Source organism: Lupinus angustifolius, unplaced genomic scaffold, assembly GCF_001865875.1.
Source record: "Lupinus angustifolius cultivar Tanjil unplaced genomic scaffold, LupAngTanjil_v1.0 Scaffold_428, whole genome shotgun sequence".
In the NCBI taxonomy this organism is placed as follows: Eukaryota; Viridiplantae; Streptophyta; class Magnoliopsida; order Fabales; family Fabaceae; genus Lupinus; species Lupinus angustifolius.
The window spans coordinates 84,247-150,666 of NW_017727833.1; the positions used below are offsets into that span (position 1 = coordinate 84,247).

At 32.1% G+C, this 66,420-nt stretch overlaps 6 protein-coding genes and 1 pseudogene across 9 annotated transcripts; 4 read left to right on the top strand and 3 right to left on the bottom strand.

Annotated features, from left to right (window-relative positions):
- The first annotated feature begins 10,991 nt into the window (after nt 1–10,991).
- Nucleotides 10,992–15,762, top strand: LOC109341324 (transcription factor GAMYB-like). 2 transcript variants are annotated; one of them, XM_019579216.1, is made up of 5 exons: nt 10,992–11,058; nt 11,302–11,407; nt 12,176–12,549; nt 13,730–14,717; nt 15,182–15,762. In XM_019579216.1, exons 3-5 carry the CDS (start codon nt 12,193–12,195, stop codon nt 15,478–15,480), a joined length of 1,644 nt encoding a protein of 547 aa, XP_019434761.1. In that variant the 5' UTR covers nt 10,992–11,058; nt 11,302–11,407; nt 12,176–12,192; the 3' UTR covers nt 15,481–15,762. The 2 variants fall into 2 exon arrangements, with proteins under 2 accessions (XP_019434761.1, XP_019434763.1); XM_019579218.1 differs by lacking the exons at nt 10,992–11,058; nt 11,302–11,407 and having other exon boundaries at nt 11,970–12,549.
- Nucleotides 15,763–17,192: 1,430 nt separating this feature from the next.
- On the bottom strand, nt 17,193–24,896 carry LOC109341307 (annotated as a pseudogene).
- Nucleotides 24,897–26,418: 1,522 nt separating this feature from the next.
- On the top strand, nt 26,419–29,879 carry LOC109341326 (dr1-associated corepressor-like). Of its 2 annotated transcripts, none has more exons than XM_019579221.1 (6): nt 26,419–26,684; nt 27,459–27,531; nt 27,625–27,718; nt 28,465–28,593; nt 28,692–28,739; nt 29,141–29,879. In XM_019579221.1, exons 1-6 carry the CDS (start codon nt 26,652–26,654, stop codon nt 29,616–29,618), a joined length of 855 nt encoding a protein of 284 aa, XP_019434766.1. In that variant the 5' UTR covers nt 26,419–26,651; the 3' UTR covers nt 29,619–29,879. The 2 variants fall into 2 exon arrangements, with proteins under 2 accessions (XP_019434766.1, XP_019434765.1); XM_019579220.1 differs by having other exon boundaries at nt 26,424–26,684; nt 28,692–28,749; nt 29,148–29,879.
- Nucleotides 29,880–30,619: 740 nt separating this feature from the next.
- On the bottom strand, nt 30,620–33,740 carry LOC109341321 (cysteine proteinase inhibitor 6-like). 2 transcript variants are annotated; one of them, XM_019579203.1, is made up of 5 exons: nt 33,473–33,700; nt 32,620–32,839; nt 32,104–32,249; nt 30,812–31,003; nt 30,620–30,764 (listed from the first exon to the last, which is right to left on the bottom strand). In XM_019579203.1, the coding sequence occupies exons 1-4, from the start codon at nt 33,698–33,700 to the stop codon at nt 30,866–30,868; spliced, it is 732 nt and encodes a 243-aa protein (XP_019434748.1). In that variant the 3' UTR covers nt 30,620–30,764; nt 30,812–30,865. The 2 variants fall into 2 exon arrangements, with proteins under 2 accessions (XP_019434748.1, XP_019434749.1); XM_019579204.1 differs by having other exon boundaries at nt 30,624–31,003; nt 33,473–33,740.
- Nucleotides 33,741–42,113: 8,373 nt separating this feature from the next.
- On the top strand, nt 42,114–49,397 carry LOC109341325 (65-kDa microtubule-associated protein 5). Its single transcript, XM_019579219.1, has 11 exons — nt 42,114–42,422; nt 42,984–43,187; nt 43,694–43,939; nt 44,036–44,257; nt 44,620–44,775; nt 44,864–45,023; nt 45,250–45,401; nt 46,035–46,122; nt 47,807–47,880; nt 47,956–48,030; nt 48,900–49,397. The coding sequence occupies exons 1-11, from the start codon at nt 42,231–42,233 to the stop codon at nt 49,161–49,163; spliced, it is 1,833 nt and encodes a 610-aa protein (XP_019434764.1). The 5' UTR covers nt 42,114–42,230; the 3' UTR covers nt 49,164–49,397.
- A 3,166-nt stretch (nt 49,398–52,563) lies between these two features.
- LOC109341304 (LOB domain-containing protein 6) lies at nt 52,564–54,359 on the top strand. The gene is made up of 2 exons (XM_019579181.1): nt 52,564–53,385; nt 54,007–54,359. Exon 1 carries the CDS (start codon nt 52,679–52,681, stop codon nt 53,348–53,350), a length of 672 nt encoding a protein of 223 aa, XP_019434726.1. The 5' UTR covers nt 52,564–52,678; the 3' UTR covers nt 53,351–53,385; nt 54,007–54,359.
- Nucleotides 54,360–57,447: 3,088 nt separating this feature from the next.
- On the bottom strand, nt 57,448–60,477 carry LOC109341301. Its single transcript, XM_019579179.1, has 6 exons — nt 60,441–60,477; nt 59,145–59,274; nt 58,730–58,899; nt 58,363–58,657; nt 57,926–58,095; nt 57,448–57,805 (listed from the first exon to the last, which is right to left on the bottom strand). Exons 1-6 carry the CDS (start codon nt 60,454–60,456, stop codon nt 57,648–57,650), a joined length of 939 nt encoding a protein of 312 aa, XP_019434724.1. The 5' UTR covers nt 60,457–60,477; the 3' UTR covers nt 57,448–57,647.
- Nucleotides 60,478–66,420: the final 5,943 nt, after the last annotated feature.

Here is a 66,420-nt window from a genome sequence, read left to right on the forward strand (position 1 = left end):
AGCAATGGAAGATTCAATCGACTATGTCAACCATGAAATGACAAGAGTGTTGCACCTATCCCACATTGAGAAGGAAGGATCATCAATTGAAGGTTTCAGAATAGTGTCGTCAATGAAATGCAAATTGTGCTTCGATTTCAAAGTTGTGCTCATGGCACGAGACCACAAGTGATAATTCTCCCCATTCAAAAGAGAAGAAACCAGAATTGCTCTAGGATTTTCATTTGGAGGCATATAAAAGGGAGAGGAAGGATCTTGAATAGGATTGATCGCATGAAATGATCGATTTTCCATATCTTCAATTAGGTTAAAAATCAGAAACTCAAATCAACAAGAATCGAAGAAGAGTTGAATCAAATCGCACAGACCGAAATGAAATACAGCGGAAAGTACCAGAGCCTCTTCAATGAAGAAACTCTGATACCATGTGAACTCTACAAATCACCATGGTTACTTTTGAAGCTTTGTGAGAAGAAGAAGAATGACAAATGTCAAAGCAAAAGCAAGAAGAAAAGAGAGATATAATTGGAGAAAAAATGATTCTCATTCAACTTGATTAAAACAATACAAGTGAAGCTACTATATATAGAAAGTTAGTTAAATAACTAACTAGGCAATATGAAAGTACAAAACTACCCCTTTCTATTTTAATCAACATTCAACTAACAATAACTATAGCTTCTATTTTAAATAACCTATACATCAATGTAAACAAAGGTGACTCATAGTTTGAGAAGCTTGGTGCAAATCCGTATTGCTTGTAGTACAAGCAATCATTCCTTCTTCATCTTTGAGATGGAATGCGGTGCAGACATTAGTTTCTGCTCCTTCACCATTTTTAAGGAGATAATTATTTTTACCAACAAATCATTTTAAAATTTAGAACTACGTAATCTTGATTCTCTAAAGCATTTATGGATATGTAGGACTAAGGTTTAATCTTGTGAGACATAAAAATAAAAAATAACTATTTTTTTTATACAATTTAATTTCAAATAAACTATGGGTATATAAATCATGCAATTGGCAAAGATGTTGTTTAATTACGGGAGGACGAGGTGCTAATACCTTCCTCAATCTGTAATTGACTCTCAAACCTAGATATCACAATCCAAGAGCCAAATGTTATTGGACTTCAAATATTTTTCTACATTTTTAACCATAAAATGTAGTAGTGACTCTAAGAGGTCGCGTAGCTGAAAATCAGGGCGCAACAGAGACCATATGCTACCCATCAATGTTTAGACACAAATATTTTCTGACTTTAAAACTTGGGTAATTTTTATGAAAAATAAGGCTGAAACCAGATCTCATCTCATTAATTTCATTGCATACATTGAAACTCATTTCCACACCAAGCTAAAGTTCTTAAGAACTGATAATGACATTGAATTCTTAATGCATGATTTCCTTTCCTCAAAGGGAATCATCCATCACAGAACTTGTGTGGAAACCCCTCAATAAAATGGTATTGTTGAAAGGAAACACCAACATATTTTAAATGTGGCTAGAACCTTGTTTTTCCAATCTCACCTTCCTCCCAAGTTATGGAATTTTGCTATCCAACATGCTACTCATCTCATAAATAGGTTGCCAAGTCCCATCCTAAAAAATAGAAGCCCTTTTCAATGCTTATTCTCTGAATTACCTTCTATATTCCATCTAAATTATTTTTGGTTGTTTAACCTTTGCCAACACTAGTAGTGCCCATATAGCCAAGTTTGATGCTAGATCTAGGAAATCTGCCTTTCTTGGTTATAAGGAAGGCACAAAAGGTTACATATTATATGACTTAGCCTCTCATGACATATTCCTCTCTAAAGATGTTCTCTTCTATGAGGATACTTTTCCCCTCTTCAAATTAGACCCCTATCTTGTTACACATCACACCTCTAATCCCTCATCTACACCCTTACCATCATATACACCTCTAACACTAGACAATAACCTTCTAATTTCCATTGCTCCCACACTTGAGACCACCCCTGCCATCACTACTCCCCTTACAATCAGACAATCCCTTAGAAATAGAAGACCATCCTCTCACCTTCAGGACTACCACTGTGACCTTGCCATATCATCTCAAGGCCAAACTAATTCATCTTCAAGTACTTCTCACCTTTTATCTTCTATTATTTCTTACAGGAATTGTTCTACTACATACAAAAACTTTTGTCTTTCCATCACTTCAAACAAAGAACCTTAGTCATATGCTCATACTTCTAAGATCCTTTGTTGGCAAGATGCAATAAATAAAGAACTTCAAGCCCTGGCCTTTAATGATACTTGGTCCCTCACTAATCTTCCTGAAGACAAGCATCCAATAGGTTGTAAATGGGTTTACAAAACCAAATTCCATGTTGATGGATCTCTTGAAAGGTACAAAGAAAGGCTTGTGGCCAAAGGCTACATACAAATGGAGGGAATTGATTTTTTGACACATTCTCCCATGTTGTTAAAATAACAAATGTCAGAGTTGTTCTTGCACTAGCCTCTACAAAAGCTTGGTTTATAGAGTAATTGGACATCAATAATGCCTTTTTACATGGAGATCTACATGTAGAAGTCTACATGTTACCTCATCTTGGTCTATCTCTTCCCAAACCAAATCTGGTATGCAAGCTGCACAAGTCACTATATGGCCTCAAACAGGCAAGCAAAGAATGGCACACCACATTATCCAACAAGCTCTTATCTTTGAGATTCCTACATTTAGAAGCAGGCCGAGCTTTGTTCACAAAAGGAACTTCCACATCCTTCACAACTATCCTTGTATATTTAGATGATCTCATACTCATAGGTAATGATCACACACAAATTCAAGTTGTCAAATTTGTTCTTGACAAATCTTTTCAGATAAAGGACCTGGGCCATCTTCGATATTTCTTAGGCCTTGAAATTTCTAGAAGTAAAGAGGGCATTCACATGAATTAGAGAAAATACACTTTTTCCTTGCTAGAAGAAGCAGGTTGCCTTGGGTCAAGACCTGCCAAGACCCCTTTTGACCCATCCAAAAAACTCCAAGTTGATCAAGGCACTCTCTTTCCTGATCCATCATGCTATAGACGACTAGTTGGAAGATTAAAATACTTAACCATCTCCAGATCAGATGTCTCCTATGTAGTACAACAATTGAGCCTCTTCATGTCCAATCATATGGATTCTCATTACAAGGCAGTCATTCGAGTCCTCAACTATCTCAAGTCCTCACTTGCACAAGGCTTGTTTTTCCCAACTAAATCCATAATGAAGCTCACTAGATTTGTAGATTCTAGCTGGGCCTGCTGCTTAGATACTCGAAAGTCAATCACAGGGTTTTGTGTCTTCTTTAGCAACTCTCTAATCTCATGGAAAACGAAGAAACAAAATACAGTGAGTTGATCCTCCTCAAAAGCTAAGTATATAGCACTTGGCAGCCTTGTGTGTGAAATCCAGTGGCTCCAATACTTGTTCAATGACTTACATCTTCCTCTCACAATTCCAATTAATGTCTACTATGATAATAGATCTACCATATACATTGCTCATAATCCAGTCTTCCACAAACACACCAAACACATCGAAATCGATTGTCATATGGTTCATGAAAAGATCAAGAAGGGCCTCATTCACTTGCTTCCCATTTTTTCATCACAACAACTAGCAGATGTGTTCACTAAGCCTATGCACTCTACCTCTTTTCGGGGCTTCCTTTCCAAGTAAGGATTTATGGATGTCCATTGTCCTACTTGAGGGGATGTTAAACTACTAAACCTCTCATTCATGTCTTCATCCAGCTTCATCATTATGCTCTTCTTCTTCTTCCTTCTCTGATTCTGTTTCTCTTCTTTTCTCTAGGCTTAGTTTATTTCTTTTGCCTTATTGGGCATGAACGACCCATTTCCCTTTATAGTCTCTAGGTTGTTATTTTTGTTATTCAGTTAATTAGTTTTTCCTCTTTTAGTAACTTTGTATATAAGGTGTCTTTGTATCATCTGTCCATCATAAGAAATAATACTACATTCATTTTCTCCAAAAGCTTTTCTCTCTTCTCATGACTTTCACTATTATCAAGAGTGTATGCCATGTATTTTTTTTGTCTCTCTTATCATTTATATTTCAGATAATAAAATATTTTTATTTTAGAAAATAACCCTTTCAACCCACTGCATGTTTATTGTCACCTATTGTACTTCTATTATTTGTACTTTGTGTATGTAATATGTGTATTTCCCTTATAATACTTATGCCACCTTTTAATTTCCACTCATTATTGTTATACCATTTTTTTCCTATAACAACATGCACTCGTTGCTTGGAGGTATTTTTTGTCTCCTTTATCCAATACATTTCTGAGAATAAAATATTTTTTATTTTATACAACAACCCTTTTAGCCCACTACATGTTCATTTTATAACATATAATGCTTTCACTTGTACTACATGCAGTTACATTTACACTATGTGTATGACAAACATTTTTTGTATCTCTTATTCTTTACATTTCTGAGAATGAAATATTTTTTATTTTAAAAAAAAACCATATCAACCCACTTCATGTTCACTTTGTCACGATCACCTATAATGTTTTCATTTGTACTCTATGTATTTCCCTTTATAATATTTATGCCCTTAAATTTACATTTCTCTTCACTATTGCTGTACTAATTTTCCTGCAACATCATGCATTCAGTACATGAGAGTTATTTTTTTGTCTCTTTTATCCTCTATATTTATATAAGAAGAAAATAATTTTTATTTTAAACTCACTTCATGTTCACATTGTCACTAATGCTGCTTTCATTTGAAATCTGTATATGTCCTATGTGTATTTATGTTCTGTGTTTAATAATTAAACTAAAAATAAAGTAAACATGCTTCTTATTTTCTCACTTTTGTTCTTAAATAAGAATAACTTTTGGTTGTTCTTAACTTGAGGAAATGGATGAAAGAGGTAGATTTTGTGGGAAAAAGATAGATGTTGTAGACCCAAATAAGAATAAAAATGATATTTGTCATTGTGAGAAAAAAGTACATGTTCTTATTTCATGGGAATTTATAATAAATTATAAAATAATGTGTGTGAACCAAATAAGAATGAATATGTTTTTTTGTGGATGCTGTTAGTGTTTTTCTTCATTGCAGAATGAAGGATTTTACCCCCACTTGGTCCTTATTTACAAAAATAAATATCCATAGGAAATCCACTATAGACTTATGAAGTTCAAGTCTTCAAGTGCAATTTGCATGGTGACCATAATGGTTGAATTGAATAAAACAAGTACACCCACACAAGTCATGTGCATGGGCATGCCACCCACATTTTTCACACCACATATTCTCCAACACTTTTTATATCATTTTTTGTTATTTCTAATAAGAAATTGTTGTTGTTTACTTGTTTTATATTTTAAATGCAAAAATAAAAAATTATATGATTATAAACTTATAATTAAATATTATTACATATCATATATAAAATTAAAATATATACTATTATAAGTATGAATAAAATATTTTTTAAGACTATATGTTAAGCATTTATATCAATATATAAAGATAAAAATTAAATGGAAAAAATGTAATATTATTAGACTAATTTTAAATATTTAAATTTTATCACTATTATTTCTTATATTTATTTATATTTATTTATATTTATCTCGAACACTTTCTATTGTGTTCCCTATTAGGAAATTAAATGTGATATAGTGGTAGTGATGAATGTGATGAGTAGTAGTGGTGTTCAAAGGGTGTTATATTTTCGAAACCTAATACTACAAACAAAAGACTTCATATTTTCATGTTTTGAAATTTTGAGGTAAAAGTGTTTTGATAATTGGTGAAAAATCAATTTAGCCTTTTCATTACGAAACATGTTTTGTTTTAAAAATAGTTATTCAAAACCAAGACCTGTGAAGTCACATCACCTGGAACAAGGCTTTATATTTGTATTTTTTTTAATTAAAATTAAACTTTATTTTCTCAAGATCAATTACATAAGTAAGTTGAGATAGAATTATTTCATAGTTTTCATTTGATTTCTCTAATAAGATTATCTCATAGTACATCACCTGTTGAAAATATCATTCACAACAAAATTTTATTTTTATCTTCTTTAAATAATATTGGATTAACTAATTCCTCATTTATTTGAAACTCGATTCATATTTTAGTTCAATAAATTTGGTTCATATAACAAACGAGTTAAACTCGAGTTCAAAATTGAGATCGTCAAATAAAAGAATCAAACATAAGTCAAATATAGTTCAACTTATTAAATTTATAAATTGACTCAATTATATAATATATATATATATATATTATAAACATATACTAGAGAAATTTTAAATTTATATGTAATGAATATATAATCATATTTATAAACATATACATAATAATTAAGTTTATAAATACATATACATATTTTAAAATATTTCTAATTATGTTCATATTAATATATGAATATCATATATATCATATATATCAAATTAATTTTTCATACATTGAAATCTGCAACCCTTCCAAGGTTTGGAGTGGTAACTTTTGTTCTAACTGTGCGATGAAAACGTTGGATATGATCGATGATTGTGGGTTTATTGACTTGGGGGCAACTGGAACTAGTTTCATGTGGGAGAGGAAAACTAATGGCAAACGTGTTTTGGCTAATAGATTGGATAGAGGCTTGGGGGATATTGCATTGAAACTTCGCTTCCAGGAAGCTTATGTTGAGCACTTAACCTGCACTTACTCAGATCATTCTCATCTTCTAGTGTGTTGTCATGTTAATCATCGGGATAGAGGTAACATACCCTTTCATTTTTAGGCTGCATTGGCTACTCACTACTCATTTGAATCTTTAGTTTGTGAAACATGGGGTAAGAATTCTCCTTCCCTAGTGGGTAAGCTTAAAAATATGCAGAAGGCTTCAGAAACTTTTAACAAATATGTCTTTGGAAGTATTTTTAAAAGGAAGAAGAGAGTGGAGAGAAGGTTGTCTAGGGTTCAACAGGATCTGGAGAGATTTTCTAGAGACTCTATGGTGCGCATAGAACGGGACCTTCAGAAAAAGTATGATGATATTCTTCACCAAGAAGAGCTCCTCTGGTATCAGAAATCTCGAGAAAATTAGGTGAAGCTTGACAATAGAAATACAAAGTTCTTTCATACTCAGATAGTGGTGAGGAGGAAAAGAAATAAGTTCCATGGGATGTTTATTAATAATGGAGATTGGTGTACTGATTTGACACGTCTCAAGGAGCAGACCTATGATTTTTTATCGAATCTCTTGTCTCTAGATGTTCAGGCTCAGAGGAATTATATTATGGATACTAGAACCCCCATTGTTCCTAGTATGGATAGGGAGAAATTAATTCTTCCAGTCTCCTTGGAGGAAGTGAAAAGAGCGGTCATGGGAATGCACTCTTTCAAAGCTCCTGGTCCATATGGGTTTCAAAACTTTTTTTTAAGCAATATTGGCATATCCTTGGTGAAGATCTGCATCACATGGTTGCGAAAGCCTTTGTTGATGGTAAGGCAGACTCGAATCTTTTGGAAACTTTATTGGCGTTAATTCCCAAGGTGGAAAACCCTGTCCATTTCAAGGATTTAAGACCCATTAGCCTTTGCAATGTGGCTTATAATGTTATCACCAAAGTCTTGGTTAATAGGTCCAGACTTTTACTTATTGACCTTGCAGGTCCTCTTCAAGGCAGCTTCATCCCGGATCGTGGCACTAAAGATAATATCATCCTGGCGCAGGAAGTAATGCATACGATCCATACTCATAAGAGGAAAGGTGGTATAGTGGCTTTCAAGATTGATTTGGAGAAAGCTTATGATAGAGTAAGTTGGGAGTTTCTTCGAGTAACTTTGGGTTTCCTCCTATTATTGTGGAGCTTATTATGTGGAGTGTTCAAGCTTCAAGCATCTCAATTCTTTGGAATGAGACTCAGTTACCTTCACTCACTTCTCAGTGGGGTCTCCAGTAGGGTGACCCGCTATCCCCATATCTCTTTGTTATTTGTATGGAACGACTTGCTATCCAAATCCAGACTCTTGTTTGGGAGGAGAGATGGAAGCATGTTCGTATCACGAAGGAAGGAATTGGTATCTCGCATCTTTTATTTGTTTATGATGATTTACTTTTTTGCCATGCTACTGAGGACCATATGAGGCTAATTTCTAACGCTCTTCAAGATTTTTGTCTAGCATCTAGGTTGAAAGTAAATATAGACAAGTCAAGAATGTTATGTTCAAAGAATATTGATAGGAGAAAGCAAGAGGAGTTATCTGTTATTTCAAGGATCCAAAGAGCTAGCAATTTTGGTAAGTACATTGGTCTTCCCTTACTTAAACGAAGAGTTACCAGGGCTGATTTTGCCCCTATTATTGATAAAATTAACTTCAGGTTAGCCTTTTGGAAGACTAAGCTTTTAAATCAAGCTAGGAATATTTGCCTTGTAAAGTCGGTTTTATCTTCTATGCCTATATATGCAATGCGGGCTCTTTGGCTCCCTGAGTCTACTTTTGAGCACATTGACAAAATGATCCAGAATTGTATTTGGGTGAAGGGAGGCCAAACTCGAAGTTGAAATTTAGTGGCTTGGAAGGAGATTGCTTTGCCAAAGAATTAAGGGGGGCTTGGTCTTAGGAGTGCCCGATACAATAATCAAGCTATGTTAGGGAAGATGGTACATAGCATGCTTTATGAGAGGGAGAAGTTGTGGGCGTTCTTACATTTGGAGGGGTATTGTGAAGGATAAAGAGGAAACCATGGAAGGGTATGGTACTTTTTTAGGAGACGAGCAATCCTTCTTGTGGTATGATGATTGGTTGGGCATGGGCAAGTTGTGTACTAGAGTTCCATATGTTCATATATCAGACACGAGAATGCATATGGCTGGTCTGTGGGATGGAGGGAGATGGGATCTCACGAGAATGTATACTATGCTCCCCATGACTATTCAAGAGGAAATTCGCAAGATGGTGATGCCACTACATCCGCGAGGAGAAGACAAAATTCGGTGGAGAGGAAAACTTGATGGTAACTATTCTGTGGCCTCCACTTATGACTTGTTGGTTAATAGTGACTTCATAGCTTCAAGGAAATGACGATTGATTTGGAAGAGTTGTGCACCTGAGAAGGTAAGGTTCTTTCTTTGGCTAATTGGTTATGAAGTTCTTCCCACAAATGTGCATCGGAAACACTGTCATTTGAATGTAGCCTCGTCCTGCTGTCATTGTAATGCCCTAATTGAGGATTTGGATCATCTTTTTCGAACTTGTCTTACTCCAATGTTCATGTGGGAGCACTTTGCAAGTTTACTCCCAGACATTCGTTCGTCCAATCCCTTCCATGTTTGGTTCTTGTCCCTTCTCTAATAGAAAAATAATGTTCTTTCAGTAGCCATTATGTGGTGGATTTGGAAATGGCAAAATAATGTTGTCTTTGAGGAGAATCACTGACACATTACTTATGTCCTAAGATAGATCTTGGGAGCAGTGCATGAATTTATTCGATGGGGGTGCCCTACAGCTAGCATCTCAATTTGGTCAAGTCTAGAGATTGGGAGAGTGAAATTTAACACAAATGGTAGTTGGTTACCAAATGGGATGAAGATGTGTTGGGGAGGTATACTTCGTGATCACGAGGGTAGATGGATATTAGGTATTTCTGGTAGTGGCAATGATGGATGTCCCCTCTTTGCTGAGCTGCTGGCAGTTCAATAAGGTCTCCGACGTGCATGGAAGTTGGGGTATAAGAGGATTGCTTGTGAAACTGATTGCTTGGAGGTGGTGAAGCTGATAAACGATGACATCAATGTTTGTAATCATTGGTACAAGGATATTATTATCTCTATTAAGGAGATTTGGTCTTGGCAATGAGATCTTTCTCTGACGTATATATCTAGAGATAGCAACATTGTAGCAGATGTGTTAGCTCGACAGGCTTCGACATAAGGGGTTACTCATCGTATTTGGAGATTTCCTCACTCTAGTTTGATCCACTTTTTGTGCTCTGATCTTTTGGTTTAGTTGTTGTTTATTTTCCTTTTGTAACAAAAAAAGTATTATTTCTCTTTATTTGAGTAGATATATTTCTGATAAAAATTGTAAGAACAATAAACTTATGTCATGCAACTATACATGAACGATTATGATTAAAAGTTAGTTAGTGATCATATGATCACTTAAAAAATCATATGCATTTATGTTTAAATATTAATAATTTAAATAAGATTTGATGATCGATATTAATTGTTTTCATTTTTTACAATAACAATTTTTAACACTGAAACCACTTTTTATTATTATATAAATATATATAGACATATGTATGAGAAGTGAATCAATTAGGAATGTTTCTCATATAAAAATTATGAGAGCAAGAAATTTAAGTCATAAAACCATATATAAATAATTAAAATTAAAATTTAATTGATGATTATATAATCAATTAAAAATCTTATCAATGAATCACTCTAGTTTATGAGCAACAAATTTGAGTTTGTTAACTCAACCAAAGTTTATGAAGTTTAAGTCATTTTTAAGCTGAAAAATAATTCATATAACTTGATTTGAATTCACATGAGATTACTCTACTTATTTCAATCATGAAAGAATATCCTTTAATTAGGCACTTATTAGCGTTCTAATTTTTTTTTTAAATAACTCCTTTTTTTTGTGTGTGCTTATTCTCAATTATATTTTCCAAACTTCAATTATTGAAGGGTGTAGAAAAGTACAAATGTAATAATATGAATTAATATTAATACTATATATCTCTAACTTCATTTATTGTGGTATATAACTTGTCTATTTTAATCTAATTTAAATAAGATGATGAATATTGTGAAAGAAACATTGAAGTGACATTTTCCATTCCCACATTTCTCTCTCTTTCCCTATTTCTTCTCTTCCTTTGCCATTCCATCATTTCACTTTCACTTCTCTCCCTTCTTCAATACTCTCTCTCTCTAAAACTCTTCATCATTACTTTCTCTCTCTAGAATTCTTCACTTCAATGTTCTGTTCTCTCTTCCTTCGCATCCTTCTTCTCCTTCTCCAGAAACTTCGGTTCGTTAATCGTAATCTCAATCTTCCACACAAAAAAACTCTAAAATTCAATTTCATTTTGCTGAATCTGAATTCTCATTCTGCAATCTGTTTTTCCCCTTCTGATTCGGGTTTTCTGAAATTCTATGTTTAATGTTTCCTAATTAGGGTTAAAACTTGAACAAAACGTTCTGATCTAGTTTTTGTTCAGAACAGCTTGTAATTGCTTTGTACTAATACATTTTATTTTTTTGTGAATTTCAGGAACGCGGTTCTCACTGTTTCGTTCAGTTTCTAGCTTAATTGAGCTTAATCCTCTGCGCGCAAAACGAGTCGTTTTTATTTTATTTTAGCGTTGTGTCCTATTCAGGTATCGTCTTGGAGTGTGTGTTCATCGCCTTTTCTTCTTGTTTTCGGCGCTGTTTCTTTTATTTTGTAGAAAATTTAGATCTATTGAGATAGGGATAGCTAATTATATTTTTTCTATTTTTTCAAATCTTGAACACTGAAATATTACTCTTTGCTCAGATTATTAAATATTGTAATAAATGTGTACTGTATTGTAGTGACCGGATTTGGAGTGTTTGGTTGGTGGGAAAAATGAATTCAATGTTATATGGGTATTCTTGATCATCATCGTGGTTTTTTAGGAATGGAAAGTTTGTCTTTATTTTTCATGTACAATAATCATGTGATAAATCTTTATATATTTGAGACTTGTTTAGGTAAGCATAATTAATTTGATATTGTGATGGAATATTATACTTTGTTTCTTTTTTGGGTCTGGAAAATCCATGCTTTCCTGGTTCAGAGGAGAGAGCATCATTCATTACAGTCAGTGATTTTGCTGAAGTAGAAAGCTTTGCTGTTTTTATTATAGTGCTTGAAAGTTGAAACTTTCACTTATCATCTTGGTTTCTTGTTTATTGTCTGAATCATTTAATAGCACTCTGCTTGCATTATCTTGATGTGTGGTCTGGACCTCCCTCCCACATGCAAAAGAAATACGGAAAATAAAATTATAAAATGAAACTTAGCAGCTCAGTTAAGCAAATTTAGGACCTTTTCTTGGTTTTATCATAGTTTTTGTTTGGGTATATTTTAAGGCTTTCCTTTGTGTTTGTAAAATATTTGGCAGAAACTGTATGATAAAAGATGAGACGGATGAAGAATGAGATTGAAGATGAGATGCTCCCCAACAATATGACAGAATCACAGTTGAATGATGAGGGCAATGGAGGAAGTGACAGCAAAGTTGTTCTGAAGAAAGGTCCATGGACATCTGCTGAAGATGCGATTTTGGTTGGTTATGTCAAGAAGCATGGGGAGGGGAACTGGAATGCTGTTCAGAAGCATGCAGGCCTGTTGCGTTGCGGAAAAAGTTGCCGATTGCGGTGGGCCAATCACCTAAGACCAAATTTAAAGAAAGGGGCATTTACTGCACAAGAGGAGCGCTTAATTACTGAACTTCATGCAAAAATGGGAAACAAGTGGGCACGCATGTCAGCTCATGTAAGCATATTTTACACTTGTCTTTGCTTTACATATTTAGTTATATTTTATTTTTTTAGTTTTTGTGTAACCTATGAATTCTATTTGACATTAGTGATGCTAGTATTGTTTTGCCTACTGTGTATATTGTAGCAAAGAAATCTTATTTGGCAACCCTGTTTTATCTTTGACTTCTCCCAGAAACTATGAAACAAGCTAGTTAGATTTATGTATCTCTTGATGCCATACAACGACATATGAATAAAAATAAGAAGTTGATTAAATAATCTGCAAATGGGCAGTTATAAGCTAATGTAGATGTCCTTACTAACCAATGTGTTAGAATACAGTTTTCCTGACTTTCATTAGATTCGTAATGAATAAGTCGCTCATTCTTTATAGGCATCATTTGACGCTGCAACATTTTTGCGTCCATTTTTGTGCATTAAAAGATTTTGATGTCATCTTGGTAGTTTTTATCTGGATATTGTTGTGTGGGTTTAGAGAGTTCCAGAGTCAGTATTATGTTATGATACCCTGGAAGATATTCATTTTTGCGCTAATTAATGTTTTCTGTGATTGCAAATGATTTGTAAATCTATCTTCTAACTTGGACGCTGAGATGGATATGAGATAACTTATATTGCATATTAATTTGGTCATAATTCTTCTCAGTAGAGAATAGAAAGTGTAATGGGAACTGTTCATGTCTAAATGTCCTATGTCACGTTGTGCTGGATGCTGTGGACTTGTTCTCCTCAACCATGAAAAAAAGACTAAATAGTGAATTTCCAATAAAAAGGAAAAAACAATTATATTGATTATAAATCATATTCAGTTGATAATTAATAAGTATTTCAATATCAGTATATATGGTGAATTGGTGATCATAATGATGCATGTATATATAATCTTTAATGACCTGGTTCTTTTGAGATTGAATTAATTTTAAATGAACTCAGATATTGTTCTTATTTATTATATTTTTATAATTTTGAAAGGTTTAAAATATTCAAGTAACTGATCATAATTTATAAGTAAATGTCTTAGTACTTTGAATTAGAACATTCTAGGTATGGCTTTCACCCAAATTAGCTTGTTAAACATCTTAGTACTTTTGTAATTATGCCAATCAGTTCCTTCTACAATCCCCCAATTGCTAATTTTATTTATCCATCATAATGGTTGCTTTCTTTTGTAGTTGCCTGGTCGCACAGATAATGAGATAAAGAACTACTGGAACACCCGAATCAAGCGGCGTCAACGGGCTGGCTTGCCACTTTATCCTCCTGAAGTGTGTTTGCAAGCATTCCAAGAGAGTCAGCAAAGCCAAAGCACTTGTGGAGTTAATGGTGGCAATAAAGTGCATCATGATATGTTGAACAGTTATGAGATACATGATGCAATAATTGACAGTATGAAGGATAACCAGGGAATCTCACCTTATGTTCCTGAGCCTCCTGATATTTCTGATTATAACAATATGCTGAAAGGTCTTGATTCTTCTCAGTACTGTAACTTCACATCATCAACATCGCCTAACCATAAGCGTCTTCGAGGATCAACAATGCCGTTTCTTGGTTCCAGTGGTATGAGCAGAAATGTGTTTTATCCATTTGATCATATTCAGGTTAATGCCTGTGATAAGATTGCACAATCATTTGGAATGCAATCACCCCTTGATCATGGCCCCTCCTTACACAGCTCAATGTGTTACAGCCATTCACTTTCAAATGGCAATTCCTCTACTTCTAAGCCAACTTCTGAGGCCGTGAAGCTAGAGCTCCCTTCACTCCAATATCCAGAAATTGATTTAGGTAGCTGGGGTACATCTCCCCCACCTCCTTTGCTTGATTCTGTTGACGATTTCATTAAGTATCCTACACCAATTAGTGCAATGGAGTCAGATTGTTCTTCCCCACAGAATAGTGGCCTTCTGGATGCTTTAGTTTATCAGGCAAAGACTATGAGCAGTTCCAAGAAACATAATTCTGACGAGATTTCAAACTCATCTACTGCAATTCTTGATCACAGAGCGGACAGTTCCACATTGAACATGCACGAGACAGAATGGGAAGATTACGCTGACCCTGTATCTCCATTTGGTGCAACTTCAATATTGAATGAGTGCCCTGCTATTGCCAATGCAAATTCATTGGATGAAGTGCCACCCGATCAGACCTTCAATGGTTAGTGCCTTTCAGTGTGTGCCTGTGTGACATGAAGGATGACATTGAAAATACTTCCCCAATCATTTATAGTCACATTCACATGCATCTTTAGCACACATGGAAACCTGTTAATTATTGTGCAGATTTCCTGTTCCATTATTTTGGTTATTGTTTTATATAGTGACAAATATATTCCTAAAATCTGGGTTTCAAAATAATTGATGAATCTTTTTTACCAAATAAGATTTGATGAAACTCTCTTTTACTTCACAAAGTATGCACAGTCTTCATGCACAGATACAACAATACAGTCTTCATGCACAGATACAACAATACAGTCTTCATGCACAAATAGTACATTTATTTTCTATCGTAGTTGGATCAAAAAAATTTCCCATCTATCAGTTTTTCTTAAAATGCATGTTAGGTTTCGTCGTATTCATATTGTATGAAAAGTTGCAGTTTATTTGGATTTCATGCAGGTAACATTGTGAAATTAGAGTCTGCTGATCAGGTTTGGACCCCAAACAGTGAAAACCAAACCATGTCCGTGTTAAATATTACTTGGCCAGACATATTACTTGATGAAGATTGGCTCCAGCAGGATTCTGATAATGGCACGAACCAAACCATCAGAACTGATGCTATGTCAACCCTTTTTGGAGATGATTTAGCCACTGACTACAAGCATATGACTGATGGAACTTCTAAGTCAAGCCAGGTATGGGGCTTTGGTTCTTGCGCACGGAACCACAGTGCCTTCTGTCTATCACGTGTCTGATCCTGGTTGCGAAAAAGGTTAGATGTGTGGTTTGAAACATTTTCATAATTGTAATCACGTTTGTTTTTTAACATGGTAGCCAGGAGTTAATATCTCATGGGCTGAAAGATTTTATATTGGTGTGATTTATAGTACCAAATACTTAGACTGAGACTGGTGTTTTCTTGTAGCTTTATCAATTTTTTCTTTTGGTGTTCTAAGTGTTGTATACCAGCATGAATCTTGTGTCCACAGCTCTGCTTTTGAAGGCTTTTTATTAATGTGTAGAATAACATTGCATTTTTAATGGAATAAAACTTGCTTGTTAAAAAGCCAACAAATACAGGATCCTGGAATAGTGACTAATTGAGAAGAATTAATAAAATATGATGCCAACATATGAATCAAATTAACCATATTTTCACAAATATACATCTAGTTTACCTTTTAATCGGCTTTCTAGTTTGATTTTTATTTTTTATTTTTTATTTTTTATTTTTTATTAAAAAAAGTGGTTAACCGCTTTTGGGTCTCAATCATATGTTTGGAAGTAGAACCCAGATGTATTTTTATTTAAATAAAACCACATTGATTAGGAACCCAGACAAATTTTGTTTGGAAGTAGGGTGCTCATTGCCATTGTTGTTAAAACCGTACCGGTTATCAAACTGATCAGGGTACTGGTATAGTGATTTAACCGGTGGTTCAGTAATTAAACCGCATATCGGTTAAACCGGACATACCTACTTATATTTATATATATATATATATATATATATATAAACCTATAACAAAAAAATTCCAAATAGGTAGATACTCAAATTTATAATTCATATTCATAATCTACTCAAAATTCACATAAACAAACAACTTTAAGTCTTGAACAAATTCAAAGTCTAAATTACAAAACATATATCAATTCAAAAGTATCACTTAACAACCGCAAAATATAAATAAATGACACAATTCATAACTCACTCTACAAAACAAATAAATTTAAAGTTTTAACATTTAAACGATGGAGTCAAAGTTGTCTTATATCAATATTATATTTTTGGTTCAAGATTACACAAATGTCAACACACGAATGTTAGAAACCAAAAGGTGTAATCTAAATACGCCTTGGAAGCATGTGCCTTGAAGTGTTGAAGAAGGGTTAGAAAGATGAGTCATTTTGTAATGAGTTTTTAAGTTTTTTTTCAAAAAAAAATATATATGTATAAACGGCCGGTTTAGTAAAATACCGATCGGTTCACCGGTTTTGATACTTGGTCGATTCAACATCTGTACTGTATCGATTAGGAGACCGGTTCATCGATTGAACCTGCCGGTACGGTACGGTTTTTACATCATTGCTCAATGCATTAAAAATGATATAGTTAGTCTTCTAATAAAAAATTACAAATTTTATTATCTATTTAGGTGAATGCTTCAGAAGGAGTAGCTGTCATGGCCCATTTAGCAAAAATCTCTTTCAAAATGATTGTTTTTTTAATAATTTTGTAGAGGAAAAAAATTATTTTGCATATGGATAATCATAGCTAATAAATAATTATACCAAAGAAATCTAAGTACTAGAACCCACTCCTCCTTCCACTTATTTCAGATGCTGAGGATCATTTTTTTATAAAAAAAAGTGTGATAATGATATTTCTTTTCACTTCCCTTGATCTTTAAGGGTGCATCTGAACACACTCAAAAGTGTTTGTAAAGGAAAAAAATTAAAAAATAAGTGAATCCAAAAGAGCTCTTATATATGACTTTAAAAAGTGCTAACAAAGTTTGTAGACCAAACAATCCTCAGTAATATTTTTCATACTCTTCTACATAACTACTCTACATCAGCACATTCTAAGACATGCCTGCTCCGAAGTTTATATGAATGATTTTTTTCTGAATATTAACCCATGCAAATTCCTTTAACACATTTCCCACCCTCCATATTTTGAGCTAAAAGTCCCCCCACCATTGTGTTGGGCATACTCAAGGATTGCTTTTCTGGCACAGTGTTCCCATGAAATTGCTATATCTCCAAGAGACCAAGGTTGGTTCATGCTTTGGAGACTAAACCTTAGCTTTGCTTTTGCTATCATCCATAGATCTTCAAGGTCCTCACTGTCCAAATAAAATAGGAGACAAAAAAATATTTGCATAAAAGCACCCAAAAGGAATATCTGCTTATTCTAGGGAGGAAGCCTTGTGGAACAAGTTATCCAGAATTATTGGCTACTCACTATTGAACTTCTAAGATGAAAATCATTTGATGTAAAAAAATTGTGAAGTATTGAATACTTGTAGGATCAACATCATCATTCACTTATCATTCTTATGAAACTTAATATTTATAGGATCTAGTATCTTTAGTTCTTATACTTAATTTATTTCCAGATAAGAACATCATTCAGTATAAATGGATGAAAGATGAATGCTTACAAGTATAAATGAAAGAGAACACAATCTGAATTTCTAACCTGGCTTCCAATGGCATTTTGTCTAAAATAACAGGTGAGGAAAATGGATAACTTGTGGGAACAAGTAACCATAATGGTTTGATTATTGACTGCATGACCAATATATGTGTAGTCAGGGAAAGGAAAAGTAAAAAAGAAATATGCATTGTTCAAACAGAAGATAAAATAATTCACCTTTTTATCAGCAGCATAATGAGATGTTAGGTTCAGATTGATGGTTACTGCCCTGAAAAGGAATTTAACAACTAATCCATCATCAACCACAGCTGCTCCTCCAGCTGCACTTTGAATGCTATCTTTTTCTCCAATAACTACCTCAGTGTCTATCAATAGTTTGTTTGTCTCCTTTATTTCTTCTACAAGAGCATGATTTTCCTGCTACAGTTACCATGAGTAAGGTTTTTAAAGGGAGATACTTTCCAGAACAGCAACAGTAAAAGTAGTGTACACTCAAAACTGATTTATGCAGTTCTGAATCAGGAATTAATTGTTAGACATGAAAAAGACAGAGATAAGTGATTCAGAGTTCAAGGAACAATTACATAACATGGGCTGACATTTCTAAAAATGCTCAAACAAGTGTGATGACAACAGCAACAACTAAGCCTTTATCCCACTAGGTGGGGTCGGCTATATTGATCGAATGATGTCATAATGCTATATCATAAATCATGTTTTTAGCTTTACAACATATGATTTTTCTGTTGAAACAGAAGCCTATCAAGACAAAGGAAGTAATCACAAAGAAGGGAGGATAACAAATCATCCTTAACAAAAGTACACAGAAAAACAATGCAACAAAGCTGTCTAATCCCTCAAAATATCTGTTAGTGACACCTCGTTGCTTTACACCTGATAGAATTCATGCCTGATCTTATCACAACTATTAATTTATATTGAATAATTGAGAAAGTGCAGATATGAACTGCTAACTGAAGTAGAAATATACAGAATTGCAAATTTCACTAGATAAAATAGTTGTATATTCTAGAGTAGATTGCATTCTTGAAAAAAAAAAGATTAGAAAGAAGACAATTACTGTGATCCTAGGGCGTTTTCCTTGAGGTGCGACTGAATTCAAATCAGCTTCTTGAGCATCATTCAACTGGTTCAAACTGTCACTTGTACTATCACAAATATTATATACATCCAAGGTTATTTTCCTTCCTGTTGGAACAAAATCATTGCAAGTCAAATATCTTGTTTCTCAGCATGCACTAATACCTTGTGTCAAACAAAATCTTGGCTTAAATACACTTTTTGCCCCAAACTTTCGCTCGTGCATGAAGTTCATCCCCCGACTTTTTCGGGTGGTTTTGGTCCTCAAAATCTTCTGGACATACAACTTTTGTCTCTCCATTAACTTTTTGTCCAAAATTATAATGGAAAAGTCTACATGGCTAATGGCCATCATAGTCATGTCATCTCATTCTATTAATTTTTCAATGAAAATTTGATTGAGGGACTAACATTGCATAATCAAAAAAATTGAGAACCCACCCAAAAAAAGTCTAGTGACGAACTTCGCGTACAAGCAAAAGTTAAGAGACGAATAATGCATTTAAGCCTACAATATTTTATGGTCCGACCCTACCTTGTGTGATAAGCCTTGGTTGTGTGTGTTTTTGTGCCCTCTTCGAGGATCTATGCAATTTTGATGCCGGTATCACATCATTCAAATATACAATCTCTCTAATTTCATCAATTGACGTACTTAGCACTTTGGCTGACATGGAGGTCAACTGATAGTAATCAAAATTAAATTTAGAATGTATATAAACGCAAGTTTTCGAGTCAACAAACAAAAATAAAAAGAGAAAGCACATAGAAAGTTTTAGGCCAACCACTTTAACCAGGCACTGCATTGCAGCGCTTGGCTCATCAGCAATGACTGTAGGTTTATGAGAAGTTTCATTTAGATTACTACAGTCTTCTAACAAGGGTGAAGCTGAAATCCCAGGAATGTTGATGCAGATCCCATATTCTTCGGTTGCTTTTAGTGCACCATGTGGTTGCTGTTGTACAGCATTCTCAGGGCCTGAGATTCATAAATTGTAAAAATGTGTTTGCTAGTAACCCCTGGCATACTGAACATAGAAAAGGTAGTTTGAAAATGTACAACGAGTGAATTAATTATTTCAAATAAATTATACCTTTTGTGATAGACATTTGATTTGCTTTCTGTTGCGAATTGCTATATTGTGTTGCCACGGGTTGCTCTTGGAAAGACAACTTTTTTGGCTGAGAAATCTGCTTTGTCAAATGATAATTCTGTGTTCTCAATAGTTGTGGTGATTGATTCTTTTCAAAATTTTCTTCTTGAGAAGTTCTAGAAAGTGATGGGACAAAATGTTGTCCAGATTGCACGTCAGCTGAATGTTGTCCTTAATTATATGAAGAAATGTTTATTCGTTGCGTAATATATTCTATCCACTTCTCTGCATTATCAAGCTTCTCCTTGAAATCGGTGTTAATCTGGCTTTTACTGACTCCTAAGATTGCAAAAATGTTTTCTATTATTTTCTTAATGTGTCTGCAGTTCTCCAAATCATGTGCATTTGGTTTTTGAGAAGACTCAACCTGAAGAAATTTATTATAAACAGAAAACATGAGATGTAACAAGAAAGGCAATGTGCAAAATCAGAGTTTTTTAAAATCATAATTTTCTTAAAAGGACCATCGACCTTTTGAAGTCTGCTACTGACATGTCGATAAAGTGCATTGAATTTTGTGAAATACATGCTTTTCAACTTTTGAACCTGCAATAAGGAAGTATCACAATATTTTCAGTTGAAAGCTTCAAGTTTGGTTTATGACTATCTAAAAGAATGGGTATATTGCTACTAATTGTTAAATTGTTAGAATCAATGAAAACAAAAGCAAAAGTAGTGCACATCAACATAACATACACAAACAGAAATAAAAAGTGACGTAAGTATATTATTTTAGACTCTAGAAAAGAGAAAAAGAGAAGTTGATGCACTATAGTTAAAACTATAGCAGTAGAGGAAAGGAGCTTAGAAAATTCTAATGATAGCAAATATTATGATTCTGTTCATTTCAAGCAATAAGAAACATAAAAACTACTGTAAACCATCTTTCCATGGAAATAACAGAATGTAAAATACCAACTAACAATTCGGCAACTAATGACTGAATGATAGATAGCCAGCAAAATACTTGATAGAAAGCAACCAAGCCAAGGACGAAATGTTAGGAAGTGAATCTGATAGGGTTGGCATAGGGTAGTAGAAAAGAGGTTAGTTGTTTGAATTAAATAACGAGGGAATTCCTAGAATACCCTTATTAGTTAGTTAGACTAGGGTATTATTTGTATAAATAGAGAAGGGGAAGCTTGTAAGAAGGGAGCTTTTTGATATTTTGTAAATGTGGAATAATTGAATTGGAGCAATTCGGTTGGGAGGGAAACTGCTAGCAGTTTCCATTTCATTCTTGTACACTTGTATCTCTTTCTTTCAATACAATTTCATAGATTCAAGCTCAAATTAATCTAGGATACATTCTTTCTTCAATCTTTCTACTCTTTCTTTTCGTGATTAATACCAGTTCTAACAGAATCCATATAAGATATAAATGATTTTGTTAATGAGGGTTAACTCAACTAGCAGGACAGGTTGAGTCGATGAAAATGTCTTAGGTTCGATTCTTAATAGTGTTCCCTTTCTATAGGCATCCATTAATTGTAGTGCATGCCTTAGTGATGGAGCAATCTATTGCTGGAGTGGAAGCATAATACAATTGATGAATACACTTTAGTAAAATTTCAAAAACATGTATACAATATGAAGCCAGATTTAAAAGATAGAAAAAGGCAAAAATATAAATAAATTAAAGAAAGTGAAATGAACAATTTTACTGATTACCTGTTCATAAATCTGCTCCTTCCATTCTATATTTTCTGTTTTTCCAGCTCCTAGAAATAGAATAGTTAAACATGTATGTTCAGTTAACTCAGAAAAATCAGAGAAGGGCGTGCGTGTGTATGCAAGGTTGGTAGAGGGGGAGTGTAGGTGATCATTTCTTTGGACGAAGCATGAATGTAATCGAAAAACAGAGTTTATGATACTTGCACAAGGAATAAAGAACAGCTTCCACAAATTCTATTTAGATTCAAAGGAACAGTACAATGCCAATAAAAATGAAACTCTACCAATAAAGTAAGCCATATTCTCTACAATCTAAAAAGGGAACACAATTAGGGATTTATACAATAAAAATAGTTTATAACTTGGGTGGAAAGTTATGATCAAAATAAAAATACAGCCTCTAGGCTAAAACCAAATGATGGATCTATTGAAGTTCAGGCATCAATCTTATAGGAATATGGTCTTTATCTTAGAAATGCAAACATAAAAAAAAGAATAAGTTGAGTTCAAATTCTATTACTTTCAAATCTATGCCAGTATTGTAGAATCCTTGTTTGGATAAACAGTATCTTATCCTTACTAGACACCAGTGCAACGTATTGCAATCAACTGATTGACGAAAAAAGAGAATAAAAAACGGAAAACTACTTGTGTGAGTAAGCCCATGTGAAAGCACAATACTTGTATAGTTGTATTGTATTAATTCCAATGTCATTGATGCATTTTTCCAGGATGACTGGTTATTTTTGCTAGGCTAAAGCTAAACCAATCAGTAAGAAGGCTTGAAAGCCATCAGTTTTGCTTAAATGAGGTTTCCCTCTTGTTTTTCCTTGGTTACGTAATCTTCTGGTATGATAACATAGCAAACTAGTGAAATTTGAATCTTTCTTTATGTTGATTTCTTAGAGTGTAAGTATGTCGTATAGTATTGTCCAAATTGCCATTAATGGTCCAAAAAAGTCTTGTTTTTATTGTCCAAATTGTCATTAATGTGGCTCAGGGTTACTGCACCTAATAACACTTTTTAAGTAAAATGTGGAAGCTTAATTATGAAATTAGGGTGCAATTTATTTATATGAACTCCTAATAGAAAAACGTAGCATTATATAAAAGAGGCGAGAAACTCTAAATTCTTGCTTCGATAAATGCAGACCGCATAATGCTGCTCATAAAAGTTTCACTGTAATCATTTTACAAAGGATGCTTAGCTAATATCAGTACTAAAGAAGAGATGAGTTCACCAGAGCCAGAAGAGGTTGAGAGCAGCTTCCTGAGTTATTAGATATAACGCCTTTACCTTTGCTGATATCTTCGCAATGTAGTCGTCCTGAAAATAGATGTAGAGGCAAACTGTTATTGTCTCCAAAAAAAATTCTTCATATGGAAGTATAGTACATAATTTGTTGAAATTAGAACCTAATAAATCAGAATTGAAAAATACAATGTAATCAGTAGAAACAAAAATACACTACAAATTTTGCTGTTTTGAGTAATCTAATTTTATCATATGAGAAAAATATGAAACCAGGTTCAAAAGTAGGACAAGAAATATGGAAATGGAAAAACAGTACAAAGGTCATTTGCTAAGTTTAGATCAGGCCAAAAAAAATCACCTAAAAGACAATATGATGAAATCATCTATTTGGAAGCTAATTCTTGTAGTGTGTAACAAGCAAAGTCTTTGATTACAAAAATCAACAGGAAGGACAAAGTGTTTCGCAAGTAGAAAGCCATAATATCACACACGCAATCTGCTATTAGATACCTCATCTTTAGCAGAAGTATACACTTTTTCCTCAAATCTTTCTACACACTTGCTAAGTCCAGATAAATTTTGTGCCCAAGAAGGACAACCTTTCTGGATCATGATATTCATCCTGCACAAATTAATAATGCATGTAAAAAGATGATAAGACAATGCTATCTTGGAGAACTTGATAAAAATTATAAATATTATACGAGTAAAAGATTTTAGAAGGTAAAATCAAGTTAATCATTAGAAGTTGCACCAATATCAATGGCAAACATGGATAATTAAGCTTTGGAACCTATCAAAATGCTCAACCAGGTACATCTGTGTATGCCTTGTGATGAAAGAAGAATACAACCACTAAAACTCAGATTACCGTGTACAGAGCTTCACAAATAAGGAAGGGGCAAACCAAAACTAGAGTTGGAATGAAAACAATTACCGTGTTACAGAAAAAAATCATACACTATGATAATTGACAAATTGAGCATTCTAAATGCTTAAGTTGAAAACAAAAATATTTCAAAACCAAGTATGCTTAACACATTCTGTTAGACAATATGGTGCACAGGGTTATGACAATTGAAAAGAATTTTGAGCAATTCTAACAATAACTTAATATAGGTATGTTTCTTACATTTTCTTCACAATTGATTTACGAAATTCTTGCGATTTCCACCTACTACTGCTCTCAATGTTACCTTCTTGTTTAACCGGTTTATTTTCGCCTGTGTCCATCCTGTAGGCAGAAGCACACAATGTTTCCATCAAACAAGTCATAAAATTTGTGAGAACATAAAAATTGAGATAACATTTATGGTATGAATCTCCAATATATTCTACAACTTAGTCCAATTTAGCATTAACCTCATCCACCAAGAATGTCTTAATTCATATATTGATATCTTCTTGGGTATCACACAAGTTCATTCCAGGTGGTGGTTAGTTAAAATTCTCCCTGAAATTAAATTTTCACTATTTTGAGTCCCTACATATCGTCGCAGATCACTTCCACTTTGACCAACCAAAATTGAATGGAGAACAAAAACATCGATATCGATATTAACAAAATTAAACTAAAAACGTGCCTAAGAATTCATCAAACATAACAACACCCTAAGAAAATTTGTTTCTGGCTTTTAACATCATTAAGACACGTGAATGATCAAGATAATCACTATCACTAGTTTGAAGTTTGAACCCAAGGCATCATAAAATTGAGAAGCTAAAGAATGAAATTTGGGAACCTTGAAATGGAACAAGTGATGAATTTGTGTAATGAGAGTGATTGAGGTTAAAAGGAAGTGTGCAATTGAAGTATTTGAGTTGTAAAATGAAAAAAGAAAGTGAAAATGAATGTGGAGTTTAATATATAGTGTGTGTTAGTAAGTGTGTCACGTTTGACATAACATAGCAGTTGAAAAGGGGACATTAGTCACTCCCTCTGCCTGTGGGGCCCATCACTTACTCAGTAAGATACTTCTTTCCGTTCTTTCACATTTTCTGATTTTCACATGATAACTTAAACATAATTTTTTGGATTTTGGATTCTCTACTTTCTATTTCTCACTCTTTCATTATTTTATTATAAAAAGAGTAAATTACGGTGATCACTTTACTTTTCTATCCCTACACAAACCTCCCTAGTTTTTATACTTTCATTACAGTCAACCACCCTGCATAAGAAATAAGTGTAATATTTTAAACAAAAAATGTGATAAACGCAATTAAGTTAAACAAAACATTATATTGTGGAGACAAGTCCAAATAATATATGAATCAATATTTCTTCATTATTTTTGGTTCGTTACACTATATTATAAGAGCGATTTAAACAATATTTTTTTTAGAATTATTGATGCATTTTGTAACAAAAAAATAAAAAAAAAATACATTGATTTGTATATTATTTAGACTTGTCTACACAATATATCATGTTTTGTTTAACTTAATTGCGTTTATCACATTTTTTGTTTAGAATATTACACTTATTTCTTATGGAGGGGTGGTCAGTATAATAAAATTAAAAAAATTAGGGGTTTATGTATACGTAAAAATATGGATATTATTAACTTTATCTTCTTACATCAACAAATATTATATGCTTAAAATATGAACACTTAGATTGAATCTTCACATGGCCCACTTTCACCTCATGTAACAAAAAAAGAAGGAGAAAGTGATAATATGAGATTGACATGTGTATATTTAGTATTTTAAATTGAATTAATATAAATTTTCCTTTTTTAAATGAGATTGACATGTGTAGAATGTTATAAAAACACAATGAGATAAAGCTCTATTAGTGTGTCATGTACTCATTATAATAACCTCCTAGTACTTGTTTAAGAAGTGTCCTAAATTTCTTTTAAGAAAAAGAAAATTATTATTTAAAAAATAATTTTGTTTTTCACATTTATAGAAGTATTAAACCTTATTTCTTTAAAAACTAATTTTTCTTTCTAGCATACTTCTTAAACAATAACTTCTTACCCTTCTTAAAAAAACTAAATCTCATGTTCAAGATGTCAATTACAATATGAGAATAAAATATCTGATAATATAAAGAGATAAGTTATCTCTTACAACCATTAAAATCATGACATGTATCAGATTTAATTATTTTCTATAAAAATATTTTTAAAACTAAACAAAAAATATACATATCATATTTTTACTGATCGGAGGAGATAAATTATCTCCTGGTACGATGAGATATTTTATTCCATTACAATATTACATGAGTAATTGTTGGGTTTTGTTTTTTTACTTCATAATTATTACATTAAAGTCAAACCCAATTATATTGTTACACGTCATGATTTTGACTCTTTCTATTGGGTCGTCGAATATTTTCCGTCACCGAGCTGTCACTTTAACAAAACTCACAGTCAAGCTTATTGCTTTGTATCTGAGAGTGCCATTTGGATCTGAAAATGGGTTTCGTGGATCTGATCTTATTGATTCTGGGTTCTCTTTTTTTATTCAAAGCTTTTGATTTTGCTTTCTGGGTATCCTTCTTATGCTTCGTTTGATTCAAAATTCAGTTTTCCCCATAATTTAGTGAACCCATAATTTGTTACCATGAGGAAGAAGCTTGATACACGTTTCCCAGCTGTAAGTATTTTTTAATTGTTTATTTGTTTGTAAAGTTTTGATTTTTACGTATTTTTTTTATGTTTGGATACCCAGAAACCCATGGGAAGTGAAGGAAATTTTCGCTGATTTTGATTGAGTTATTTTGAAAATAAAATAATTATATGGTAATTGAACTCAACATAAGATTTGCGGTGTTAGATAGTAATAATTATGTTACAGAAATTTATTGGATATCTTTTTTTAGCTTGTGGTGTTTGATAATTGAAGTAGAGGGTGGGTTTGTGATGTTACTTTTAGGTAATTGGCTTATCCTTAGGGTTTGTGAGTTTTTTCTTTCAAACATTCATTTGGGTTCTGTGATAAGATTTGACATTGAATTATATGATGCTTGAAGTATTGGTATTGAAAATTAGGTGCATATAAGTAGTTTTTGATATTTATAGTATTGTGAGTCTCTGGTTCAGTGATTCACTTTTCTTCCATAACTTGTTACTACCTTCAAGATTAGTGAGAGTTGACTTTGCCTACTTGCTATCAAACTTAGTTGTTGCAGTCTGGCTTGTTGCCTTTGACATTGTGTGATTTATACCTGAATGCAACTCTTCCTTAAGGAATTACTTAATTTCAGTTTATGTTTTAAGTTGAGACTTGAAACCATACAATGTTTGCAGGGGACTTAGCTTGTAGTTTAGATTCTATTAAATTATTCGATTTATACTAAGTATTATTATAAGGAGTGACATTTGTAGAAGAACGCTTTAACACTTTGTTCATCGAAACACTAATTTGCAGGCTAGGATAAAGAAGATAATGCAAGCAGATGAGGATGTTGGAAAGATAGCACAGGCAGTACCTGTTTTAGTTTGTGAGTTTCTTTGGTTCACAATCTTATTAACTTTGGGCTGCATCTTCTTTTCTCTTATAAATGTTGCTGAAACTATTCATGAATGCATTACAGCAAAAGCACTAGAGCTATTTTTGCAAGATCTTTGTGATCGTACTTATGAAATAACTCTTCAGAGAGGGGCAAAGACCATGAATTCATTGCATTTGTAAGTCAAGACTATTATGCTGTGTATTACTTTTCTCTAATCTGCCCTTTTAGTGACTTGAAACTAAGTAAAGAACTTCTAGAAATGAGTAGAAGGTTTTTTCAATTAATTTTTCAACATTCTATTGCTTTTAGAAGGGTTGATGAAATCTTTTGCATGAAGCAATTTTCTCTTTCTTCATATTTTGATCTCATTAGTATGTTCTGCCCCCTTGTCATCTTCAAGTAATTACTTTGTTAAATACGAAGAATATTTTTCTTGCCTTTGTTTAACTACATTGTTAACAAAATTTATCTACTCCTACCATCTAAGCATTGATCTATAAATATTTCCTAATTGTTTCGCATATGGTTTTTCATGGTCTCCCTCTGCCTCTAGAAATTGAATTAACCTCTGTTGAGCGTTATGGTGTCGTTCGATCCATGTAGTCGGCCCCACCTGGTGGAACCAAGGCTTTTTGTTGTCGTTCTGTACCATCTAAGCACCATATTAGGTTACCTTGTAAATTGGGGAGTTTACTCATTGAGATTTCATCTATAAGTTGTTCTTTACAGTAATCAAATATGCTCATTCTTCTGAAATGGGTACTATATTTTACAGTGGATCACTCACTTGATAACCTAAAACTCCAAATAATGTAATTTATGTTCTCAGACATCAGTTAACTGGCTCCCAAACTCATTTTATCTTCAATGAGATGTACAAACTCCAAATTACTGTCTAACAAGTGGTAAACGAAATTGCAGAAAATATTGTGTACAAAGCTACAATGTCTTCGACTTTCTGAGGGATGTTGTCAGTAGGGTTCCTGACTACAGCCATGGCAGCCATTCTGAGGCTGGTGGTGCTGATGACCGGGCCATTTTAAAACGGAGGTTTGAAATCCAATGCCTTTGCTGTTTGATTTTTTAAGACCCTTCTGATTTATGTATGCATATAGCTAATGACAATTGAGAATGTTATCATCTACCAGGAAAGCGGCTGCTGAAGATTGTAATGACAGTGATGAAGAGGCTAAGAGAGGCAAGATGGTAATTGTACTTCTTATATTTGCACGAAACCTTTTTGTAACACAATATCTTTCTGTTTTAGTTTCTTAAACACTGGTCAGCACCATTGAGTAGGTAAACACCAATCATGCATCCATTTCTCTTCAATGAAGTTTATTTCCAGAAACCACTTAGTCTAAGTACATAATGTTCTTGTGTCTAACTATTACGTAAGAAGTAATATATTCTTCGGAAAAATTAATTTTGGTCTGTGTTCAATAACTCTAGTTTTTAGTATGGAAGACATGACAAATTCCCTGAAGTATTGCAGTAATGAATAACATGTCATGTCTGAAGAAGGCTTCATGCCTAGCAGTCCCTTGATCTATGGAATTTTTTATAGTCCCGGTCAATAATTTTTTTTCTCTATTTTATTCCAGCGTGAGTTGAGCCACAGTGGAAGTACTGGTAGGGGTAGAGGAAGAGGTAGAGGAAGAGGACGTGGTCGAGGAGCTCGAACTGTAGAAAGAGAGGCACATCATCAGGAAGCTGACTCTGAGCCGTGTGCTACTGTTCAGCATGGAAGCCAACATGATACTGACATAAACATGGCAATGCATGATGGTTCAGAGTCAAAGGAGTTATTGAAAGAAAGTCTTGCAGTTCCTGTTGAAAACACTGAATCACCCGGAAACATTGATCTGAATGCGAACACAAACGAAAATGAGGACAAAAATGCTAGCGCAGCAGCTAATGCTTCATTGTCTGAACCAGCAACAGAGATCAAGCATGAAGATATTCCCGGGTGGTCTCTTTCTGATTTGGACAAGATGGCCATTGACACCATGCAGCTTGCACAACTTGGTAGGGGACTAGAAGAGGATGAGGAAGATTATGATGGGGAAGGGTAAATAATATGTAGTCTTTGAGCAATTAGATTAGTGAAAAGCTCATGATAACTGTAGAATAAGTACATACTAGTGCTAAGTTTATGTCTATCCACTAGCTTTTAAAACATGTCCTGCTGTGGGCTGAAGAAAGATCTGAATGCCCCTTTTGTAGTCATGTTTGTCTGTGACCAAATGTTGTCTTGTAACTGGTGTATCTCCCTTAACAACTAATGTGTACTTCGTGCCCTTTTAGGACTACAATGTATATCACATTTGTCATTGCATTCATAATTCTTGCTTCAAGTATATCATTTATGTATATTATAGGAAGGTAACATATTGCCTAAGATTTGTGTGATGAAAACTTCATTGGAAGCATTAGATCGCTATGCATAGACTTCAAAATACACTAATAATGAGTAAAAAATTACGAAGGGGAAGCTAGAAACAATCATAACGTACACCACCACGTTGTGGTTTTACTTCACCACCATCTTATGAATAATAAGTTTATTTAACCATTTGTTGACAACATTGCAAGTATAATTTTTCTCTAATCAATGGAATATTAAGAACTACTTTTTTTGAAATATATAATTACATTTCCCAACAAATGTCACTTAAGAGATTGAATCTCGGTCTTTGGCCTTATATGATACAACAATGTCTCACAACTAGACCATCACCCTGCTGTTCATTGCAATTGTTATTGCTCCAATACTCGTTTCTCTTTATTGGCAATACCACATGCAAAGAGGGGTACAACTGTAGCAATGGGGTTCGAACAGAAGAGGTCCCTTATCTACTGGTTATGACTTGTGACCTAGTCTCGTTTGGATCAACATAAGAAATAAACTAAAATCGAACTTGTTAAAGCTCATCTAAGCTTTTTGAATCATATCAATCTTTTCTATTTTTTTTATGTCAGATCAAGTGTAAATAGCAACAAAAAAACGCCAAGATAAATAGCAACAAAAAAACGCCAACATATTGTTAACTGATATAGGATTTAAGGTGTCCACAATCCAACATTGAAATCAAACTTGTCTTATGAGACAATGCAATAAACCACATATTGGTTCCATGTTTTATATATGAGCTAATACACACGATGCAAAACAAGAACAAGTTGAAGAGTATTGTTAAGACAGATCATGAGAACAATATCCAAGGGAGTATTTTGTTGTGTGCATGCCATGCATCCTAAAGGTGCATATTTAGGGGACAAAGGAGCTTATATTGGCTACAGTGTCCAAGCTTGATCAGAATTACGAATGATCATGTTCCATCTGGTTTAGATGGAACCCACCTTCATTATTCTTGTGTACCTCTACCTTGAATTTCTCTTCTTTGTCTCCCCGTTTTACTTTCAAGAGCAAATTAAACTTCGCGAAATCATCAATGACCTGCAAGTTAAAATAAAAAAGAAGCTTGAAATGAACCCAGCTGCCTAAATAAAATTTCCTTATCTAATATTTTAATCACTAAATTATGTATCTCTGGGAGAAATAACACACCATGAAAGCAATAACACATAGCTATAGCCATCGCTCACTGATTACATAACAGTTATTTCATGCTATACTAATGAGAACTTGAGAAGGGGAGAGACCTAACAAATATTTAAATATGTAAAGATAGTACGTCTGTAGGAAAGCTCAGGTTGATGAATATCAAACACTTAGAACTCAAAATGCTTAAAATATGTTTTCACAGAAACAAACACAATTAATGGACACTAATAACATCTTATCTTCCTGGTGGGAGAATGACTTAATTGAACCTCCTATACAAAGGAATAGAATAAAAAAATAACAAAAGACATCAGACAAAGGAGCATGTCTTCCATGCAAATAGGCTTTTTACCTTAAACTTCAATCCTTACGTTTCTAACTGCCATTTCATTTTACATTTCTAACTATCACTTCATTCAATTAGTATTTGAAACAATACATGAATAACTTCTTATTGATTTGAAGTGTCTAGATCTGCATGTAAAGCATACTCATGTTTATGTGGGAAGAGGTTAGAAACGTCTAGTGTTCTCCCTATACTTGATATAAGGTTCCATGCATAACACTTTTTGTACAGTACAGATAACTTAATATATATGACCAGCAAGAAAGAGAATTCAATCAATCAGTCAAGATTTAAGTTACATTACCAAATCAAAACAACTAAAATTGTTAACATTGGGATTCACAAAACCAGAAACCTTCCACATGAATAAGCATGCAGATTGCAAGCAACACAAAAATGTTAAAATATCAAGTCAAATAAAACAACCAATGAAAACTTGATCAAGTTGAATGCTACACCAAAAGTAAGATTCACAGAAACCATAACACACCCAACCCAACCATGTATGGAATCTTTTGTAGTATTGGAAACCAAAGCATCAAATTGTAACCAACAACACACCTAACCCAACCATGTGACATTCCCAGACCAGTTGAGCAAACAAACAAGATCAATAAAAGTTCAGAATACAGAATAAGGCACTGACCTCAGCCTTTGCATCAACAACCTCATGGAGCTCGTAAGGCACGAGTGAATTAGACCTCTGCTGGATGGTCTTAAGAGCATGATCTGCCGCATCCTGAACTTGAGGGTCCTGTGTTGGCACAGATCGCCATCCTGATTTGTGAACATCTGACAATAAAACAGGCCAGCACAAATGGTATTAACAATCAAACACTTGGTTTTCATATATCCTACAAGAGATACATAATAAGGAAGCAACCACATGCAAGGTAATCGTGACAGCATTTGTTTATTAGTTATGATTATGATTTATGACTATAACAAGCTAGCTTGCCGCTTTGTACTTCTAAGTGATACAAACGATGGAATATTATTTTGTCCCCTTCCATTACATTCCCCTCTCTTCCATTCATGCAAACCATAAACCATAATCAACCATACTTGGGAGGGAAAGGGAACGCTCCCAAATGTGGGACACAAGGGAAGTTAAGAATCCATGGAATGACAATTACAGTTGTAGCTTTAGAAGAAGATATACCTTTTTTGAGACCAAGATCAGCAGAGGTAAACGACGGTGCATCCGCAACATGCTTGAACTCTGTTAGTTCTTTAAAGTTCAGCCAGGGTTTAACCCAGACCTTGGCATGGTAGGTTTTCTTCTCACCAGCATCGATAGCCTCAATAGTGAGATGATGAAGTGTGCCAGAAACAACCTGTTCCTGTGCCTTCACCAACCTTGCAAACTCTAGGAGCGCATTCTTCAACGTCATCCAACACGAGTCAATATTTTCAGTACATATAAAACAGTATTCACCAACCATATTGCACATAAAACAAGAGATAGAAGAAGAAAAATTGATCTCACATTGCCAAATCACAAGGAAAACATGTAAAAACAATAACAAGAAAGCTCAGCAGTCCAACCCAAATAACACGTAAATACATTATATTAAAGCAGACATAGGTTAGGACCAGTGTTTTAAATTGCACTCCAAAATTGTTGCGGCTTCAATAATGCGGTTTTTAAGTTTGGTTTTTCAATGCAACTGTAACCACAATTTCAAACACTATGTAGGACATTCACAAATGATACTTTCAGCAGCAGCAAGCACATCAACTTCTCATGTTTAACAAAATATAATTTTTGAACTAAGGCTGTTTTCGGTTCAAATTTACAAAAAAAAATTGAATGTCCAAAAAACCAATGCTTTCACCCAAAAAACAGCTTATATTGTTGTGAAACATCTTTGAGCCTCTACATATCATCCTTTTGGAGCATAAAAAGGTATTATCCCTAAAAATAATATGAACCAAATAACCCCTCTATCCTCCAAAAATATCGTATTTTATTTATCCTTAGGTCTCCTTCCCTCTAAAATGAGAATAAGAACCTGTTTGTTGTTGTGTTCATCGACTGCGAAACGAGCAAGGTCTTGGATTTCAAGGGTGTTTTGAAATCCTTCGGAATCAGTTATACCTCCGGGCATGGACATTGATGAGCGATCGTATTCAGAGCAATAACCCACAGATTCACGGACTGAGATCAAGACAATGAAGAATAATAAGAAGAATAAGAAGAAGGTTAGCGATGGAATGGAAGAAGAAGAAGAAGCTCTCATTCGGTTTCTTTCTTTGGAATCAATGGGGCTTTGGTTTTACGCAATTATTATTATGTTCCCCTTTATTACTTTCTTTTTTCTTTCTCTCTTCAGTTGGACGCCACGTCTATTCCAAATTTGATTCCACAAAACTTCTCTAGAGACACTGAGAAGATAGACATATTTTTTTAGAGAAATGTAATTGTGTTTTTTTAGAAGAAAATAACATAATATTAGAGTATGAATTTTATATAGGATCATTATTAATACTAAATTATATACTTATATACTACCGATATATATATATTATATTATATATGTTTTTTTATTACTAAATTTTAATATATATACCTCTACACTCTGATCTTATATGATGAATATCTTTCTACTTCTTAATCAAATATGTTTTTCCCAGTGTTGTTAGAACCGGATCGGACTGTCCGACTGGTCTAACCGCTGACCGAACTTGAAAATGGCTCTAGTTTGCCGTCTTAACCGAATAAGAGTTGGACCGCTTTGAAGCGGAAAAAATCCGGTCCGACCATATTAAACCCGGTTAAACTGGATTAAACCGGGAAGTAAACCGGACGGCTCATTTAAAAATAAAAAAATGGGACAATGTTCTAATATTTTGTTTACTACATTCCAAAAAAAATAAAGAGGTATTATTTCAATATAATTATAAATAATTATTAATTATAGAGTAAATTACACTGACACCCCCTGAGTTTTAGTGAAATTACACAAACCACCCCCACTTTTCTACACCTACACAAACCTCCCATATTTTTAAACTTTCATTACATTGACCACCTCTGCATAAGAAATAAGTGTAATCTTTTAAACAAAAAATGTGATAAATGCACTTAAGTTAAACAAAACATGATATATTGTGGAGACACGTCGAAATAATACATGAGTCAATATTTCTTTATTATTTTTGGTTCGTTACACTATATTATAACAGCGATTTAAACAATATTTCTGGATGCATTTTGTAACAAAAAATAATAAAGATGCATTGATTTGTATATTATTTAGACTTGTCTACACAATATATCATGTTTTGTTTAACTTAATTGCATTTATAAAAAAAAAATTAAAAGATTACACTTATTTCTTATGCAGGGGTGGTCAATGTAATGAAAGTAAAAAAATATGGGAGGTTTGTGTAGGTGTAGAAAAGTGAGGGGTTGTTTGTGTAATTTCACTAAAACTCAGGGGTGTCAGTGTAATTTACTCTTAATTATATAAAGTTTTATATTTATATAACTATATATTTATAAATAAAAATTATTAATTATGTACGAAATCACCCAAGTCGGACCGGACGGTTTAACCGTTTAAACCGGTTAAACCTAATACGGAACCTCTAGCAGTTTGACGTTCAGCTCGGGTTTCACAACACTGGTTTTTCCATTATTTTACTACTACCGAACTATTGAATGAAATAAAATGGAATTACGTTTCTATCCATGTTTTTTTCTTTGTGTTTTAATTTAAAATGTGTGCATGGTTGCATTAAGGGAAAACGTGTTATACTTAATAAACTATTAGATTCAAACATTGAATAATTAACTTAATTACATGCATCAATTTTCAACTTTAAAATATTATATTTATACCAACAAAATGTTGGGGTACTAACGCTAGCAATACATATCAGTTTGGTCCGACCTGCCTTTGACTCGCCAAAATATGGGTTGGTGCAACTCAACTTTTATTTTCAAAAAGCTCAAAATGTCAGACCAACCCATATTTGGTAGGGCTGGTGGACTGATCCGTTTTTTCTTCAAAACACACATTTATAAACAACTTAGTCACAATTTCAAAAATAAATAATCACCACATTTCATAAATGTCTTTTAAAACAAAAAATCACAAACCAAAATCCACATTCTCACAATAACATTTGTTTTAGTTTAAAACTTGTAAGTTCTAAACAACAAGTTAGTATAGTCTTAAACTTTTAGACTCCTAGTTCACAATAAAGTTTCTAACTCATAAGTTTTAAACATTAGGTGTTTTGTTGAAAGAATAAGTTTTCACTTTTCTATTACTACCACCATCAACATATTTCGTATTTTCTTATTCGTCATCTACATTATCATTAGAACAAATACTAGCTTGAGATGGAACATGATCTATCTCTCTAGTATGATATTCCTATTTGACAAAAAATATACACATTTGTGAAAGTTGGATTGAAGTTCTAATACTAAAATTTACTAAGCATGGTACTAAATATGACGCATCTAATATTTAAAAATGTCAATAACAAAAGTGATGATAATGCATTTCAACCGTTGACAGCAACTAGTGTAGTTGAGCAAATATATATACTTTATCTAGTGACCACAAACATGTATTTCTCTTTTACAAAAATTCTTAGATAAACTGGAGACCCAAGGTTAAGGGTGGCAATACGAGCCAACCTGGCCCTGCCTAGCCCACCAAAATATGAGCTAACTCGACCCGATCCTATTGCTAAATGGACTTAAATCCCTAGTTTAGCCTACTAAAAATACCAATCCAAACGGGGTGGCCTATCGAGCCAAGCTCATATTGTCATTCATATGGGCTAGTAATATAATGATAGATCTTTATGATGATAAAAAAGTTAAAGTTTTGATTCATGAGAGTGATACTTAGTAAGAGGGGCAGTTACACACCCAAAAGATATCAATTTCTTACTCATATGGTGAGAATATACACTTGACCTATGAAGCATGGATTCGTCAAACACCCTCACGTGTCGGTGTCCGACACGTATCCGACACAAATACGCTCGGATTCGCGAAGGATATGTATCCATAGAGTATCCAAAAATGAAAAAAATAAAATAAAATAAATAAATATTAATACACGTATCCGATTCGTTTTCAATAAAATATAGGATATATGGATTCGTTTTCAGTAAAGTATAGGATATACAGATTCGTTTCCAATAAAACATGATAAAATAGATTCGTTTCCAATAAAATAGGATAAAATAAATTTGTTTCCAATAAAACAAGATAATAGATAAATTCATTTTCATTAAAGTAGGATAAGACATATTTGTTATGGAGGACAATGATAGGATAGATTCATTTTCATTAAAATAAGATAAATTTGTTATGGAGGGCAATGATTTTAAATTTCCATTATATTTTTTACTTTGGATATTTTGATTTACACTATAATTTTATCATATTTTATGTGTTTTTATTATTTTATATGCGTATCCCTGAACGTATTGTATTCTGTATTTTGGAAAAAAATGCGTGTCAACGTATCGGATATGTACCATATCTGACACACGTATCAGTATCCGTGCTTCGTAGCACTTGATAGTACAAAAAATATTATTATATTCATTATAGTTATCTCTTCTAAGAGAAGCAATTGTAATTATAATCACTAGTGTGACGACTGACACTTCGTGTTTGTCGGCCCATATTTTTTAGTTTTTGATACAAATATTAAGTTTTATATATTTTGTTTTTGTGAATTAGAATATTGTTTTATCTTTATTTTAATTGTCAAAGTAAAGTGATAGGATGATTAATATATTGGTGGTAGTTACTTATGATATATTTTTTATCGAAATTAAAAAGGGTTAAGTGTAAAATAGGAAAGATAAAATTATATCATGATGATAGTTATTGTAGAAGAATGTAAAAAAAACTGAACATGATTATATGATTTTTGTTGTAAAAATAAAAATATGTGAATAACAAAATAGGAAAATACAATTTATATCATGATGAATGATTATTTTGTATTTCCCTTTATTAAGTAGTATATATAGATGCATATATTTAATACTCTATATGGATGATTTGTAGATATCTAAAAACTAGATGAGGAAAATCTATAATTTTTTTAAGCTCAAACAATTTAATATTTTATTAATCTCTTACACAATTATTTAATTAATAAAAAATATACCAAGTATTGACATGTCATTTTTTTAGCTTATCAATTACCATTGCTGTATCATACGATAATAATCCTTTTCAAGTCTTCCATAACTCTAATACAAGTGTGCTAGCTATCTTGGAAGAGTGCATAGCATATTCCTCTCAGTTAATTATTACATCAATGAATTTTAGGACATAGATTAATTATAGGTTCCCAATAGAAATAATTAAACATATTTAAATGAGAAGCATATGCATGGTGTACCTAAAATCTAATTTGCATTTCATTAAAAAATCATAAGAGGACACTTATTAGGATGTTCTTTTCTCCTTTTGCATTATCAATAAAAACAGAAACTTTAAATAAAACATTAGATGGTTAAAATATTAAAAATTAAGACTTTAACTGCTATTTATGAAAAAATAATGTCATTACATACATTAAGTAGAAAAACATAAAAATGAATAATATAATTAACTTGTTTATCATTACACACATTAAGTAGACAGAAATAAAAGTAAATAATACAATAATTGTAGTTGTAGTCTCAAAGGGGTAGTTGAGAATAAAAAAAGAGAGAGGGGTAGTTGAGGATAGAGATGTTGATGAAACAAATTTAGTTTCACTTGAATCTGATTTGATATTATGTAAAAGCATTTGCACGCATTTAAATCAATTTAAACATAAATTACTAACGTTTATGAAAAAAGAGACTTTAAAAGAAAGAATATTTTATAATATATGTTCAAATCAAATAGCATTTTGTTTGAAAAATATGCACGAGACTTTATGTTTTGTTTGCTTTCCAGAAGAAAATAGTATGAGAAAAGATAAAAAGAAAGATTAGGAGTATAAAGCAAGTAATGAAACAATAATTTGATTATAATAGTTGTTCAGTGGGAAATAAATATGAAAGAAATCAAATGAAGATAAAATGTGTTTTTTCTTAAAAGATAATTTTACCCTTATAAATAATAATGAACATTTGATAAAGCTAATGACACTATAGTAAATGTAAAAAAAATCCCCCCTTTAACAATTCTTATCACATGGGGAATAAACAAAAAGTTGATAAGTTCCACCATTTTTATTTTCTTTTTTTCCATATTATATCCTACTAAATGAGAAAAAAAATATCATTCAACTTTCTCATCCATTCAATCATATTGACTTGACTTTAAGCCTTCATCTGGTTGCATAGAGAAAGAAGTTATGGAAAAATAAATTTTTTTCTCATTTGATTAAGAAGAGAGAAAGAATGAAGATCATAAAAATATGAGGAGTCTACACAAAAAAAATTCACCCAACATGGAGAAAAATTAGAGTAAGAGGAGTTAAATAATCTAAAATGACAAATATAACCTTAAAACTCATTTATTATTATTTTTCTATTTGTTTTACGAGTATTTATGTCTTTTCAAACATATTATTTTACTTTTCTCTTACTATATATTAAACAAAACAAGAGATAGATAAGAAACTATTTCTTTCTCATATATTTCTTTTTCATTTCACTTATCTCAAACAATATAATTTTTTTTCTCTTTCTCACCTTTTTCTTTCTCTTTATTATTTCTCTCACATCTTTCTCTTTATTATTTCTCTCACATCTTTCTCTCTTCTCACTTTCTTCTCTCCATCAACAAAGCATAAAAGAGGGAGTCATAAGGTGGTCTTATGGTGAAGAGGGCGGTCGTAAGGAATGAAGTGCATGAGGTTATGGGTTCGAGTCCCACTATCAATAAAATAGGAGTTAGAAGATAGTTTGATGGTATAGAGTTCACCCACAACAAAAATACTAACATACTAACAATTGCCGATAAAAAAAAACAAAGCCCATTATGTTCATCTCACATAACTCAAATACCTACAAACTCACACTACATATTCATACCACTTATTGATAGAAAATTAGTTAATTTTTAGTTGTTATGTACTCCAATTTGTAAGTATCAGAGTGCAACTAAGAGGGGGATGAATTAGTTGTCTTAAAATAATGACCGCTTTTTCTGCAAAATCAAAGTTAAAGTGCAGCGGAACGATATGCAGAAAAATAATAGGAAATAAAACGAAAGAGATAAGGATAAGAGAGTACACAAGGAGTTTTATACTGGTTCACTTTCTTGTCTACCGAAGACTACATCCAGTACTCTTGCCACACAAGAGATTTTTCACTAAGAATTATGAGTTGTAATTATAATATCTCACCCCGAGATTTACGCACTCCCTAATTCTTATACCCTTGGAAAACACCTTTCCAAGTGAATTTATTCCCCTTTCTTTTCACACCCCGTGAAAGAAAGAATTCTTTACAAGAATGAAGAATATTCAACTATGGCAGATTGCCTTTACAAGTATGAAACTTATGTAACTTGCAATCCAAACTCTGAATATATATAGAAGTATATAATGCTCTTTGTAAAAGTCTTTGAAACACTTGAAGCAAATTTGCAAAATTAACTTGAAAGTTTAAGAACAAGTTGCAAAAAGTTCAAAGATAAATTCTAAGAAAAAGTGTGAGAGCTTTTGAGAGTTGAGAGAAAATTGTATGAAAGTTGTGTGAAAATTGTACGAAAGTTGTGTGTTGTTTGTGTGAGAGTTTAGAGCCTTTATATAGAGTTTACAAACACCATTTGAAGGTTTCCAAAAGTGTATGAGTTGTTTGGAGTGAAAAGATTTCGTTTGGAGTGAAAACCTTTCACTTTGAAATCTGAAAAACACTTCCAACAACTCTCAGTAATGGGTTACTCATTTGAGTAATCGGTTACTCAAACTTTCTGTCCACTTGAAATTTGAATTTTACATTGAGTAATCGGTTACTCACTTTGAGTAATCGCTTACTCAAACTTTTTGTCCAACAGATGCTTAAAAATTATTTTGAGTAATCAGTTACTCAGCTTTCAAAAATCAGTTTTTCAGTTGGATAACTCTTTTCTCACACATGTAACCTGTTACTCATTGAAGTAACATGTTACACACTATTTTTGAAAAATGTTTGAAGTCTTTTTAAAAGTGTCTCACATTTTCTAAAAAATCGTTTGAGCAATTATATTTGTATATACTTAAGAGTTTAGGATAGAAGTACTTACAAAGACTTAATCTAATGTCTTGAAGCTTTATCTTCATTTGTTTTCATAAGTCATCTTCCTTTTCTTTTTTGGTGATGTTGGTATCATCATCAAAACCGTGCCAATGTCAGAAGCAATATCTTCTTCACACAATTTAATTTACATTTTTCAGTTAATAGCCAATTATTGTATTCATTTTTGTATTAACTTTTGAGTATTGACATGCTATTGTCATTTAAGTTCTCATGTGATGTTTATCATTTACAAAGAATACTTCAGCTTATGTTGACATTTGATAGTTTAAATTGTTCTAAAATTTTCACTGCCTTCTATAATTTTTAATCACATGATTGCGATAGTTTTTTGTTTGAATGATGCAATTTATGGTTTGTAGTTTATATACTGATGCATGTGTGATGCATATTTTAGTTGAATTTCTTCACAGATTGTGATAATTTTGATTGTGCATGCTTAAAGATTTGAAAAAAAAAATACGTTTGTCATTTTCTAACCTAGACCCATCTCTATCTTGACCTGTCTTATTTTGGACGCATCCCACCCTAATTAGGGACAGGTTAAAAAAGTAACCTGATTAATATTTAGGGACATTTGAGGGACATACTTAATCCGTCCCACGCTCACCCCTACTTTAAATGGAAAACATGATTTAACTACCACCATCGTATAATTTCTAATTTCCTATTTTACCCTTAATATTTTTAAATTTCTACAAAAAAACCATATAATTATATATAATCACCATCTTCTCATCTTAATTAATTTGGCAATTTAAACAAAAAAATATAATATAAAATAAAGTGCATCGAATAAAAAATACAATATAAATTACATTTAATATAAAAATATTCTAATTCATAAAAATAAAATATATAAAACTTAAATATTTAATCCCAAAAAGTAAAATATATGATTTGATAAACACAAAGTGCTTATCGACTCACTAATGATTATAATTGTAATATTCAAATGTGAGACAGAGAAAATTGCAGAGAGAAAATTCACTCTTATCATATTTATTTATATTTTAGATTCTTCAAAGAGTTTAAAATTTATGCATTATCAGTGTAAATTTTTTAACACTATCAATACATTATTTATCATTGATTTATATTATTTTTGTTTTGTTTAAGAGTCATTAATAATTAATATATGGATGATAAATGGTTCACTGACAATATAAAACATATTTACATTTTCGCATATCTATTAAATCTTCTTCAAATAGATTCATTTATACTCGGTAAACAAAATGTTCCTATGTCATATCCTATTAGTTCACAACAATGTGACAAATTATTATATCAAAGTATATTTTATCCCTTTTCCTTTTAAAACCTACATGAAGAGAGTGTCCCATAATAATAGCAAATAAGTAAATTTAAATTAATTAATAATTAAATAATAATGTGATAGTATTTTTAATTATTCTTTTTAAAAATTGAATCGTGGAGGGTTGGCGCTAAAACCAAAAAGCAAAGAGAAGAGTTTGAAAAAGGAAGAATCTGTGTTTGGAACAGTCAAAGCTCAAATCAAGGAATGAATAATTTCCCATATCAATGATATTAAATGATTCAATTTCACATATTAACCAAACTAAAACGTTCGTTGTTTATGTTTTCTTCTTCATTTCTTTTTCTGTGTTAATTAGGGTTTCACTCTTCACTTCTTCGCAAGAAAATTCAGCTATGGTGTCTCCATCAATCTCTCCCTCTCGCACTACCTGCGCTTCTCTCCTCCGTCAATTGCAGGTTCTCATTACATTTTCTACTCTTTTTTTTTTGTATTTTTCGTTATCATTTAATTGAGACTCGCTGAGTAGAAGGTAGACCTGTTTTAAATTGCGGTTGTGTTGTGTTTATCGCAATTGTGGCCGCTATGCAGTTTCTGATGTTCCTGGAATTGCAATGTTGTGGCTGCAATTTAAAGCCCCCAGTGCGGTTGTGGTTATATTGTGTTTATCGTAATCACGGAAAATTGTAGGGAAATATGACTGGTGGTTTTTGTTAAAAATAAAATGGTGCCTTTTGAAGAGAAGAAGCTAAAAAGCAAGCCTTTGATGCATTTTTGCATAGTTTAGTTACATCAGCGATGTATTAATTTTTTATTGGGGTTTTAAATTGCTACTGAGTTTCGTTTACTTATTGCAATTGTGGGAAACGTGGTTGATGAGGTTGCAATGCTGTTGGAGAGACTACCAAAACCGCAATATTGCATTTGCAATTTAGAACCATTTGAGCAGGGATATATTGTGTTGCTTCAGTGGAACCCGTAGAGTAGAAATTAATGATCTTATGTATTTTTTGAACCAGATGATATGGGATGAGATTGGGGAGAGTGACATTGATAGAGACAAGATGCTTCTTCAACTGGAGCAAGAATGCCTTGACATTTATCACAGAAAAGTTGATGAAACAAGAAAGCACAAGGCTGACTTATATCGCTCGTTGGCTGATGACGAAGCTGAAGTAACCAATCTTATTTCTTCCCTTGGGGAATGTGCCTCGTTCTCACGGGTAGGTCCCCATTTTTCATTGTGGACTATTGCTATCAGTACAAAATCCATGTATACTATACTACAATGAAGTTTGTGTCAAATAAGAAAGTAGGGGATTGGGAATCTTAAACATGCTGGAGCTAGATGTTTGCTGACAATGATGCTTTATGTTGTCTACTTTTATGCAAATCAAAAAATGACATTAGCATATATCAAATACCCTTCTCCCCACATATTCTATACAGGAGGCATGGATGTGCCTCATTTTATCAAAATTAATTTTGTCAATGCAGTCTAATTTTTTGCTATTTCCAGCAATTTTCAACATTCTGTTTACTATAATCATTATCAGATTCTTTGATTAATTGGTTCCTTCTATTTATTGAATTAGTTATTAGTTACTAGTTACTACAATCTCCTGTTTGGTGATTCCCAGATCTCATCTTTATCTCTATGCTCAATTAGCACTACACTAATTGAATTAGCAATATGCATATTCAACTGATTCAGTTATGCATTTGAAAGGGAAAGGGCACTCTTAAGGAGCAATTAGCTACCATAAGACCTGTCTTAGAGGACTTGAGGTCAAAGAAAGATGATAGAATCAAGGAATTTTCAAAGATAAAGTCCCATATTTCTCAGATATGTGCGGAAATAGCAGGCTGCGGTCAGTCCGAAAGTGTCACGGTTCCAGAAGCTGATCAGTTTGATCTGACAGTGAAGAAATTGGAGGAACACAAGTCACATCTCAAAGAACTTCAAAATGAAAAGGTTCTACCAAATTAACAACTTTGTATGGAATATTTGTAATTCCAGATCTTTTAGTCTCTTTTTGTGTGATGCTACTCTGTTTTTTTCTCCAATCAGATCTTGCGCCAGCAGAAAGTGAAGAGTCATATCACTACTATTGCTGAGCTTTCACTAGTAATGTCAATTGATTCTCAGAAGACATTACATGAAATTCACCAAAGCTTGGGTGATCCATCAGAAGGTACACTGCAGATGCAGAGCATCAGCAATGACACTCTTGCAAGATTGACTGGGGCTATTCATTCATTAAAGCAGGAGAAGCAAAAAAGGCTACAAAAGGTGATTTATTTTGATCTAGATAAAATTGTGCGAGTCAACTTGTACTTCAACCTGCACATGTATGTGCTTACTGTTGCAATTGCCAATAATGTAGGTTTATCATCTGTTTTGATTTCCCACAAATAATCATTTAAAAAGCAGTATCAGTAGTTACTTCTTAATTTTAAATGGTTACTACTTACTACTGAGCACCTTAGTTAACTATTATATTTCTTGCATTGAACTATTTTGCTTTTGAAATATTGTTATAATCCATATAAACATATAGGTAATAAATCTTGTGCCAAATTTTGTTTTCAACAGAGCACCTTATTTCCATCAGGTTCTTGATGGTTCATTAATCTAATTTTCCTTTCTTGTAGGTACAAGAGCTTGCTAAGATCCTGGTAGAGCTCTGGGATCTTATGGAGATACCAATTGGTGAGCAAAAGGCCTTCAGCCATGTCACCAGATTAATTTCAGTATCAGTTGATGAAGTGTCAATACAAGGGTGCCTTTCTTCAGATATCATTGAGCAGGTGAAACTTTCATTGACTTGAACTTGCTCTTCAGTTGCTCACTTGCACAATGAGTTTTTTAATTGCTCGGTGATTTATATTTTTGCAGGCTGAGGTTGAAGTTCAGCACTTAAATCTTTTGAAGGCCAGTAAGATGAAGGATTTAGTATTAAAGAGACAGACTGAGCTTGAAGAAATTTATAGAGGAGTTCATATGGATGTGGATAGTGAAGCTGCTAGACAGACTCTGTGTAGCCTCCTAGAATCTGGTACCTGAACTATTTTTTAATTTTTTAATCTTATAGAGCCTAAAATATCATTGAACATTTTCTTTCTTTATTGATATTTATGTTTGAATGCTTCCAACCATATGTTTATTTTCCTAATCTTTCCTTTTTAAACACTTTCTAGAAATATTGTTATAGGTGTTTCTGCAATGTCTGTTTTGAGTTTTTTTATTTTCCTTTGAACACATAAGCTTTTATTGTTTTCCAGGTATTATGGATCTGTCTGATTTGCTTCAAAGCATGGATGACCAAATCAAAAAAGCCAAAGAGCAAGCTCTAAGCAGAAGAGATATCTTAGATAGGGTAGAAAAATGGAAATTTGCAGTTGAGGAGGAAAAGTGGTTAGATGAGTATGAAAGGGTAGATGTCTTTTTGTTTATTATTCTTAAAATAGCCATAATTTAATGCTGTTGAGATTTATTACCATGGAGAGTAGTAGATGCTGCTATATATGTTATATTTTTCACTAACATTTATAATCTATGCCTTTAGCTTATTGTTGCCGAAATGCATGCAGACTTATTAGGCTAAGGTTGTGCTCTGATTTTTTTGCATTGTCTTGAAAATAAAACCTTAATTTGTGATTGAGAACAATGCAAAGCTATCCATGATGGGGATTAATGTCATTTATTAGTTTTGATTTGATATCAAAAGTTACTATGCCCGTTGTAAGTAGGAAAGTAATGTATGTTTTCAAAATTTCTGCTTAGCAAAGAATATCTGGTTGCAGACTGCATGAAACTCTTCTAGTGTTTTTTCCCTCTTTTCCTGCTGAAGTTAACATGTGGAACATTGAAAGTTTTTTGCCAATTTTCAGGTTGATGAAATTTAAGTCAATCTAAGAAATTACAAATTAAAAATGTTTTTATGTTCCATTGATCAACAAAAAGTGATTGACATTGTTACAATATATACCTTGTTTTTTAGATCTATTTAAAGAAACATACACAAAATATAGGTAATTTACACCATTTATCTTTTTCATCCTTTCAGGATGAAAATCGATACAGTGCAGTAAGAGGAGCACACAAAAATTTGAAGCGTGCAGAGAAAGCACGGACTCTGGTAAAGCAGATACCATGTAAGACATTATTTTCCCCATTTATATTAGTTCATGATGATCTAGAATCTTGATTCTTATTATGATATGAAATTTTGCCTCCATGATTATGGGAGAACTAATGAAAGTAGTAATCAAAAGCCATTAAAATATTAGTGGTATCTAAATCATGTTATCATAACTAACGTGAACAGTGAGAGTGAGATAGTAGACCAGCGCAAACTTTGGATAAGCTTGAGTGAATAACAATTCTTCATAATTCTCTTGAAGTAGTTCCATGGACCATCTAGAGGATTTATGAATATTGGTCGATTATGCAGTGACCCTCTGTCTTTCTTTTAAAGTGAAAGTCACTCATATATCAAATTAAATCTGACCAGTGAATATTTGAGATGGCGTCCTAGTTTTGGGAAGTTAGCAAAGAATTGATTTTTTTCAATTTTAAAAGTAGAAAGTTATACGGTGTTTTTTTTATAAATAAATAAGAAATAAAGTGATAGATTGTTATGAAGTCTAACTCATCATTCCTTAAATATTTATAAAAATATTATATAATTCTTTTAATTCCATTGGACATCCAGACCGTTAGGGCATGTTTGGTTCTATGGAAAAGAAGAGGAAAGAAAAGGAGAGGAAAATATCATTTTCCATCATTTGGTTTCAACACAAAATAGGAGGGAAAGAAAAAACATGCATGAGACCCACAAAAAACTTTTCTTCCATACTTTGTGAAGAAAATGGAGAAAAGAAAGAAAACCATGAAAAATTACAAATTTATCCTTCTACCATAAGTTAATTAAAAGAACAATATTCTAGGTGAAAATAGATAAAATATAATAAACTTATTATTTGTTTATATTTAATTCTATGTGAAATTAGTTTACTTAATTTTAATTTCATTGGTCATGAGCTCACAAATAAATAATAATTATGTATGTTCAATAAAAAAGTAGTGAAAATAAAAAACACCATTTCTTAAAATTAAGAACAAAATGACAAATAATAAATAAATTAAAAATATAAAACGAAATGTGCAAAAGTGGGATGATTATAAATATAAAAGTGGTAACTAAATGTGAGTTATGATTTCTTTAGATGCATTAATGAGAATAAAATATAGAATATTAATGATTTTCATAGGATTTTATAAACAAAAATTGTTATATTAAATTTTATAGTTTATATATTATACAAAAATTGTTACATTAAATTAATATAAAAAATTATTTATTTACGTAATTTGTAACAACAAAATATAGTTTTGAAAACTAGAAATGCTACATAATTTTTTATATATAGAAGTAACAAGGACCTTTATGTCATTTTTGATAAATTATGTATAAATATATATTTTCTTTCCTCTTACTTTCCTTCTATTTTCAATCATACCAAACAACAAAATTATCATCTCATTTTTTACCTTTTTTCTTTCCTTCTATTCTCTTTCCTTCCCCTTTCTTTCTTTCTATTTTCTCTCCTTAACCAAACATAGTGTTAGTGTTTGAATATCATATGTAAACAAGTCAAGAAACGACAAGAAAGTTCACTTATTCTTGTATGGTTGTACAATCAAACATGTGGCCAAATATTTTATATGCATAGAATATGAGGACAAAGGAGGTCTAGAGTGTAACTTCTAACAATCTTCCCTGCTTGTTCCCTCATTGGTATAACACTGACTCCTTCAAAAAAAATTGTTGGGCAGCTATTGTTGAGAATTTGACTGCAAAAGTAAAAGCCTGGGAAACGGAAAAAGGAATACCTTTCTTATATGAAAAGGTAATGACCTATATTGTGTTTATTATTGTGATACGGTGAAAAATGATTAGTAAGGTTCCAACACATTTTTTTCAGGCTCCATTGCTGCATAGTTTGGATGAATATAATGTGCACAGGCAACTGAGAGGAGAAGAGAAGCGCAAATCTCGGGTATCAGTAGCAGTCATTGTTTCTCTTTTGCCCTTTTTACCTCTTAAAAATTACTTCTGTTTTCATATCGTTGGAAAAATAAAATGACTAAATTAGTTATTTTAAGATTTATTACAATGGAAAAGTAATTGGATTTACCGGTAAGAAACCTATTTCTCCGCGCAGTTCTTGTTATTGGCCTATTGGTAGTTGTACTGAACAATGTCTATTGTTGTATGAATTCTCTTTATTCCCCATATATGTGGAGATACTCTGCACCTCCCGAGCATGATTGAAAATGTTGTCAACTGAGAATTGTTTTATTAAGCCATGATTGAAAAAGTGTTCTATTCTGGGGAATATTCTTGATAGACATTTTTTGGCCATGTATAAGCATTTTTTATATGTAAAGTTTTTGACAGGGAGAGGGAAATTGTGCAGCCGTTGGGTTTGAACCTAGCTGCTCACACTTTATGTCCCACAGATCTACCAAGTGTGCTTCCTGTTGGGGGCATATGCAGAATATGGGGTTAAAATGTTGGAAATACTAACCACAGATGACAAGCAGTGCATCTCCCATATCTGTTTCAAAGATCTCAAACTTTTTTGTGGTAGACATCAAAGTTCTCATTTTAATCTATCATTATGTGTGCTGAAAGTTTCAAGTGAGTTTGAAGTTTTTTTTGGTGCTAGAAAGTTGACTTCACCCTATGAGATATTTTGCCTTTTGTCTTTGTGCATGTTATACAATTATTTACTGATGTGTGTATCGGACACTTTTTGGCAAGTCTGTTTATGTTTGGACTTCAACTCTTATATTACTTGTCTGTTTTTAATTTTTTATCAGCTGTGAACTTTTGGTTACAAACTAATTATGTTATTCTTAACAGGAGCAGAAAAGGCTGCAGGAACAACATGCTATGGAGCAAGAGGCACTTTTTGGTTCAAGGTCTGCAACAAAGAAGCCTCTTGGTCCGAGCACTAGTGCTAACTCCATTGCCGGGACACCAACCGGGCGTCGACTGTTTACCTCTTCAGGCCGTTATGGAACCTCAGGCGAAAAGGAACGTAGAGAAAGTAGCAGAGTCAATCACATAATTCCAGTCAACTATGTTGCTCTTCCGAAAGATGATTCTGTTCCTCGTGGTAGTTAAGGATGTCCTCAAACTAGACTCATGTAAATCAGTCATCCATCATGTAAATGCGCTAATTCTACAAGCTTTATATTTTTCCTGAACCAAAAGTTTAGCTCTAAACAGATAGAGGTTGGTGATTGATTGTAAATTACTAAATGACAAATGACAAGGCCTATTATAGTCTTGACCTGAAAAGATTGTAGAAGTCTTAGACTAACAAAATTAAAGAAAAACTCATTCCTTTTCATGTTAGTTGTTGTGTATCTTTGTTCCAGTAATTCTCTGTTACTTGCTCTGCACTTTACTCCACATCTGATCTGATGTAACTAATCTTCCTACGCTTGACAACAAGACTCGTCTAAAGTGGACGTGAGTTATATTCGCCCATGATTAGTTAAAGAAGATTGAGATTTAGTTGCAATTTGGATAAAGGAGCATTTCTGTCCCTTACATGTTTTCAAAAATCACCTTATGCAGACTTATTGCAATATAAATTGCTAGTGGATGGTATAACCAAATGTATTCCGTCAACACTTGCTCAGAGGAATTGAAATTATTTATTTTATTTCCTAATTTCAAAAAGGAATAAGTAAAGTATCATAGATTATGTATATCTTGATTACATATGAACAAGATTTGTTTTTATCATGATTGGATTCAAATATGACCAAGTTTCAATGTGTCTGTTTAAGTTCAAATATTGGACTAGGTTAATAATTAGTATTGGGAAATAGATAAATATAACTTGACCCGTGGTCAACCATTACTTATGTTTATACGTGTCTATTAGATTGTGTACAAAATAATGATATCTCTTTCAGTCAAAGTAGAGAGTACATTTCTTATAACAACTTCTCTGTTAACATAATTTTATATTTTTGATTGTATTTTTCAATTGTTTATGCTAGTGTCACTATGTATATATCATTTAGTATATTATCGATTATCTAATTTTTTTCATATGTAAATGATTAACAAAATATATATATAATTTTATGTCAAATTACAAATTAATAATGGTAAATAATATAGAAAATTATATCTAAAATGGAAGTACATTATATTTAATTGAGTATAAGATTAATTTCATGTTCAAAATCTAGCTCGGGTAATATTTGAGGTCGGATTAACCTTTGGGTCTAAAACCAGGTTCATATTAAACAAATAAATTTATTAATATTTAATGTCATGTAAGAAACATGTATTATCTAATCAAACCTAACTCATGCTCACCCATAATAATAATAATAGTAGTAGTAGAGTAAATAATTCACATGAATACATAATCAATTATCTTTAAATTTATATTTCAAATGTTACACTACTTAGGCACAATGGGATGTTACAGCTATCTTTCTTACCATCAATCTCTATGTATATAATTGTTAATATGAGAAATAAGATTAATTAATGTGAATTATTTGTATATTAAAAGATAAATGTATATAATTTTTTAAGTGATAATATGAACTTTTAATCTTAACTATCTATTATTGTATGATAACCTAAATTATTACTTTCATGTTTTTTTACATGAGATATGAGAACTATTCTCACATAATTTATGTAATTATAGTCAATTGGAGACCTTTAAATATAATCATAGTGTAAGATGCATAAAGATTAAAAGGTGGTTGTCATTCAATGGCTAATGGATTATGCATTCAAATTTGGAATTAATTATTCCATTTGTTAGATAAGACTGTGGATATATATTATCTCCAAATTTTATTAGGAGAAGCCTCATGCAATGAGCTCACTTTAATTTTAAAAATTTGTGTCTATGTTTTATTTTCTAAATGAAGTAATACCAAATAAATAAACGTTACCATCATAAGAATTACATTAGCTGAGTTTTTCTCACAGATAAATGTATACACCACTTTTCCTACAAATTATTTTATTAAACTATTTAACTAATCATACACAATTAGAGGGTGATTGGTTTAAAGGGTTCATCTTTGTTTTCTCTCAAGCAACACTGAGTTTAAGTCGTGAGTATGAAAAAGTCCCTTAGTTGTGAGATCTAACTTTATTATAGAATGGTTGTTCCCTACCCAAATATGACTATATTATCTATTTTTATCTATGATTATGTTACCTCTTATAGAGTATACTCGTGACTATAAAAAATATACAAAATTATCCTAGGTATGATTTTTCAGATAAATATAAAAAAAGTCAAACATTTCTGACAAAAGAATGCATAGTTATGTTGATTGATCCTGGACATTAAATTTTCTAATGACTGACATTTCTCACCAGATGTACTAAAAATGGAACAATTAGGTATATAACAATGCAAAAAATGATAGTAATCAATTATAATCCAATGATAAAATTATAAAGATTTAAGGGATTATATGTATATATAAATGTGCATAGAAAATAATCATCTCATTATTTTAGGAGATAAATTATTTTTTGTAGCTCTAAAATTATGCCTTTTTAATAATTTTCTATCAAAAGATTTCTAAAAAATAGAATCCATGTCATATAATTTTAATATAGAAAAAATAATTTATCTTCTTATACAAGATTTATTATGTATGTAAATAGCACATAGAAGTGTGAAGTTGTCACACGAGGGAGTGTCTTCTGGCCTCAGACATTCAACCTTATTTTTTTCTTCAAGACAGCACTTTCTTTCTGATATACAATCTCTCACTCTTGGTTCTTGTCTTCGATTTCTCTGTCAACAACACAAGGTTCAAGGATTTTGTCTCAGGATATGAAATTGGAGTGGTAACCCAGTCTTTGAATTTTGTTTTATATATGCAAATCTATTCCTTGTTTTCATCACTTTTCATTTTTCTTCAATCCCATTGCTTTTTGATCTTTTTCTTGGATCACCCAAATAATTTATTATTATTATTTTCTACAGAATTCAATGGACAAAACCCTGGCTAGTTTATATATTTTTCTTAATCTTCATATTTGTTTTATTTTTAGTAAATCATAAACTTTTCATAAACAAAATGACAATATATTATAACAAACAAATTGGTCAATTAAGATTTTATTTACCTTTCAACAACATAATACATTGTTGAGAGGTAAAGAAGTTGCATAAGTTATTTCCCCTACAAGATCAAAATTTAAGAATTTAATTTCTAAATGTCACACTTGTTGAAAAAAATAATTACATATATTGAATTGGACTAGTTCCTTATAGGTGATGAGACATTTTTAATAGTACAAAAAACAATATAAATTGATTAGAGGGCATGTAAAAGGGGAAGCAAAATAATAGGGTGGTTTGTTTGGTTAAAATTTAAAAAATAAAATATGTAAATGAAATAGTTAAAAAGAAAAGGAAAAGAGTGTGTTGCGTAAAAAATGGATTTGGCCATCTAACACTCATTATTTGATCACTTCTCTTTTCTTTCAACATTTATTATTGTTATCATTTCACAATATAATAATACTAATAAACATGGTGATGCATCACAGAAATTAATGGCAGTGTAAAACAAATAGAGATAGAGAGAGATAAAGAAAGAAGAAACAAAGAAACAAAGAAAGTGAAGTATATGGCATCTTCAAATTCTCCATGTGCAGCATGCAAGTTTCTAAGGCGTAAGTGTCAACCAGAGTGTGCATTTGCACCATATTTCCCACCTGATCAGCCACAAAAGTTTGCTAATGTTCATAGAATCTTTGGTGCAAGTAATGTTACAAAGCTTCTCAATGATTTGCACCCTCACCAACGTGAAGATGCTGTTAATTCTCTTGCTTATGAAGCTGAGATGAGGCTCCGTGACCCGGTTTATGGTTGTGTTGGTGTTATCTCTCTTCTTCAGCATCAACTCCGCCAGCTCCAAATGGATCTTTATTGTGCCAAATCGGAGTTATCTAGGTATCAAAATTTGAATATTGCCACCAACCATGGCGGTATTTGTGCCGAATCTGCTCCCACCGCCACTACCTACCACAACCCGTATAATAACAACAACACGGGTAGTGTTAATAATGGCGGTGGTCGCTATAATCATCATCACCATCATCATCAGTTTCTCTCGAGGGATCAATATCAACATCGACAACAGCAAATAGTTAGAAGCATTGATTCAGGGAATAACTATGATGCTAGTCTCTTGGCTATGAACATCTCAGCTAGCTTAGGGAATCTCAATCAATTTCAACAGCATGCTGCTGCGGCTAACGGCGGTGGCAATGATCGTGGTGCTGTTAACCCATCTTAGGGTTTCTTGGGATCAAATAATTAATGCAATAGTAGGTAATTTAACTTCCATTCCTCTATTTATGCTGTAATATAATGGTCAATTATTTTTTATTTGTGTGATTGTGTCAGTAACTTATCCACTTTAGTGCATATTTTGTCATTGAAAAATTATAATTTTGTATGAATCAGGAAATTTGTGCTACTTTTTTCTACTTGCACAGAATGAATTGTCAATTGCATGTTTTACTAATTATTAATTAATTTTTGAAGTTTTTTATAAGTATTATACCCTTTCTCATGTGCTGCACTATGTTAATATGGGAAGTTTATATATGTTATTCAAATCTGGAAATGTGAATCTTACTATATTAATTTGAGTTTCATTAATCTAGTGTATGAAATTAGTAAAAATAACAATGTTACCCAAATATTTTTATACTCATGTCATCTTATATATATCTCTACCCAATTTTTATTATCTAAATTCAATTAAACTTATCTCTTCTTTACACTTATATTCTGACTTTGTAATATAAAAAAGAAGTTTATCCATCTCTTTTCTAATTAAATAAAATACTTGTTAGGAATATTTAAAGAACTCTCATATGGAGTAGCACAAATATATTTCAAGAAATTCATTATATATGACAAATATTCTTCCTTTTTTGTTTTAAGGAGATTTGACGTTCCTAGCTGAAGAAAAGAACTGAACAAGCAATCTTCATTTTTGATGGAGACTCAAGAGTAACATTCCATCAAAAGCTCGAGTCACATATTTAGTTTTTGTTTCTATATCATTACAAAGACATCTAAATAGAATTATGACGTGAAGTTTGAAGTAGTTGACCATTAATATTTTAACATTGTGCTTTTAGTGTTTCTACCAATGAAAGAAATAAGATATTTGAGGATTCCTTTATAGAAGAAAGACTATCATTATTATGAAACAGCATTAATGGATAGTATATATTGTTTTGGTCAAGTTTATGGATAGTTTTGGTCTAATATCTTGACATATAAGGTCCTCTCTGATTCTCTAAAAATTAAGGATATATTATAGCAAAATATTATCTCTTGTTTGAACTCTTAAGTGAATTTAGTACGGGATAAAAATTTGTTCAAGAAACCATTTTATCTAAAGGCCAAAAACCCATCACATAGAGTAATTATTTTTTCCTAACTACCACTTATGTGATCACCACAATCTCTTTAATTGTCCTATCCCAACATTGTTACTACAATATCAAGGAAAGACTCTTCTCTATTGCTCGAGAGAACATTTCTATTTTGTATTGTATTTTTAAAGTTAAAATTATAATTTTAATATAAATTGAAAGTTATAAATATTATTATTTTCTAATTTTTAGTGCATTGTTTTATCATTGTCCTCTCCAATAATTGAGAGTCATCCATAAAGATATAACTCAATTCTTAGAAAGACAAAATGTAAGAATTTGACTTCAAACTCTAGCAATCATATATTTTCCCTTTCTTCCATGGCATAAAAAAATTGTCTATAAAAAATAAATAAAAATATAATACCCCTAGAATCATTTTCAATGCCATTTTCGCCATCTACATGGTCCCAACCAGTAATGCCACTAAATCATAGTCACAATATCTAATAATATTTTTGTATTATTGTGTTTGTGTTGTGCATCCATTGGAAAAATTATTATAAGATCTAAGATTAATGCTAATAAATACATCCAAACAATTGACTATGTATTAATAAATTTATTCAAAAATTAATTATTTAGATATATTTAAAATGATGGTTACATTCCATATAATAATTTCTCAAAAAGTTGTATTATGACTCACCTACTTGTGTTAACCTAATGTTGTAGTTATAGTATGATACTTATTTGTAACATAAACAAAAGATTATGTAGTAGAAATATAATAGTGATATATGAGAAAATGATGATGAGGGTTTGCTTGTAAAACTGAAGAGCATTTATAGCAGTTGTTTCAAGTTGTTGCTTGGTAGTAAAACTACTCAATAACCTTTAATTGTGAATGTCATTGGCATTTATTAGACAGTGCCAACACAATGTAGCTGTTTTCTTGAATCTGAATGCACTTGTTAATTCCATTGGGTATGAAATGAATTCGATGAGTGTGACTTGACCAATTCTCTTACCCTTTTCTTCTGCCTTATCATACTGCTATACTCTTGACTATTCCTTGTTTCTATCAATACACCCTTTTTTCTTGAAGTTTGGCATAGCACGCTTTTCTATATATTCATTCATCCTTCAAACTTCAAATTGCTTAACCATAAATAAAAAAGAATATATTTATACACTATAGTTATTATATACCCTAGAAATTAAACTACCTACTGCATTTCTTTCATGCTTCATCTTTATTACTTCCTTAATTATATGCTGTTTGTCCCCTCCTTTCTTTCCTCTTCTATCTACCCTCTCTCTTATGTGAAAAATGAAAAGAAAAGCCAAGCATATTTATTGGATGAAGTGACAATGAAATGTTTGAACAATTAATCTAGAATTGTTCTTGTTGTTCCTTTTCAGTACAGTGAAAATAATGTGTTGTAATATTATGTTGGCGGGAGAATAGCATATTTGATCTCATCTACACTCTCCACTATAATTTCCTTTCACTACTCCTTCACTCCCTCAAAAATAGGACCCAACCCTACCCACTCATTCAGTTTGGTTCGACCATGATCGGATCCAAATATGGTTAGGTCTTATCATGTATAGGTTCAAGTTCAAAAATTAGACATTGTCAATATTTAGGACTGGTTAGGGACAAACATAACACGGCCCGACCTCGTCCCATGTCACTCACTTATCATATTTGTATTTGTCTCTATTCAATTGTATACAACATAATGATATCTTTTTAGTTAAAAGTGTCATTAATCTTCTAATTTTTTATCATGTATATATCTCATTAACAATATATATACGTACATTATTTCATATATCAAATTACATGTACATAATAATAAGTAAAATATTGAAAATACTTTATGTGAAAGATGTATGCATTATATTTAATCAGGTCTAGAGTCGAGTTCAAAAGCTAACTCAAACTATATTTATGGTCGGGTGAACTTCAAATCTATGGTCAAATTCAGGTTCAAAAGAATGATCCTACCAACATTTAGGATCAGACAAAGAACAAACCTTACCCAACCCATCCTCACTACTACCTCAAACCATATTAGGGCTATCTTGGGACTATTCATTGTATTAACTTTCGTTTATACTTTACCTGTGAAAAAAGTTATGATAAGTTCAACTCCTAAAATATATATATTTAGAGAAATAAGACGATGTATCTTCAAACTATGTTAGGCTACCTTATTTATTGGGTCACCTTAATATCATAATTTTACTTCAATTTGTAAAAACATATATCCCCTAAAAATTAGTCAATTATTCATCATGATAATCAAATGTGACCCTTATTAAGAGGATAAAAGAAAACTCAAGAATTTGATTCAATCTATATATTATTTCCATATACTTTGGTTGTACGTTATTTTATCCAATTATTGAAATATATTATTATGCTTATCTAATTAATGAAGAGGTAGCGATAAGTGATGTCACTGGTATGCAGCCTAGGAACCTAAGTTGTTTGCACGCGGCTTCCCTTTAAGTAAGGTACGAGAAACCATCACCTTCCAATCCCTATCAATCCACGATATATCATCAACATGCGTTTTTTAATTTTATATAATAGATTATATAGATTAAAATTTTAAATAATAAACCATAAATTAGAGGGATTTATAAGGCGGTCTTATAGTGAGAGTGAAGAATTTAAAAAATAAAGTGTAGGAGATTATGAATTTGAATCTCACCAAACAAATTTAAAAGAAATGAGTTATAAAGTGGTTTGATAGTTAGAGTGAAAGATTGAAGTGAAAGGGTTGATGGTTTGAATCTCACCTCAACAAATAATAATATATTATTGATAAAAAAATTATAATAAAACATAAATTCAATAAATACTAGTAATATTTGCTTTTTGGATTTTATTCTTTCTAAGTAACATACTTGATAGTGGAGTTGACATCCAAGTAACATACACACTTTGATTTCAAAGTTTATAAATGACACAACAACACTACTAGTAATAATATAACAACATGAGAATTATATTATCGTAGTCGATATACAAATTAACATAAGTACACAATTAACGTAATACTTAACAACATAAGAATTATATTATTCGAGTCGACATAAGATAAACATGAATTGAAATGCTGACTTTTCAAACCAAATACCAACATCAGTGTGAAAGCACATTAAGTGTTGAATAATTTATACTTAGGACAATGCATCAACCACTCCATGAACTGTAACCTCTGCCTCCAATAAGCATTTATCCTTCAATACATAACCCACAAGTTGACCTGTGAAAGTACTTAGTAACATGAACCTTAAATAACCATTTTCATAATTTGAGGCACTATACCAACAATTAACTGCAATAGAGGAAACAAAGAATTGTCAATTTTCATTTCGTCTCACTAGTATTTCTATGTTGTCTCTTGATTATTATTGTACTTATAAAAGAAAATTACTATTAGAGAATCAAAGCTTACATTTTCCAACGACATGACTGCTTTGTTTTTGGTCAACGATGCGCAATATTATTTGAGTATATATCTTGGAAGTAGGAGGAAGGGTTTTTGGGTCAGCTAAGGCCAAGTACAGAGAGAAATATCCACTTCCTACTCCAGAGCCCTTTCCCTTAGGATATAGTTTTATCACCCTGGACAATTAATAGCCTCATGTTATGAATTCTGAGGTTCTGAATTACATTTGTAATATTGCGGTTTTGACAATTTCCATAGTCGTAATTACGGAAGTATTTTATTACAATTATAGTAAATCTAACATAACTGCAACTACAACCGTAATTTAGAATGTTGGTTATGACCATTGGATTAATAAACATGTTACTTACCTCTGCCTTGGTCTAACACAAACATCAATTTAGAAACAAAATAGACAGGATTGGTTCTTTATAGTAGAGTACCACTCATATTTTCCAGCATTGAAAGGTTTAGATACATGACATTCTGAATCCAATTTTGAGAGAACATTTTCAATCCCCCAAATATGTTTGTATGTAATAGCATCCTTCTCCATCACTAATGATTCTCCTTTACCCTTGTTTATTTCCTTGCAAACAAAGACTTCTGCTCCAAATACACACATATCTTCAACCAAATAACCTTTAGAGTCATCATTGAAATCTTTGAGAGGAATAAATTGATCAAATCCACATTCACTCTTCATTTTGTGAAATCTTTTTTCTTTTCCCAATGCATCTATCAATGATCAAGGAAAGTGATTATTATGTAAATGGACACAAAAAATAGAGGGAAGGATAAAAGAACTACCTTGGACTACTAAGTAGTTGTCATTGTTCTGATCAAGCAAAAACAACCGAAATTTGACATGGATTTCCCTATCAGGATGAAGTGAACTTGCTCCTACCAATGCCAGGTGCAGTGAAATATGATCCTTTACATTCTTGCTCATGTTCCCACTTGGGTACAGAACCAACTTCCTATGAGGAATTATAACATTAATATAATTTACTTAGAAAAAGTAAGACAAAAATTGTTATCCATGCAATTATGTTCACCGAGACGAATCATGTAAGACTTTTTTATATTTTCATAAATCATCATTAACTCTTAAATATAACTAATACAAATAAGTGGTGGACAATGTAATGATTGTATATAAATTATTATATTGATATTGCATAGATATTACGCTCAATATATTTATATATATGTGTATGCATACCACTTGTAGCCTCCAGCTTCAAATTCTCCTGATTCATATTTTTCTATGGAATTTTTTGTAAGGAGTGAAAATAATTGTATTTTCACTATGTAATGAGCTGGTGGAGCATCTGATATGAAACGTGAAATGTCTGCAATATAAGCACACACATAACATATAGAATAAGATTTAATATGTATACATTGATAGTAATTTTCATACTGTGAATAAAGTATTCATTGTTGCTTTATTAATCACCATTAACTTTCAAATAAAAATAATACAAATTAATGGTGAATGATATACTGACAATATAAAAATATATATAGAATAAGCCAAAAAAGAGGGTAATTATTTTGTGCAAGGCATGCACATGTGCTTGCCGTGAGGTAATCTTTTTTAGAATTGAGATCATTATTGGTTTAGTTATTATTTAAGCAATTGCAAGTCTAATGAAGGACATTTCAATAAGTATTAATGAAAATGAAAATGATAAAATTATATTGATAATCATCCATTGTTAATGAACAAAAATAGAGAGTCTTAAGGTAGTTAAAGTAAATGGTTTAAGGAATGAGTTAAAAAAGAGATTATGAATTCGAGTCTCATCTATTATAAATATTAACGTTATCTTATAAAAAATGAGCAAAATTGTTTTTCTATAGATGCCATGCAACAAATACTACAAAAATGTTTCAGGTAGATATTAAACCTTGATATTTTCTTTTTGTTTGAAAAAAGAAAGAGTGAAATAAATTCAAAAAGAGAAAAGACAGTTCCGTTTTTCTTTTCCTTTTATTAAGTTTTGAGTAAAAAAATAAGAAGCAAAAATGTTATTTTGGTCCCCAAAATTGATTCTTCATCAAATTTATTTTTGGTTGCATTATTAGTAGAAATATTAGTCTATTAGATCCATTAAAATAATACTTTTTCAATAAGTGGCGTAGACTCTGGTCAAAATGTGACTCAGGAGAGAGAAAATAATTTTTAATCAATTTAATGGAATGATGTAAATATTTAATCAAAAATATTTTCAAAAATATTTTTGAAAATATTTTTATAGAAAATGATGAAACATAATCCTCCATTCCCTAAACATTAATAGGAAAATAAAGTTCTAGAATCCCAATACAAAACATATTTTACAGATAATTTATCTCTTTATATTAGGAGATACTCCATTCCCAGAACATTAATAAGAAAATAAGTTACGGAATCAAATAAAAATAAAAGTATTTCCAAATAACAGCATTGTAAAGACACATGCAAACAGACTTCAAAAGATAATACCCAAGGAAAGAAGGGAAGGGGACAAACCATCTTGGAAATCCATGGTGATTTGAAAGGTTATCTGGAATTATGAATAGAATTATGAATAGAATTATGGTGTATTGTTTTATTTATATGGATATAGAGGCTTTTGCTTCCTCCATCCTCATACTTTCCTTGAAGAATATTGCTAATAGTTCATGGAGGCAACTACGCATATATTCTCAGCTTTAGGCACACGAAAAAAGGTTCTATCAACTTCTTAAGAATGATGATTTATACATCTTACGTAATAAAATCATACTTATTAACATATATATATATATATAGATCCACTTACTTTAAGAGTAAACTTACTTCCCATCCTAGCTATCAATTCTAGAGAAATTCAACGGTTTAAATTAGTAAGTAAGTCTAAATCATTAGATATTCCTAGAAGAGTGAGGATTCAATTACTCCAAGAGTATCATCCTAACCATCAATTCTATAGACATCTAATGATTTAAATCTACTTACTAATTCAAACTATTGGATTTCCTTCGAATTGAGGGTTTTAAAGTAAATGAATCCCTCCTAAAATTGATGGTCAGGATGAAAAGTAAAGCCAAAAATAAAATAGTATCCACCCAAATCCCAATACAAAACATAACATAAACTAATAATTTGACAAAAACTCCCAAAAAAAAAACATAACTCCAAATCCAAACTATAGATAACAGCTCCAAATCCAAATGTCTTAAGACGTTTAAATCTAATATAGCGAACTATTTATATTAAAATCTCTATGATTATCTTCAAAGGAACTTCATCCTTATTTTCTATCCAACCATTGTTAAAATAGTTGAGCTTTTATTAGTCGGTTAGTTAATTTGGTTAGGGTAGTTAGTATTTTCTTCCTTTTATATAGATGATTCAATATAATTTTGGAATTCAATTCAATTCAATTCAATAATATTTTCTCATTCTTTCTTGTTCATCAAGAATCTCTCTTATCCATGTCTACTACCATTTTAACATGGTATCATAGCTAATTATTTCTCTTTGATTGATTGCTTCCGCTTATCATTCTTCAATTCCAAGATTCATCAAAAGTTCAACAAAGAATCATCAAGAATCTAGCCAAGAAGTACCATGCCTTTCTTGCATATGAAATTATCATCAAGCAAATTTATCGTCTTCTGGGCTTCGGTTTAAACAAGTTGTGCAATGGATGAGAAACATAACTTCCAGAACGTACAACTTAGTCTCAAGTTCCTTGTCTCCTTATTGAAGAAAAAAAAGGAATTGAGGCAACATTTCCAGATTTGGATGATGGTATTTTCAATGGCATGTTCACAACAATATTTGTTTCTTTCAATTACCTTCTTTCATTTTTTATCAATTACAACAAGAATCTACACATTCTTTCATCTATTACCCCCAATTATTTCTGAATTCTTTATTACTCTAGTTTCTTTACCCCTCTTTCTCTTTCATTAAACACACAACATTATAGTGTGTAATTTTTCCTCATTGAAGCAACAACATATAAAGATCAAGATTAATGTCAATCTCATTTCTCTCTTTCATCCGTTATGATTGGTTTGCTTCTGTCAAATAGATGGTTAAGCATCAGATGAAATTGCTTCTGCCAAATGGTGGTTAAGCGTTAGTATTGCTTCACGTTCAAATTTCAAGACTGGGAGACGAAGATTCGCTCACCAGCAAGAGGAGATATTACAGTATATCATCGTATTCAACACAATTATTTCAAGCTTGGAATGCTTGATACATTCCAGCTTGCTTGAGGGGGAATGTTAAAATAGTTGAGCTTTTATTAGTCGGTTAGTTAATTTGGTTAGGGTAGTTAGTATTTTCTTCCCTTTATATAGATGATTCAATATAATTTTGGAATTCAATTCAATTCAATAATATTTTCTCATTGTTCATCAAGAATCTCTCTTATCCATGCCTACTACCATTTTAACACCCATTAACATTATTTAGAGATTATAATCAACATCTTCCTCAAGTATTTATCGAATCAAATCATCCACAATCTGCTCATCATCAAATGAGATGTCATTTAAGGATGGATAGGTTGTGGCTTTATTTTTAAATATATAAATTAACAGCTGTTTTTGTAATGGAGAAGGAGAAACACGGTGAGAGAGAGAAACACAGCGAGAGGGCGAAACAAGGTGAGCTATTCAGTGTGAATAGGAATCTTGTATGGGGTCCAGGGAGAGTTCAGTGGGAAAGGGAATGAGGATGGAGAACAACGGGTTACCAGGTAAAAGTCATAAGAAGTTATAAGCCTTCTGGCTTCTTCAAAAATCTTCAATCTAGTGGCACCATATTCTTCTTTACCACCATCCTAGAAAGTCATGGCACTGCTGAAATATGATATGTCTTTGCAAAATGGGGAAAGGTGGGAGGTTTTTCTCCCAAAAAAAGGGATAAAAGAGGTAACATGTTTGGTTTTGTTAGATTTATTCAATCAGACGAAGATGGCAAGTTGTTGAAAGCTTTAGAACATGTTTGGATTGGGAATTGCATAATTAAGGTTAGCAGGCCAAAGTACTCCAGATTTATGGAACGGAATCCTTCTTCAAATCCTATTTCTCTTGCAAAGCAAATAAGATGATTCTAATCTTGGGTGAGAGAAAAAGTTGGGCATCTTGGAAGGAGGTCCTCATGTCGGACAATGTGAATCGGTCAGACTTAGCCCCTAAAGCCGCTAAAATGCTGACATTGGAGATCCCAGAAGATAAAGAGGGAAAACTCAAGAATCTCTTAGTGGGAGAAGTGAAATATTGGGAGGATATCCTTACCATAAATGAAATTTTTTTGCAAGGAAGGAGTTCATTTGATGAGGGCGGCTCCGCTAGGGGAAACTATTAATCCTTAAGAGTGATGCGAATATTGATATTCGTCACTCTGTTAACATGGAGATAGACTGATGTATTAACTTGTTCAAATCTATCGAAAACTGGACACCTTCCACTATTTCAAGGGAGAAGTTGCTACTATTTCAAAACATTTTTAAGTACAAGTATATACATTTTCAAGTAGTGTTATATTCGTTTCTCTCTCTTTAATTCTTGTATTTTAAGTTCTCTCTCAGTTACATTATGTTCTTTTTCTTTGTTCAATCATTTTGTTGAAGCCTTAATACTTTGAAAATAGTTTAACATTTAAAATTTGTATGAACAATTGAATTTTTATGATTACTCTTCAATGTCACGAAAGAATTGTTGAATTTGAATTGTTGAATTTATAATATTGAATTTGGTGGTACACCTAATAGTCCAACACCCTATATGATTGAGTAGGAATTACAAATTTGTTGATAATGCAGAAACCCGTGGGTACCCACTATACCTATGGGTGCCCAGAAATACCAGCAAAATACTTGCAAACGGGTACCCGTACGGATACGGGTGGGTACGAGTAATAATCCCAAATTTTAAAACAGGTAGCGAGTAGCTACTACCCGTGTCTGTCCCTGCCCGTTGTCATCCCTACCCAAGAGTGCAAAAGGTTAAGTGTGGGGTATTTGATGAACAATATATTACACACTATTCATAATCTTAGTTTAACATGATTGATGATTCTTGGTACCTAATTGACTTTGTTTTACATGATTTAGTGTTTTAGATTTTATTGAACTGATATTCCTAAAATGAGTTAATTTGAGATTATTTGACTTGATTAAATCTATTATCATTTTCAGATCACATTTGACACTAATGACATTTTTGGCATTATGGAAGTCGAGGATATATGTTAAAGTGAAGATTGTATTTTTATTTTAGGAGTTGTTTTTATTATAATTTAGCTTTAGGCTCATTGTTTAGGCCCAATTCAGATTTATGTGTGTTGGAGGGGTTAAATTCGGATTCCCCACTCCAAACACACACTTTACTTTTACTCACTTTGAAACAAAAAAACATTTTCGTTTTTCCTTCTTTTGCTCCGTTAGGGTTTTACACCTTCTTCATTTTTAATTTTCAGTTTGTTCTTCCATTGCCATGGAAGGCTAAATTTCTGGACTAAGTTCATTTGGTAATGTATTACAACTCTTGAGGTTTTGTTATTAATGCATTTTCGATTTCTTTATTGTTGATTTCTTCTATCTTATTTCTGAATATGGTTTACTTAATTCCATTGCTTAGAAACTGATTGGTTGAGTTTATCTTCACTTAGTTGATTTACTCTCTCTAGTGCATGAATGTTTAATTCGTGTAAATTTGTTAATCATTTCATGCTTATACTGATTTCGCCTAATTAGAAGTTTAAGTTTTAGAACTTTGAATTGATTATCGCTTAGTTAATTGATTCTCAACAAATTTGGAAGTTAATGGTTGGAATCTGAAAAATAATCTTTTGAAACCGAGGATTGAGTTGTGAACAAACAAACCAAAGGGATTTAACCATTTTATTACATTGCTTAACTACTTTTTCTGAATTTTATTTATATTCATACTATCCAACAACAAAACCCCCCTTGTGTGTGAGTATAAGGTGTTTGAAGCTTTGCTTGAAAGATAATCCTTGGGAAACAACCTTGGAGTCACTTCCTAGTACTGTAGTTTTAATTGTAATATTATTTGTATCGGGTACAGCCTCGATCACCAGGTTATTGTGAGCTACTCTGAAAAGTGCTCAAGAGCCTTGTCAAGTGAGGTCATGCGTGATGTCAAGCTTGCGTGGTGGTTAAGTCAAGTTGACCCCTTGCGGTCACTATTTGTTGTCTTGTTTAGTTATTTGCTTGTTGGTTGATTCGGGTGTATGTTTGTTAATATAGTTGTGGTTGGAATTTTTGCATGAAACTTTGCTTCCACACTTCTTTCATCATATATTGAATATTGGATGCATCATAGTCAAACACCTTGCTGCTGGTTGTGAGATACAAATAAGTAATGACTAGTTTTATTGTTGATTTTTTATTTTGGGCATAACTTTGGAACCGTTAATTAGAATTGGACATCTTAGATATACATTTGGGATAGAAAAATCCAACGATTCTTTCTCTACATACTAGTGTATACCCATGAATTCGCACGGGTCGCTACATCTTAGCTCTATGTAAGAAAAAATAGTAGATTAGAAATGTATATAAAAACTCATCATCAACAATTTGAAGTAATAAATTGTTAAACTATTCAATTTGAAGTTATCAACCATATTATATAGTCACTCATACAATTTGTAGAAGTACAAACTAAGAAATCAAGAATATAAGTCTAACTAAAGTATACAAAGGCATTATAAAAATAGTACCATACATCATTTTGATCACATCTGAAAGAACACACAACATGATTGCATGAACTATAAAGAGGCTTTTACACATTTGAGTTTTTTGAATGCATTGTGTTAGCGAACTATACAAAGGTGTAACGCCCCGAAAAATACTTCTAAAAAACATTGCAGAAAAATGGGTAATTTTTTTTTTTTGAAATGGTGATGTATAATATTGTTTCCTTTTAAAAACCTTCATTTTCCGGGACATCACTTTAAGTAACTCGAATGCGGAAAATGAACTTATCGTTATTGAACGATAACTTAACTTGATTCACAATTTCCTGAATAACATAATGCATATAATCAGTTAAGTCATCTCTAGTTCATACAAACTAAGTCAACAAAGGCAGAAACTACGTCGCCACTAACATATACAAAATCCAAAAAGAAAGGGCGGAAATACTAATCGTCGCCAACATATACTAAACAAAGACATGAACAAGCTGAAGCCGCCAGTGTTTCAAAAGTCACAAAATGATAAGCAACTCCTAGTGGCTAACTCCAAAGCTAGGGTACTGCCTCTCCTCAATTCTGTATGCCCCCTCTTGGAACGTCATGGACGGGTAGTTTCAAATGCGAGCAAAACTGTCTACCTGACGAGCACACGTCCGAAAAGCAAGCAATAGAAAAGAAGAGAAATAGAGAGAGTAAGACATCTAATGAACATAAATTCATTGACGGCGTGGACTTACTCATAATATCACACTCAGACATAAAATATATTTAAACATATAATTCA

What these genes read in the sequence shown, in the direction of transcription:
- LOC109341325 (XM_019579219.1), top strand. Translation starts at nt 42,231, where the DNA reads ATGATATTAAATGATTCAATTTCACATATTAACCAAACTAAAACGTTC. An exon ending in TCTGGTAAAGCAGATACCAT is followed by an intron (nt 46,123 to 47,806) that starts GTAAGACATTAT and finishes ATTGTTGGGCAG; the next exon opens with CTATTGTTGAGAATTTGACT. An exon ending in TACCTTTCTTATATGAAAAG is followed by an intron (nt 47,881 to 47,955) that starts GTAATGACCTAT and finishes CATTTTTTTCAG; the next exon opens with GCTCCATTGCTGCATAGTTT.
- LOC109341301 (XM_019579179.1), bottom strand. An exon ending in AATGCTGGAAAATATGAGTG is followed by an intron (nt 58,096 to 58,362) that starts GTACTCTACTAT and finishes TTAATTGTCCAG; the next exon opens with GGTGATAAAACTATATCCTA. An exon ending in CAGTCATGTCGTTGGAAAAT is followed by an intron (nt 57,806 to 57,925) that starts GTAAGCTTTGAT and finishes CCTCTATTGCAG; the next exon opens with TTAATTGTTGGTATAGTGCC.
- LOC109341326 (XM_019579220.1), top strand. Translation starts at nt 26,652, where the DNA reads ATGAGGAAGAAGCTTGATACACGTTTCCCAGCT. An exon ending in GGCAGTACCTGTTTTAGTTT is followed by an intron (nt 27,532 to 27,624) that starts GTGAGTTTCTTT and finishes AATGCATTACAG; the next exon opens with CAAAAGCACTAGAGCTATTT. An exon ending in AGGCTAAGAGAGGCAAGATG is followed by an intron (nt 28,750 to 29,147) that starts GTAATTGTACTT and finishes ATTTTATTCCAG; the next exon opens with CGTGAGTTGAGCCACAGTGG.
- LOC109341324 (XM_019579216.1), top strand. Translation starts at nt 12,193, where the DNA reads ATGAGACGGATGAAGAATGAGATTGAAGATGAGATGCTCCCCAACAAT. An exon ending in GGGCACGCATGTCAGCTCAT is followed by an intron (nt 12,550 to 13,729) that starts GTAAGCATATTT and finishes TTTCTTTTGTAG; the next exon opens with TTGCCTGGTCGCACAGATAA. An exon ending in ACCCGATCAGACCTTCAATG is followed by an intron (nt 14,718 to 15,181) that starts GTTAGTGCCTTT and finishes GATTTCATGCAG; the next exon opens with GTAACATTGTGAAATTAGAG.
- LOC109341321 (XM_019579203.1), bottom strand. Translation starts at nt 33,700, where the DNA reads ATGAGAGCTTCTTCTTCTTCTTCCATTCCATCGCTAACCTTCTTCTTA. An exon ending in TGATCTTGGTCTCAAAAAAG is followed by an intron (nt 32,250 to 32,619) that starts GTATATCTTCTT and finishes TTTTATTGTCAG; the next exon opens with ATGTTCACAAATCAGGATGG. An exon ending in TTGTTGATGCAAAGGCTGAG is followed by an intron (nt 31,004 to 32,103) that starts GTCAGTGCCTTA and finishes TTTAACTTGCAG; the next exon opens with GTCATTGATGATTTCGCGAA.
- LOC109341304 (XM_019579181.1), top strand. Translation starts at nt 52,679, where the DNA reads ATGGCATCTTCAAATTCTCCATGTGCAGCATGCAAGTTTCTAAGGCGT.